The 71,045-nt window shown below is 37.7% G+C and overlaps 2 protein-coding genes and 1 long non-coding RNA gene across 4 annotated transcripts; 1 reads left to right on the forward strand and 2 right to left on the reverse strand.

Annotated features, from left to right (window-relative positions):
- Positions 1 to 2,843: 2,843 nt before the first annotated feature.
- Positions 2,844 to 26,392, reverse strand: CRISP3 (cysteine-rich secretory protein 3). Of its 2 annotated transcripts, NM_001185121.1 has the most exon segments (8): positions 4,432 to 4,764; positions 6,827 to 6,915; positions 7,827 to 7,921; positions 8,425 to 8,573; positions 10,011 to 10,098; positions 11,534 to 11,650; positions 16,304 to 16,374; positions 26,300 to 26,359. In NM_001185121.1, coding segments are annotated over 7 exon segments (735 nt in total). In that variant the 5' UTR covers positions 16,373 to 16,374; positions 26,300 to 26,359; the 3' UTR covers positions 4,432 to 4,636.
- Positions 26,131 to 28,853, forward strand: LOC132658303 (uncharacterized). The gene is made up of 3 exons (XR_009597734.1): positions 26,131 to 26,377; positions 27,621 to 27,839; positions 27,936 to 28,853. It is a non-coding gene; the product is annotated as an uncharacterized LOC132658303 (long non-coding RNA).
- Positions 28,854 to 59,816: 30,963 nt separating this feature from the next.
- PGK2 (phosphoglycerate kinase 2) lies at positions 59,817 to 61,522 on the reverse strand. Its single transcript, XM_004018882.5, has one exon. It carries the CDS (start codon positions 61,451 to 61,453, stop codon positions 60,200 to 60,202), a length of 1,254 nt encoding a protein of 417 aa, XP_004018931.1. The 5' UTR covers positions 61,454 to 61,522; the 3' UTR covers positions 59,817 to 60,199.
- Between the last annotated feature and the right edge of the window lie 9,523 nt (positions 61,523 to 71,045).

Genomic DNA, 71,045 nt, shown 5'->3' on the forward strand with positions numbered 1-71,045 from the left:
TAGAACAAGAGGTTGGGATGTGAGGAGATGATAAAGCAGTGTTGATGATTAATTTGGTATAAGGGCAAATCCAGAACAGAATAGAGCTTTCCAGTGTTAAGTCTCTACTTGTTTGAGTGCAGAATAGAAAGCACATCTCTGTTACTGAGACAGTACAAAGCACTTCTAAATATTCCTGTGAAACCATAAGTTAGCAGCTTTGAAAGGAACAGTGTTAAAAGTGCCTGAGAGTTGGGAGGACTCGGTTCTTGCATGGATTCTGATGAGAAATCTATTCAATTCTTATTCTGTTCCTCTCCATGTAAGATGCTCTCCTTCTCATTATCATGTGACCTTGCTAAACTCCCTTATTAATTCTTTGTAATATATTCTTGTGGATCTTTACAAAAAAGATTAATGTGCAAAGAAAGTCAGTTTCTACCTTTCTAAGCCACATGCCTTTCATTTCTTCCCTTTACCTTATAAGTTTACATTAGCTGTAAACTTAAAACGTGGGCAGAGTGGGGCAAGCTGATATCCTTGCTCTGTTCTTGACAGTAGACCTCAGATCAAAAGGCACTATAACGATGTTTTCACCCATAAAATGATATAATGAGAAAGCATTCATTACTCAGTATAAAGTTAGAGGACTTTGTAAGGTGTTCCTCTTTAAAGTGAGGAAGTTACCTTCTTATTGTTGGTTTTCTGAAAATTGTTTTCATTAAAGTTTGCTGAATTTTGTCAAGTGTATTTGGGGCATCTTTTGTGATGATCATATGATGTATTTATTTTCTTAATATGGTATTGCACATTAATTGACTTTTTAATGTTGAAACAACCTTTTATTCCTGGGATAACCTCATTTTCTCATGGTGAATGATCTTATATGTTACACTTATATTCATGAACAATAATAGACTGCAGTTTTCTTTTCTTGTGATGTCTTTGTCTGGCTTTGGCATAGGGTAATAATAACCTGAGTTGGGAATAGTTCTCTTGGGGTTTCTGTCATGATTTAAATAAACCTATCTTGAAATTGTACAATATACATGGTAGACACACATGTAGGTATAATATACATCTATAATCTAGTGTAATTTAACTTAATCTCATTTAGTCAATAATCTCTTAACTCATTTCTTGCTTCTACTCTGATCCGCTTACAACATGCATTTCATCATCTCACTGTCTTCAGTATACTCTCATAGCCTGCCATCTTGCAATAAAATATCAATTATTTACTTGTCCCAGAAGGCACCCTTTGACTGAGTTTCTATCTCTGACCCCCTTTATTTAATTTTGGCCACCCTGTGCAACATGTGTGATCTTAGTCCCCTGATCAGGGATCGAACCCATGCCCCTTGCAGTGAACTGTAGAGTCTTAATTACTGGCCTGCCAGGGAAGTCCTCTGACCCCCTTTTAAAAATCATCTTTACCTTGCTCATTCTGCTCTAGCTATTCTAGGCTCCTTGTCTTTTCTCAAATATGCCAAGTTTTTTCCTCGGTCAACACCTTTGTACTTCCCATTCTCCTTGCTCGAAAGTTTTCTCAATCGAATTATTTTATTGGTGGTTCTCTCACTTCTATTACTTTTTCAACCCAGTGCTATTATCTCAGAGAGGACTTACCTGACTATCCTATTTAAATAAACACTTTCCCTAGAGCCAATCTTCATGATACTCTATTCTCTTGCCCATTTTAGTTCATTGCACTTATCACTTCCAACATTATATTAAGTATCTAATTGCAAAATAGTTTTCCGTCTCTCTCTCCTATTTGAATGTGAAATCCATGAAGTTTGGAACTTAATCTGTCTAGTTTATCACTTTGTTTCAAAGTACCTTATTAAATACCTGAGCCATAACTGTTTCAACAAGTATTTGTTGAACACAGGATTTAATGACGACACATTCTAGTGATTACTATGAAAAATGCAGGGACTCGTGTGAGAAAATGAGAGGTGTTCTTCAGATTATTTACACCAAGGAATCTCTTGGATGAAATGACATTTCATAGGAAGGAGCTGTTCTGGCAAATAATCAAGTGGTGACTTCTAGACAAAGCTAATAGCATATAAAGTGCCTTAAGGTCAGAAAGAGCTTGAGATGCTTAAGAGAATTTAATGGGACCATTGTACTTGGAGCATAAGAAATAAGGTGGCAAGCAGAATGAATTAACAGTTAGAAAGCGAGTATAAAGAATATTGTTCAGCTTCTTACATATCAGTTTAAGAGTATGAATGTTTTCCTAAGTATTTGAGACATCTATAAAAAGGTTTTGAAAGTTGATTAATCTGGAAGTCTATTACTTTAGAGATAAAGAAATGTGCTGCCAAGCAGCATCAGGGGACTGCCTTAGTGACCTTGAGGTCTCCCTGCTGCCCCTTGGATTTATGGCCATGCCTATCCTTGAAATAATAAGTGAAGCTTGACACTGGATAAACCAGTGAGTCTGATTTGACATTCCAATCATCTGCAGTATCTGAAAGGCCCATGGGAAAAAAGATCGTTTAACAATGGAATAGAGGAACTGAAACCTGATGGTTGGTGGTAGGAGCAAGGGGCGATGGGAGTAGGGTGGCAGGGCGGGGGAAGTCCAAGAAAGAAAAACCAGATTATCTGGAGGAAAAGTATGAAGTGTCATGGAACCAAGGAATAAAGAATTTTGTAATGCACCTTTTATTATGGCTCAGATAGCAAAGAATCTGCCTGCAATATAGGAGACTCATGTTCAGTCTCTGGGTCAGGAAGATCCCCCGGAGAAGGGAATGGCTACCCACTCCAATATTCTTGCCTGGAGAATCCCACGGACAGAGGAGCTTGGCAGGCTACAGTCCATGGGGTCGCAAAGAGTTTGACATGACTGAGTAACTAAAGTTTTTATTTTGGAGTATTTTTAGGTTTACAGAAATTTAGCTAATATAGTACAGAGAATTCCCATACATTCTCTACCCAGTTACAGTTTCCCCTAATATTAACATTTTACGTCTCTCTGGTACATTGATCAAGACTAAGAAATCAACACTGTTGTTAAAAATACCGTGGATATTTTTCAGATTTCATCAATTTTCCGTTAATGTCCTCCTTCTGCTCCAGGATCTGATACAAGGTACCACATTGTATTTAGTTGTTCTGTCTCCTTATTCTCCTCTGGTCTGTAATGTTTTCTCAGAATTTCCTTATTGCTCATGATTTTGACAGCTTTGAGTCCTGATCAGGGTATTTTCTATTTAGGTTTCCCTGATGTTTTATTGCATAGTAAGACAAGGGTTGCAAAGAGTACCACAGAAGTGATATCTCTTTTAATTATGTCATATACGGTGGTATGTGAATCCACATGGCTCATTACTGAGTCAGTAATGATGTGGAATTTTGATCACTTAGTTAAGACGTTATTTGCCAGATTTTCCCACTGTTCATACCTTCCGCTGTGGAAGTGAGTCCCTAAGTTCAGCACAGACTCAATAGCGAGTGGACAAAGTTCTACCTCCTGAAGGAAGGTATATTCAAAAGGGAGGTATATTCAAAAGGAAGGTATATTCAAAATATATTATTTTGAATATTTCTTTAAGGAAGATTTGTCTAAAAGAAAGGAGACTTTAAAAGGAAGGCGTGGTCATAGTCTACTGTGCAATTTATGCAGATGAAGACCCAAAAGTCTTCACTGATTTTGGCCAAATGAAGATGGAGGCTATCTTAGGAAGAATGATTTGAATTTAATTGTAAAAATGGGAGACATCAGTGGGAAGAGCGTGGCTGGGAGAGGAAGAATTAAAGATAGCATATGTATCTTTGAAGATGTTTAGCTATAAAGTGCGACTGGGAACGAGGACTGTAGTTCAGGATTCATGAGACAATGATATTACATTCTGACCTTTTCATACATCTTGTTCTAGAAATATGATTCTCAATTTCTTTCTTTCTTTCACATTCCCAGCATGGGATTACCCTCAAGTCAAGGGCCCCAAGCCCGGATTTGAGAGATGGAGGAGAAGTGGGAAGCCTTGGCGCCGGGGAGAATGCCCCTAGACTGGCAGGCAAGGTGGTCTGGGCATTGCCTGTAGGAGCTGAAAAGTGAGGTCTAAATCAGAGCTTCCTCTGTCCCATCTCCCAGGCCTTGGGGATCCCAAGTTTTCTGATATAACTCTTCACCTCCTCCTCAGGTTGTTTTGAGGTATAATTGATGTACAATATTATATGTTTCAGGGGTACAACATAGTGATTTGCAATTTTAAAGGTTATACTCCATTTATAGTTATTATAGAATATTGGCTACATGCCCTGTGCCATACAGAATATCCTTATAGCTTGTTTATTTTATACATGATTCTCAATTTCAGTTCAAATTTCTAGTGATCATATTTGTAAGAGAATACAGCTTTCAGAATCTTCAACTTGATTAAATTCAGTTAAATTTACATCACCCAGTCTATATCAAAATCCAAAGTTGTTATCATAGATTAGGTTACATTAAATTATTTTTTGTATGAAAAAAATTCTGTAAAATAAAAAGCAGATCTAGGAGAAAAAGACTCATTACTACTTAAAAATCAAATTTGTAGCTAACATGTCTGTGATTTCCTTGTTAGTAAATATCAAATCTGAGAAGATGATGCAGCCTTCCATCATGTAGCCCTGCTTGGTCAGTACTGGGAATTTAATAAATTTTGCCTTGACAGTTGCAGGCAGCCTTGCAATTGGTCTTCACAAAATCAGAGGCACAGGTCCATGTTTCCTTTAAAGATGCACAGTTAGAATAGGTATCTTCGTACTCACAACTATTGGCTGGAATAAAAGCAAAGAAAGTAATCACTTCATTATCATTTTCCTCCACAGCAGCAACACAAACAGTAAATTCAATGTGAGTGAGAAAGAGAAAATTGAGCAAACATGTTGGCATCATTACCCTGTGACAAGCACTTCATAGCTTGAAGGACACATAAGGTCTCTTAGTTAAACTAGTCAATTAGCTCATCATTTATTTTAAAATTTTAATCTTTTGAAATGTTTCTAAAATGAATTGGCCTCTTTTCCTTCCTCAGAAAACAGAGTATGGTGAATTTAAATGAATCTCTCTAGAACTGCACTGTCCGAAATGATCAGCACTAGGCAGGTGATTGCTTACATTTAAACCTAATTGAATTAAAATAAAATAAAATAAAAATTTTGGGTTCTCAGTGATACTACTTACATTCCAAGTGCTCAATAACCAATGTGGCCAAGGGCTACTTTAAGAGATAGTACAATTATTTAACATTTCCATGAATGCAAAAAGTTATACTGGACTCTGTTGCTGTAGATTCTAATTCTACTAGTCTTTCTTTCAGGAATAAGAAATCATTTTAAGAAGATGTGGGTGCAAAATTGCAAAAACAAAAGGAAATTACACCATGATTATTGGGTATTTCCGTTCAGATGTCCCTCAGTGGCCACAGACTCAACACATCTCAAGCCAAGTACATTATCCTACCTACAAACTTGGCAGTTTTATAGTATTGCTTCCCAACTCTCCCCTCCTTTCACCCAGACTCAGAGAAGTGGCATAATTTAATCCGGGCACTAGGAATTAACCTGAACTCATTCCCTTCTATATTTCTAGTTTCTCTCTCTTTCTTTTTAAACTGAAGTATAGTTGATTAATGATGTTTTCCCCCTATTTTTCATCAGCGTGCAACAAGCACAGGTGAGAAACACTGGCTCTTCTACATTCTTCCTATTTCCTATCTCTGTCCGTTTCTCTTCATTCATTTTGCCCTCATGCAGTAAAGATATTTGCTTTTAAACCCGTGTTTTTCAACAGTCTCCAAGCTGGATTCCCATCCAATTGTTTCTGCATGCTATTGTTCTTTGTAAAACACAATTCTGATTTCATTATTCTTCCATTTGAAATCTTTCAATTGGTTGCTCATTACTACTAGGATAAATTCCAAGCTCCTCAACAAATAGTATTCAGCCCAGGTGTAATTATTTTCTTCTGTAGTTAATTTATACAAAGCTTTGATATCATCACTATTCTGAATTATGGCTGAGCAATTCTTCCAGAGAGAGTGCTGTAATTCAGTTAGGTGAATGCATTTAAAAGGTAGAAATCTCAGTTAATGGGTTAATTGCACTGTGAATAATAATTATAATAACATACACCAACTAAACAAAAATACCAATGCTATACCTCGTTAACAGCAACACGGAATAAGACATTATATGACATTAATTTCACTCCTTTTACTAAGATATATGTGAAGTTTATGTGAGCAAATAACACTATAAGCAGATTTGATTGACATTTTAAAAGAATGTAAAAGTTATTAGCAGATAAAAATACAAGTGTTCATTAAACCAAATCTGATGATTAAATTACCCTATGGGAAAAATGAGGAATTTAGTATGATGAATTCATTAACATATAAGGAATTATAATTTTCAATATGCCTTTCCAGGTTAAGTCATATTCTGTGGTATCACATCTTTATATTTGTACATATTTCTCTTTTTAAAATTCCATCTTTGCTATAATGTCATTAAATTTAGTGAAAAGAAAGTTCATATTCAGTTGCAATGATTAATTTCCACAGGAAGTTTTTCAGATATGCCAATATGTCATGGGTTCAACACAGCTACAAATATACATTGGTGGTAGATGTTTCTTTAGGTTATGTACAGTAACCAACTTCATTGCAAGTAAGAATTCTCAACAGTGTCAACTTTTTGCTTAAAGGCACTCTGCTGAATAATTTTAATTTTGCCTTTTGGAGGAAGGCATTGCTTAAGTTGGTTACATTCAGAATATCTTCTAATGCTCAGCCATGTCAGGTCATTTATATTAGCCAGTTAGTGGTTTCAAACTTACTGCATAGTCCGTTGTCACAGTGATTGGGGCAGCTGCCACAAGGTGTTCCCTTTTGGTACGGGACATGCTGTTTGCCAACAATATTACCACTGAAATTTGAAATACAAAATGTCAAGCATTTTTCGTTTTTTAAATTTAATTTATGCTCCAAGGGAAGCATCCACCATCATATGGGACTAAATATCTTTCAGTGTTTTAAATCATGTCAAATGACTGAAAAACTAACATTCCCCAAGTGTACACAGATCCCAATGCAAAGTAAGAATAATTCACATGTGCACTTACTTTCTTGACCCTAGTCTAACAGCCTGAGCCGAAATGGGCTAATAGGCTCTAAAGTTTTACAGAGTGCATTTCAGTGTGGTAACATTGAAGAATTGATGCTTTTGAACTGCGGTGTTGGAGAAGACTCTTGAGAGTCCCTTGGACGGCAAGGAGATCCAACCAGTCCATTCTGAAGGAGATCAGCCCTGGGATTCTTTGGAAGGAATGATGCTAAAGCTGAAACTCCAGTACTTTGGCCACCTCATGAGAAGAGTTGACTCATTGGAAAAGACTCTGATGCTGGGAGGGATTGGGGGCAGAAGAAGGGGACAACAGAGGATGAGATGGCTGGATGGCATCACTGACTCGATGGACGCGAGTCTGAGTGAACTCCGGGAGTTGGTGATGGACAGGGAGGCCTGGCGTGCTGCAATTCATGGGGTCGCAAAGAGTTGGACATGACTGAGCGACTGAGCTGAACTGAACTGAAACTTGATGGACTTGGTAAGGCTGTGCACCCTCACATGCTGGCAAGAGGTAAACATATCCCATCAAGGGACAGGGAGAGATTGGTTGTGCCTCAAATTTAAGAAACTCTTCTAAAGTTTTATCCCTTCTCCCCTCTACTGAAAAATTCTTTTTTAAAAGTCTGGTTTGTCCTTTAGATAACAATGTTAAAATATTAGATTGCTGATGGCATTATGTATTGACAACAAACTTGAAAGTAAATACTTACGCAGGACAGTATTGGCAAACATAGAGGTACTTTAGACTTTGTTTGGGACAGTAGGCAACTCCACATCCAATAAGGAAAGATGAGTACCAAACAACCTATGAGCACATAAGTGAAGATAGGAGAGTACATTACAGAAGAATATATATTGAAAAAACTATAATAAGAAATATAAAACTGAAAAGAATGTTACTGATATATTTTATTTTTATTTTTATTTTATTTTAGCCACTCCATGCAGCTTACAGGATCTTTGTTCCCCATCCAGGGATGGAAGCCAGGCCACGGCAGTGTAAGTGCTGAGTGCTAACTGCTGGACTGCCAGGAAATTCCCTAAAAATCTTTTAAAATACTACATTTCCATGTACATTCACTATTTAATCCATTTAGGCTGTAAGAAAAATACAGGGTCTATTTCCCCATTCAAAGTGTGCAGGCTTTTGACAAATGACAGCTCACGGCTGACATACCCATAACATAGGAAAACTACTCTTTACCCATTTGAGATCTTCCTTTCAGTTCAACATTGGAATCAGTCAAAATTTGGAGAAGCCTCCTTTTTAAAGTACTGATGTCAGAATGTTTTTATCTGTTCCCTTACCTGGGTAAAATGTCCAACTACTGCTTGGGGACTCTTCGGCCCTACTTCAAAAGCAAAATCATGGACCTCATCATACCAGTTTTGGATTGCATTAGACCATGTGGAAGGGTAACTTGACATAAAGAGATTCTCACCACAGTTCCTTGTACCTGAGAAGAAACAGATCATTCACGGTGAAAGCCATAAGACATTCAAAGTCCCTGTCCTTCACAGCGCTCATAGCTGTTAATCCATGAGGGAGTTTCTCATCAGCTATAAGCTGGAAAGAAGTCAGATGTGCTTAACACCTTGAGAATGGCCTCAACGTGCACGATTTTGAGTACATCAAGTTTTTTTTTCTTTAGTATCTGTTCTCCCTAGATTCATCTGTTTACACTTTAAATTTTCACGAGCATATGCTTTAATGCATACTCTGCTTTGTGGGCTACAGGCAGAGACTAACTCAATTTCTCTCTGATGCTTGCCCACATTCATCAAAGATTGTTTTATACATAGGACCCTAAATAAATGTTTATGATTGCTATTCTGTATGAACTTTGAAAAAAAGCTAGCACTCAGCCTTTAATTAAAAACCCCAATATAAAGCAAATGGCACTAGAAAAGACAATATTTTCAAAGATTATGAATCTCCCCTTAATAAGCAAATAAGAGCATCACAGGCCAAATTCTCAAAGAATAAGGAAAGAAGTGACTTGTAGCACAACAGAAGTATTTCAAGATATTTTCAATATATATCTCAATATATTTTTCAAGTTGAATTATTTCAAATTAGGTGGCTTTAAATGTAATGTCTACGTGCTACTTTAAGGGAGTGCAAACTAAATTACTCTTGGATAAATCCTTTAAGAAGGAAAGAAAGAAGCTAAGATTTTAACAGTAGATTGAGGTCTTCAAGAAAATTTGTTCCAATCTTCTACTGAATATTGTCATCTTCCTGATTTCACTAAATTATAGCAAAAAAATACAAGTAACAATGACAGTTCTACATATAAAACAGATAAGTCATTTGCTTCTTTCAAATTGGGTTTGCCTAAATCTATGCCATTTTTGATAATTTCAGTAAATATTTTATCCAATATTTAATAATAAGATATTTTATCTCATTGTTTCTATGTTTCCTGATGCAGAAGTCATGTCTAACAGGTTATTTTTTAATCTATATAGTAATGATTGTATGGCAATCACCCAGAATATACAAAAGACTTGACATTCTGTCATCAAAATGATTTAATCAAACATATGTTATAAGTACAAATATAAATAGGTTTAAAGATAACAACTGATTTCTCTCTGACAGTTTTCTATTCTATAAAACAGAGGAAGAGATGACTCATGACTGCTTTACTTAGGGGATGGTTAAGAGGCACAAATACGATATTGTGTGAGCCAGTTTTTGTAAAATATAAAACACACAATAAGCACAATGTGGTACTTCTCAGAGTTCTTTCTCCTGCAGAGAGTTTTTAAATTGAAAAAGGCAGCATTATAAGCAACATTTATTCACAAAGCTTTCTTAATGTAAGGTCAAAAATAGCCCTTATGGTCTTGCTTGTTTATGGACTCAACAAAAATATTAAATTACATACCTACTATTCTATCCTTTTTGTTACTGTGTTTGAAAAGGCACTTGTTTGCCCAGTTTTGGGCATTTGCTGCTGCCTTGCTGTTCCATTGCTAAAACAAGAAGAGGAAAAAAAAGATGCATTCAATGACTTAAATTACAAAGGAGGATAAGTTTTATGATTAGAATAGTGGACTAGTCTATATAAGCACAAAATTTCTCTATGTGCATCTTCTGCTTATCATGATATCCATGGATATCTTTTTCATGTGTCTTTTTCTGCTCCACAAAATCGTACATCTGCCCTAAGTAATCAAAAAATCTAAGAGAGTTAATGGTCTGTTTTTGATGGCACAGTAGACACACCTCAGTTTTTAGTAATGATCCTCTCTAAATATTGATCAACACATGGAGATGTTAAGATTATTTTTCCTGTAGTACTGAGCTGGCATACTTTACTCTTAGTTCCTTTTTTTTTTTTTTAAGAAAGTACGTCTGGGAGACATGTGGCCTTCAGTACTGGACTTAGAACAGTGGGCTGTTATTTACCCTAGATCAAAACGTAATAACCCATTAACTCTAGGTTAGAAGAAATACTGAGCAGAAAGACATCTCTCACTGATATCTAAAGATTTGCTTTTACTTCTGCCCCCCACAATTTAGATAGCCCTTAAAACTAGACAAGTTGCTTCACTATAATGAAGCAAAATTTAAGAGACCAATGAGACAATGAGCTAATGAAGGCCCCTCATTTGCATAGGCCCTTTCAGAGTGGCAAGAGGGCACCTCAGAAGATGTTTGGCCATTTTTGTGGGGAGGGAGTGGTAACATTTGCAGTGGTAAGATATTTTTATGTTCTCTTCCTTAAAGTTAACAAAACTTGGATTTCTCCTGCTAATAACGTATCTTCTAGAAAAGGTCTCGGTCATAAATTACAGCCCAGGTGGAGTGGACATTAATCATGAGGATGGTGTGGGTGATGGTATTGTAGTTATGACTGTACAGAGAGGTAATAGAAGGAAGGGAGCACACAGGCCAGAGAAGTTATGAGAAAGCTGTTTTTATAAAAAAACAACAGAAAAAACCTAGTGAAAGTATCTAAAAGTCAGCTTATTAAGGTCAGAAGGCACATACTAACCTCAGCGGCAGGGTTCATGGAGAGGCTTCAGGGGTTCCATGGGCACCCTGAAGCTTCATACTGATTGTATACGTATGTATGTAGATGCATTTTTTTCTTTTTAGGGGAGAAATTCCACTTTCAAATATGGTAAACTCTGAAATATGCATGATAGATTATAGATTCTGACAGATTTAAACTATTGTCGTGAATAGAATACAGAAGGAGGAAGTATGATTTTTAAGCAAAAAATAGTATATAGAATTTAAAAGAAGAAGAATTTCTTCCCTGTCCATAACACAGCTCAAATGAAATAACAAAGCAGAGCCAGAACTTCCAAAGCTTGAAAGTTCTTAAGAGATGTAATTTACTAGGTGCCAGCTCTTACCACAGCCAGCTCAAGCCACTTTCTTTATGTGACTGCTTCTTACCATCTTCAGCATGTTACTGGGAGGTGGAGAGACTCCTCTCCTTAGGTCATTGTGTTTGTTTACAATCTCAGTTTGGACATTTTTCAGGGTGGTTGACAAATCAGCAAAACGTTGATCCTGAAGGAAAGTCAGTTTAGGATTAGTTTTTAAAAGTTTTGAAACTGTATAGAAGAATGCATAAGTTAATTTAAGAGAAAAAAGATTATTTTCAGACATGTTCAGTTCAAGTCAGTATTATTAAGCACTGCCAATGAATCTGAGCCCAAACTATAATTTTTAAGAAAGAAATAATGTTGAATTTTAAGAGTCGGGCTGTAATTCATGCCGTGATGATTCAGAATGCCTCGATGGAAATTCCCTGGTGGTCCAGTGACCCTGTGCTTCTGCTTCAGGAGGCACGGGTTCTATCACTGGTCAGGGAACTAAGATTCCATACGTTGCACGGTGCAGTCAAAAAATAAAGACACCTCCGGGGCTATAAATGCCACTTTCTAGAATGAAGAGACATCTCAGTGTGAGTTTTCTAGACATATGAATGAAAACACAATGACAAAGTTACAAGATTGGAGCCATTAAACATTCTCATTCACACTCAATCAGGCTGTGGAAAGGGAGTGATAGGGTGCAGGTAGGTGGCTCCTTTTAGACCAGTGGTTCCCAACCTTTTTGGCACCAGGAACTGGTTTCTCGGAAGACAATTTTTCCATGGACCTGGGGAGCAGGAGGTGGTTTCAGGATGATTCAAGCATATTAGCTTTATTGTACACTTTATTTCTATGGTTAATTACATCAGCTCCACCTCAGATCATCAGGCATTAGATCCTGGAGGTTGGGCACCCTTGTTTTAGATGTTTGGGGAACCTTGAACTGACACGCTGTGTGTATTTAGAGAAAGTATGTTTAGGCAGAATCCAGGTGTACTCAATACTCCAGTAAATAATTCTACCTATTATGTGACAGACTTCATGGGGTCTCTCAAAAGACAGTTTAACAATATTATAAAAAAATCTCCAAAGCAATTTGGAGGGAGCAATGCCATTCCAATTAGTGAACTATTGCTGACTTTGTTCCTTTTAGTAACAGAAATATAATTAACAGGATATTAAGTCAGGTGCTGATATTTTTAGTGTATCTTTGCATGTATGTTGGGAAGGCTTGAGTCTGGAGGTAGAGTAGGGTGTGTAAATAGTTCTCAGAAAGTCTGAGCAATTTGGTGACTTAAATTTACAGAAGCGTCTCATGGTATATGTACATGAGCAAAATTTTGAAGCATTAAGCCCAGACAGGGCCTTTTGTTGATTTTCCCTGACACCCTGGGATAAGTTATTCTCTCCCTTCCCCAGTGCTAAGTCTCCTCAAAGTTCTACAAATACTGTGAACATGGGTCTCACCACACTTTATTGCCATGATCTTGTTATGTGTCCATTTCTCCTGCCTGTTTGTATGTTCCTAAAGACAGGGACCAATATTGAATGTGTGGTACTCCCAGACTGGGCGCTTTCCCAGCTATCGATTCCTAAATAGCAAGGATGCAACTGAACCGACTTAGCAGCAGCAGCAGCAGCCGATGTGAAATACCAATCTCTGTGTAAAAGTAATTGTGGTTTCGGACCGTGAATTTTAAATCATCATAACTAGGCTCAAACACATCTTTATTAATCAAAATAGGAACCATTGCAATCAACGCATTTTCGCCAACAAGAAATAAGTTTGTTTACTCCTGTAGCAAAAAAATACTTGCTTTGGGATTCAGTGAACCCTTGGAAAGCATTTTCTGCCTGTTTCTGGTTGCAGAAGAATTTTCCCTGCAAAACAGCTGTCTTGATGCTTGAAATTGTAGTTGGTTGACGATAGGTCAGGTGAATATGGCAGATGGGGCAAAACTTCATAGTTCAATTTGTTCAACTTTTGAAGTGTTGATAGTGCAACATGTGGTCACGTGCTGTTGTGGGGAAGAATTGGGTCCTTTCTGTTGCCCAGTGTCAGCCACAGGTGTTGTAGTTTTCAGTACATCTTATGGATTTGCTGAGCATACTTCTCAGATGTAATGGTTTTGCTGGGATTCAGAAAGCTGTAGTGTATCAGATGGGAGAAGGCAATGTCAACCCACTCCAGTACTCTTGCCTGGAAAATCCCATGGACGGAGGAGGCTGGTAGGCTGCAGTCCACTGGTTGCTAAGTTGGACACGACCGAGTGGCTTCACTTTCGCTTTTCACTTTCATGCATTGGAGAAGGAAATGGCAACCCACTCCAGTGTTTTTGCCTGGAGAATTTCAGGGACGGGGGAGCCTGGTGGGCTGCCGTCTATGGGCTCGCACAGAGTCAGACACGAGTGAAGCGACTTAGCAGCAGCAGCAGCAGCAGTATATCAGATGGTCAGCAGACCACCAGGCAGTGACCATGACCTTTTTGGAGTGCAAGTTTGGTTGTGGGAAGTGCTTTGGAGCTTCTTCTCAGTCCAAACACTGAGCTGGTCATTGCCAGTTGTTGTAGAAAATCCACTTTTTTTACATGTTACAATTCTGTTGAGAAATGGTTTGTTGTTGCATAGAATAAGAGAAAACGACACTTCAAAAGGATATTTTTTATTTTCAGTCAGCTCAAGAGGCACCCATTAACTGAGCTTTTTTATCTTTGCAATTTGCTTCAAATGCTGAATGACCATAGAAGGGTCAATGTTGAGTTCTTTGGCAAATTCTCATGTAGTTTTAAGAGGCCAGCTTTGATGATGCTCTCAATTGGTCAATCAACTTCTGATGGCTGGCCACTGTGCTCATCTTCAAGGCTCCTGTCTCCTTTGCAAAACTTCTTTAACCATCACTGCACTGTATATTCTTGGAAGTTCCTGGGCTAAATGCATTGTTGATGATGAGAGTTATTTCCATTGCTTTCCAACCCATTCTGAACTCAAATAAGAAAATTGCTCAAATTTGCTTTTTGCCTAAGATCATTTCCCTAGTCTAAAATAAATACAAAATATACAGCAAGCAATGTCATTAGCAAAAATTGATAAATGCATATTAAAATGATGTATACCTAACCATATTTATTTAAGAGTGTATTCCAATATCAAATAGCAAAGTTCAACAATGCAAAACCACAATTACTTTTTCAGTAACCTAAATACATCAGATTGTAAAATAGCTCCCTGGATATGTCCTTTTGATTCTGAAAAATGTAGTTTCATTTCAAAGCATACCAAAATTTTGTTTCTGAAAAGTCATTATTTTCTGCTTCTTACCCTATCTTGCTTTGCAGATAAATTCTATTGAAGAAGACATGTTTTTCATTGGTTTGTTTTAAAAATGAGCAGACAGGTGATATGAAAAGTGTTGAAAGTACAGTGGATAAAAGGTGGTATCTATTTATCCTTAAAGAGTTTATATTGGAGAGGCAATATGACATAAATAGGTAATTATGACCTGATAACTGAAATGATAGGAGGGGTCTACTAGATATAAAGGGAGGAGGGATTAATTCTTCTTGATTGAGCTTAGAAAAGATTTCACAAAATATGGTGTGGACTGGGATATTGAAAGATAAATTGTGTTTTCTAGGCATCTGGAGAAAATGCTCTGGGCAGAGGGTGTGTGGAGTATCTGATCAAGAGACATTTGCTGGTGCAAAGGACCCAAATTATATCTCCCTTTTAAATACTTTTATAAATAAAGACTGGGACCTGGACTGGACACATAACAGGGGACTAGAAAGGGCCATGGAAGGAATCTTCAGGGAAGAAATTGGGAACACAGCAAACAACTTGAATGAAACCCTAGCTGATGAATGTATTGTATTTGGATTGAAATTTTGATTATAATAACACAATAGCTATATTTGTAAATGCCAAATGAGGTTAAATGCAATGTCAGAAACCTGTGATCCTAGCTAATCTTGTGTGCCTGGAGTCAAAGGAGGGTGTAGGAACAGACAGCAGTGCCCAAACCTCCTCACATTCAGAGGTTCTCTGATCAGGAGGTCAACACCTTATATGGGCATCTTCACACCAATCATTGGAGAACATGATTGATCCTGTTTGGGAGATTATTAAAGTGAGGCAGCATATTAGAAATAATTAGAACATCTTACCTAACGTATACTAATTATAAAATTATGGGCAAAATCAAAATACTTAATATCTTTAGTGAATTTTCTTGCCTTTTAATTTAAAATTATTCTCACAGGATAATTATGAAAATTAAATGTGGTGATGTGTGGGAAGAAGTTTTGCTAATTTGAGATCATATAAATATGTTGCTAATTTTCTGTGGGAGTCACTTTGAAATGTATTAAATAAAAGTAAAATCAGAAAAGATCTTGGGACAGGAGAAGTATCATTAGCTTTTAAATCCATAAACCAGTGCTGTCACCAGAAATATAATTAAGGCATCACATATGATTTTAATATAAAAAAAGAAAAAATAAACATTGAATTGCTAAGTATAATATATATCACTTGATTATATTACAGTGTTTATTATGTGATCGATATTAAAATTATTAATGAGATTTTTACCTCCATTTTTTTTCACTACATCATACTGTATTGTATTTATGCAGGTCTCAATTCACACTATCCATATTTCCAGTGTTGCATATCCTCACGTGGCTAAAAGCTACCATATTGGTTGCCACAGCCTTAGACTGAAGAACAGTGAGCAACTTAGAAGTATTTTGCAATGTACCAGACACTCCGGTCTTTTTTACTTTCAAACACTGATCCCTCAAAGTTGCATGGCTTGTTGTGAAAAGATTTTTACCCTTGACCATACCTGTCCCTTTGCAGGAAAGAATGGAAGCCACACAGCCGCCAGGAACAAAACCACCGTGAATAATGCCATCGCTGGGAAAACAAAACAAAGGAACAAAGACCTGCATTGGAATGTTTAGTGCATGAACTTCTGAGGAACACAGGGGAAAAAACAAAACACACAAAGCAGGGATCTCAGTTACACCAGATTCATCAGTGGACATGAAGAAAAGAGGACGCGTCACCAGGAGTCAGTAGAATGATAATGATTGGGCCCCAGGCCTGAGCCTCCAATGGGAACAGTAAAGAACAGATTGAAGCACTGGATTGAAACCCTTGAAGGTCACCGTGAATGTTGATGAGAAGTAATTCTACCCTGTTGTTGCCGCTAAGTTGTATCTGACTCTTGTGACCCCAGGGGCTGTAGCCCGCCAGGCTCCTCTGTCCATAGGATTTCTCCGGCAAGAATATTGGAGTGGGTTGTCATTTCTTTCTCCAGAGCATCTTCCCAACCCAGGGATCCAACCCGTGTCTCCTACATTGGCAGGCGGATTCTTCATCACTGAGCCACAAGGGAAATCCAATTCTGCCCTAGTTCCACAGTTTCTCCATATGATTATTCTCCAGGTGCTAGGAATGGCTTCTTCACACTTCCCGACTGTGATAAAACAACACACACATATATGTGGAATCTAAAAAGATGGTCCGGGGGAACTTATTTGCAGGGCAGGGCAGTGGTGGAGACACAGCTGGAGGAGGGCATGGAAACCCACTCCAGTATTCTTGCCTGGACAGAGGAGCCAGGTGGGCTACAGCCTATGGAGTTGCAAAGGGTCGGACATGACTGGAGCGACTTAGCACAAAGCACGCAGTGGAGACACAGACGTAGAGAACAGACTTATGGACACGGTAGAGGGGGTGGGGAGGAGGAGGGGGAGGGTGGAAGGTATGGAAAGAGTATCATGGAAACATACACTACCATATGTAAATAGATAGCCAGTGGGAATTTGCAATAAGGCTCAGGGAACTCAAACTTCGGCTCTGCAGCAGCCTAGAGGGGTGAGATGGGGAGGGAGCTGGGTGGGAGGTTCAGGAGTTTCAGGAGGGAGAGGACATTAAAAAAAAAAAAAGAACCACTAGCCCTTGCTAGTTTCCTTACACCTTGCTTAACCCTTTATAACCCCAATTAACATCTCAAATTACCGGTGAACATATGCCACTTCTTCCCTGTCAGAGCTCTGGCTCCTATGCGTGCATTTCCTAGAGCCCTAGGTAAATCCACTAAGGAGTAAATGCTTTTCTTTGGTAATTTCAACAGCTCTCTTCAACTCTGCCCAGTGTCCCTATTCATTCCCATTCAAATCTTCCTCTTTATTACAATGTCTTAAATTCCAAAAAGGCAACATTCTCTTTCTGGATCTAAAAACAAAAGGTATAGTTCTTACATTTCAAGGTCTTATTAATACCAACCCAATCCTGTGAACACCTTTAATATATTCACATCATTTGCCTCACTAATTCAACTGCTTGGAATCCCCAGGAAATAATAATATATACTGGTAAAGCTTTAGGCATATTTTTTCATCACATTAATATTTATAAAGGTAAATATTGTAATGAATTAAATATTCAATATCACAGGGGTAAAATGTCTAAATAAATTCAAACACATTCTCTTGCTTAAGCATATTGACATAAAAGTTATTTTATGATGATTTTGTAACAAGGAAAATGTTTTTATTTTGAAGTTAAGTTTTTTTGAAAAAAAAAAAAAAAAATGGAACATCAAATGGTACGTGGGAGGTGCTTAGCCTTCTGTGAAAAACTATGGGCCCTTCCAAAATTTATATATTGAAGCTCTAACCCCCCTAGTGTGGCTATATTTATATTAGGGCCCCTAAATAAATAATTAAGATTAAATGAGGTTATAAGAATGGGTTCTAATTCACAGAATTAGTGTTCAGAAGAGACATTCAAGCCCTCTCTCTGTCTCTCTCTCTTGTCTCCACGAACCCAGAGAAAAGCCCATGTGAGTGTGCCATGAAGGTGGCCCTCTGCAAGTCAGGAAGAGAAGTCTCACCAGAAACTGACCATACTGCCACCTTGGTCTCAGGTGAGAATTGTGAGAAAATAAATTTCTGTTGCTCAAGCCACCCAACCTATAGTATTTTGTAATAGCAGCCTGAGCAGACTAACATACTTTCTCATGTATATTGAGGGTCAGATTACTTTCAAGTGCATTCCAAGGCCCATAACATGTAGTCATTGGAAATCTGAAGCTGCATATCTACGTTAAGCGTTTACTGATTGCCACTCATCATCCACATTGCAATATACCTTGGCTTTTCTCCTGGATAGATGACAAAAGCTCTATGACACAGGTTTCTCTGGGGTCAGTTTTTTTCTTAACATTTATTTATTTGCCTGCTCTGGGTCTTAGTTGCAGCACGCAAACTCCTGGTTGTGGCCTGCGGCACCTAGTTTCCTGACCAGGGATTGAACCTGGGCCCCCTGTGTTGAGAGCACTGAGTCTTAGCCATTGACCAGCAGGGATGTCCTGGGACTAGTTTTAATATAGGGTAACAGGAGAAATTGTATTGCATAGTGATATGGGGGAACTTGATGCTCAGGAGTTTGGGAATGCAGACATTATGATTCACCTGGAGGACAGCAGCAAAAATAGAACCTCAGACCATTCTCTTACAAAATAAATGATCAGACAAAAAGCTAGGCAAACAGGAAATAAAATTAAACAAAAATACAAAAGAATGAATTCATCCTCATGTGATAAGGTGTTATTTTCTTCTGTGCATTTCCTATAATGAGTCTGTGAAGTGAAGAGTGTGAAAGTGTTAGTTGCTCAGTCATGTTTGACTCTTTTTGCGACCCCATGAACTGTAGCCTGCCAAGCTCCTCTGTCCGTGAAACTCTCCAGGCAAGAATACTGGAGTGGGTAGCCACCCCCTTCTCCAGGGGATCTTCTAGGCCCAGGGATCAAACACTGGGTCTCCTGCATTGCAGGAGGATTCTTTACCATCTAAACCAGTCTATATCACTATAATTCTAGTAATTATTGCGAAGGCACTCTTGGAAAAGTGCCTCTGACTTTTGTCAGATTTATTGTCTTGGTTGCTCTTTTTGCCACCTGGTGAAGCTAACTAATGGTTTAGGCTTTTTCTGTAAGTGAAGAAATGAAGCACAGAGATGTTAAGTAACCTTCTGACAGACTCATTGCCAGATTGAGGCTACTTGGGATTTTTTTTTAACCTCAATAACCATTTCCCACTAAACAGTATCATACTTTTGGGGGGCGTGGAGTTCTGGGTAAGAATGTTAAGCATTCTGCCTTGACAGAAATAGTCCTACATTACTATTAATATAAATCTTTTTGCAGCTGATACATAGCCAATAAATGACTGAACACATTTGAGAAAATTAGAAAAAAAAATTAGAGAATGTTAACAATTAAGTCAATCATTTTCTGTTGTCTTTCAAATATAAAACTTCTAAGTCTTGGAGAGTGCAAATATTTTCTTAGGATATCCTTCTTGACTTCAAAACATAGGCCATTATAATACCCCTCATTTATGTAACTGTGTTGGAATAATAGAGCGCTTTGTTGGCATTTTAATGAAGTATTTTTGTCTGTTTAATAACTAGAATGAAAAGGGATGTAATTGGATTGGAAATCATAAAACTGATAGCTTATTCCTATAAGGGTTCTATGAAGGATACAAATTATAGAAGTGTTTATACAGTGTTTTGAAATTGTAAGCTCTTCTTTACCATTAAAATTTCACTCGCAGCAATAGAAAAAGGTTGATTTTATTTAGATTTTAGGTGGGCAAAAGGAAGAGGTAGGTGAAAGGAATGAAAATATGAAGACAGAAAAGGAAAAACAGGGAAAGAAAAATGAACTTATTTCTGTATAAAGCAGATACACAAATTTAATATTAAAAAGAGCCATTTGAATTTTTCAGGGACACCTGGCCCTTTATTGAGCAAATCTAAACTTTGGTACCTGGTATTGTCATGAAGGAAAGCGAGTGCTATAAATGTTGACAAGCCTGGGATTTTGTTGTTATCATTGGTAATACTGTTATACCCAGCTCATCTTTAACTAGTTATATAAAATTGAAAATATTCATTATATCAAGTTAGAATATGGTGACATAGGGTCACCTCATAGGGATTTTGTGATGTTTGAGAAGATAAATAACATCAAAGCAATCTGAAAACATAAAAAATAACAACATGTACCCCCCCTTCTAGCATTATCATTACTATTTTTATTATTATTTAAGATGCTTGCTCTCCCAGCAGAAATCTCTCATCTCTCAGGCTCTTCAGGGATTGGCTTTGCTGAAGGCAGCCTCCTGGCCCAAGGTCATGCTCTCTTCCTAATTCACCCTCATCCTATGGCTGTCAGGTGTGGGATATAAAGGCCTGACCTCTTTGCTCCAAGCAGAGACAACTCTGAAACATTATCCCAACTTCTGAACTCGACTGGCTGAAGCCTCCAATGAGACTACATCACACCTCTGCCTAATTTTGCTTTCCCCTGACTCCCTCCCAAAGAAATTGATCTCAAGTTCATTTCCTGATAAGCTTTCCATCTCTCAGATATTGTTCCTAGAGGATCCAACCTGTGACATCATTCATTAGATAATCTTTTTTTCATTTTCCTTAACTCTAGCCAGGCTTCTTTAGTTATCCTTTGATCATATGCTGTTAACGCCTTAGATTATATTAATCCTCAACCCTGGATTCTAGCCACATCCTTCAGAAAACATTTCTAAGTGCCTCTTCCCAAAGAAACTCACAAGTTAAGTCCAAAAACACTGATCTTGCCACTGGATGGGAGCCTTTAAAACTTATCACGTAAAGTTTTGATTATATATTCATTTTCTCTGACCCATCTGCAAGATCTTATTTCTCTCAATTTTTTTCATGTACTTTTGACATTTTCTTCTATAATTTGACTGTGAGTGTAGAAAGGACAGACTACCATTTTCATTCTTTTAAATGCCTTATGGCTAAAGACAGGTCCCTCTTTATGTGCTTAGTGGTAGAGCTTCAGAAGCTAAGTCTCCAGAGGACTCTTTCTTAGGTTAGTGTCCCTGGACATGTACATTCCTTGGGCAATGGCTCAAGTGGGCCTCGAGGAGAATTGAAAGCCAAAGAGAAAAATGGGTCTTTCTTTTCCTCCCAGCCAGTGACACTCAGTAATTATTTTTTTCTTTAACAGACAGTCATCAAGTTTTGCACACTATCCATGACAGCAGGCTAGAATCTACTGGACATATTCAAGTTAACAAAATATGATTCTCATTCACTCTCTGACCCTCAGCATATCATTAGGGTAGCTCATGATTCAAGCACCTAGAATATGAACTTGTTGAACCTTTCCAAATGTGTGCAAAAGTGGAGGGAAAGGTTTTCTTTTTCTTTTGCTGTTGACCCATTCTGGCAGAGGAAAAAATCCAGCATAGCACAGGGCTCTGGAAATAAGTATGTCAGATGATGTAAATATAATAAAGGTCCATCAGCAACTATAAGACCAGTGCTTTTAGCTCCATTCCACCTCTCTTCTTCAGTGGCCCCCTTAAATAGAAGGTACAGATTAGATATGATTTATTTGCAATCATGTTTGGTACAGTCACACTGAAATCAATGGAAAGAACTAGGAAAAATATCTGCTTTTTTCTGTTCTCTGCTTGCATGCAGAAGATTTCTAAATGTGTGTAGTTATGTGTTTCAGCTGCTATTTACTTAGTAACAAACTTTAGATTCCTTTTCACTCATTTCCCTTAAAGAGTTATTTTGCTGTGTAGAAGTCATTGCAGCTTTCCTTACATGATTTTCCTTCTGCTTTTCATCATTTTCCTTTTCGGGTGATTAGTCATCTCTCCTAAGTGTGACTAGAGAAAAGCCAAATACAGGACTTGAAATATTTCTGATTCCAAGTGTTGATGGTTTACACGTGCACGCTAAGTTGCTTCAGTCGTGTCTGACTTTTTGTGACCCTGTGGACTGTAGCCCGCCAGGTTTGTCTGTTCATGGGGATTCTCCAGGCAAGAATACTGGAGTGGGTTGCTGTGCCTCCTCCAGGGGATCTTCCTGACTCAGGAGTTGAACCTGCATCTCTTGACATCTCCGGCAATAGCAGGTGGATTCTTTACCGCTAGCACTACCTGGGAAGCCCTAATATCTAATGACTAAGAGCAGAACAAGTCTTTTTGAAGTGAAAATGTATATAATACAGTTAAACTGTAACATCTTATTTCTTTCTCACCTTGATGTCAGGCTCTTTGCTAAGTTTGAAACACTCACTTGAAAAAGAAAATATTATTTTCTCTAATGACATGATATCATTGCTTATTAGAAGATAAAAAGGACTTTATAAAAATTATGCAAGCAAACATTGCCTTAAAAGTCCATCTTGTGGAAATAAGAATTTTCAAATTATAAACTAAGGAGAATGTGCTTTGTTCTTAAGAAGAGAGTTCATAAAAGGGTCTGTTTACAAAGCAAACTTCCAGGTTTCTATTCCAGTCACAATGTCAAAATAGGCAGGCTTCTTGTTTCACTCCAACATGGATATGGAAGGAATGACAGAAGCAAAATAGAATTATGAGTTTCAAGAAATATAAAAAAGATAGGAAGAAAACCTGGGGAGAAGTAAGTCTCTCATGACCTCTAGTGTGTATGTGTTGATGTGTGTGTGTATGTGTGTGTGATGGGTGTGAAGTGGAGGAAGAGGTCGCATCCTGAGGCAATAGCTGGCCTGAGTGTGTAGTGAGAGCCAAGCCTTTTAATTTTTGCTCTTGCCTCAAGATAATCATTGCTTCCCCATTATTGCAAAATTCTGTAGCAACAGAACTAGCCACCTGCCCTGGGGCTATGTATCAGCAAGATAGCATCAGGGGAACATAACCTTCATCAGATGTAAAGAAATGTGTGGATTACTCTACATTGCTATTACATTCATACACCTATTCCATCTCACCCCCTAGGGTTATGTATGAATTAGTATAACTACTTCCTCTCAATGCTCTTTCCTAAGGAAATGAAACCTAAGGAGTGGCAGCAAATGAAAAGGATTCTGGGATTAAGTCTGTTCTAGTATATTTTTGCTATATGACCCAGGAAAGCTAGTATAAGTATGAAAATAAACCAAAATTATTGAATAATGTACTACCTTGTGCAATCTAGATGCTATTATGAACAGGCAGGAAGCCCCTTGCCCTAAGTGAGCCATGTATAATGATGCCATTATATGGCGACTTCCCAGGTGGCACAGTGGTAAACAATCTTCCTGTCAATGCAGGAGATGCAAGAGACATGGGTTCAATCCCTGGGTCGGGAAGATTCCCTGGAGAAAGAAATGGCAACCCACTCCAGTTCCAGCATTCTTGCCTGGAAAATCCATGGACAGAGGGGCTGCAGTACATGGGGTTGCCAAAGAGTTGGACACAGCTGAGCATGCATGCACAACTTTCTTGTGAAGTACTGGGTTTTTCTTTATGGGCTCACTTTAAACTCACAATAATCTACTCAATACCCTGGCTTACAGATGGGCAGTCCCAGCATCAGAGATTCAATAATGAAGTGCCATAAACTTGCAAGCAGAACTGGGGGATAAAACTAGATATTTTGGGCTCAAAGCTCTTGCTTCTGAAAAAAGAGAATGGAAATGTTTTAAAGAATTATGGGGACTAGAAGAACATGCCATTAAAAGTATTAACACATGTGTACATAATATGTGAGTGAGTGAGTGAAGTTGCTCAGTAGTGTCCGACTCTTTGCGATCCCATGGACTGTAGCCTACCAGGCTCCTTCATCCATGGAATTTTCCAGGCAAGAGTACTGGAGTGGGTTGCCATTTTCTTCTCCATTATAGTTATAGACACACTTATACACCTAACTACAGCTCAGAAAACTACGTGAAGTGAAAGTATTAGTCACTCAGTCATGTCCGACTCTTTGTGACAGCATAGACTATAGCCCACCAGGCTCCTCTGTCCATGGAATTCTCCAGGCAAGAATACTGGAGCGGGTTGCCATTTTCTTCTACAGGGAATCCTCCCAACCCAGGGGTTGAATCCGGGTCTCCTGCATTGCAGGCAGACTCTTTACCAACCGAGCCACCAGGGAAGACATCAGAAAACTATAGGATGCATTATTTTTCAAATATAGTTTAATATAATATTTAATCTTCATTATAACACATTCTTTCATCTCACCACTTACATGTGAAATGGAAAGCAGCCTATAAGAGTTTGCAAACCTTTTAGACTTCATCATATAAGAAATCTACAAAGATATCTAAATAACAACAGCTACACTGAGTTCCCAGAAAGCAATTATTTGTTCTTCCCAAAGATGAATTCTCTTCTCTTTGCTTGAATTTACTGAAAAACGTTACTAGAATTCTTAGCACTGTGGGGATTTAAACATTACTCAAGAGTTCTGACACTCCTCCTCACAATTTATCTCTTCCTCTTAGAAATCTGACCTCAATTCAGAAGCCCTATCATTGTAGAGTAGCTCCCAGGCTTGAAACTTGAAATCAGTTTAATTTCCTTTGATTCTTCTCCAGAGTGTGAATCATATAGGTAGACATTGTAGGTTTTAGTTTTAAATAGCAGAAGTGGGACTACGAAATCTTCTCTGGCAATAGTATGTCTTCCCTAAGCTTCGTGGATGCTAGTTAGCCACAGAGGAGAAAAGCATTAATTTAAAATGTTTTTAAAGTGAAACCTTTCCTCTGTGAAGTGAATAGCTGCTCACAGGTCATCAGAGGCAGGTATGTGGTTTCTTGATATCTGCTTATCTAGGATCACTTCTTATTTGCCAAGGAATATAAAGTTTTATATAAAAATTGCCTCCTTATATAAAATAAATGCAACTGATATTATACTTAAATCACTTATATAAAAGTAAATGCCTGAAAAGGTTGACTTTTGTTGGGAAAGTTTCTAACTTTTTTTTGTTTTTTTGACTGCATTTCATAGGGGATATTTTATCTTAGGTTGGTAATCTTTAGAATATTTTTGTTTCAAGATTGGTGCTATTACTTTGTTTTGGTGGATTTAAAACTATTAGCAATAGCTTCCCATACTTATTTTAATAATGTCTATATTATAAAATGTCCATATATGTTAATACTAGTAAAATTATTTTATTCATTTATAACAAATTTTTAATTGGAGGATAATTGCTTTACAATATTGTGTTAGTTTCTGACATACATCAACATGATCAGCCATAGGTATACATCTATCCCCTTCCTCTGGAACCTCCCTCCTACCTCTCACTCCACCCCACCCCTCTAGGTTGTCACAGAGCAAGGAGTTTGACTTCCCTGTATCATACAGCAAATTCCCCCTGGCTATCTATTTTACATATGGTAATGTATGTGTTTCAATTTTGCTCTTTCAATTCCTCCCTCCCTCTCCTCCCAAGTCTGTTTGTATCTGCGTCTCCACTGCTGTCCTGCAAATAAGTTTGTCAGTACCATCTTTCTAGATTCCATATGTATGCATTAATATACAACATTTGCTTTTCTTTTTCTGACTTACTTCACTCTATATAATAGGCTTTAGGTTCATCCACCTCATTAGAACTGACTCAAACATGTTCCTTAAGTTATTATCTTGGAAGTATGAACACACATATAACCATAGTTTTTCATTTTTGCATTAAAGGAAGTTCTGGTATAATTGTTTCCAAAAATTACAGGCATAGGAATTAATTATATTGCTTATTTAGAACAAAAGGTAAAAACTAATTTATTATATTAGATAAAAATGCTTTTTGTTAATGTTAGAGCTATATGTTACTTTCTTAGCTTAAAAAGAATAGAATAGCTTAAGATCATTACTCTCAATATAGGTTATCAACAGTCTTGAAAACCACAGAGTCATTTACTAGGTATCATTTTTTCACTGACAAGGCATTAAGTACTTTGCCACAGTAAAATGTTCACTTTAAAAATAAAGATACTGTCACTTACTGTTGATCTTCGGGGCAGGATGAAGTTACCTGCTTTATCTGTGGGAAGAAGACAAGTGGAGAGAACGACGTTAGAGAGGTATATATGCATTATACCTATTTCCTGCTCTGACAAATTCTGGTTGTGCAAGTAAATCTGTCAACAAGGTTGGAAACCGGATTTGTCATAATACCAGCAGTCTCAAATTTCATTGCTGGTTGTCTAACTGAACTTTTCACATTATCTTGTGATTCCCCACGCAACTTTTAAAAATAGCTATTTCCATTTAACTACTGTACACTTATTCTTTGAAGTGCATATCCTGCTAAATTTATCCACATTTTTGTAAATCAGTATTTTGACCGTGCTTAACCAAACTATGCTCATTACAACATTAGAGTTTTCAAGATTACTTTTTTTTTCTGTAAGAATAAATCTCTGTTTATCATTTTTTGTGAACTATAGAGAATACAATGCTTTCTTACAGAGATATAAAATATATTCATTAGTAATTGCTTGACCCTTATTTTGGTGAATAATTTAGTCTTATCTTTGTAAATGCAAGGTCACAATGTCTTTCAAAACAGAATGGAAAGAGACTCCATAACTTATTGGTATTTCTAAGTTTTAAGTTCTCCTGATATTAATATTTATTTTCTGGCTGTATGAAATTCAGCATACCATTGATCTACATTACATATTAAATTATCATCATTTGATTCTATTTGTCTATGAAAGCTTAGTTAGTAATTCTAAGCATGTTTCCACATCTCAGAAAAGAAAAGAGCTGAACAAATAATTTCAGGTTTTCTCTGTCTCCAAAATGTAAGGATTTCATGTATTGAATTTTAATAAATGAGGAAGTATAAATCAATAAATCACAAGTAGCATATATGTAGCACCAGTAGACATTTCTGCCTGCTTACATTAGCCTATAGATTGCACAAAGTTGTACATAATTCAATAATTTTGGTGCATTTTCATGTTTACACTAGATTTCTTGAGTCATATGCAAAAATACACTAGAACAGACCAATGCCTGGTCAACAGTCACATTATTTAATGACAGCTTGTAAATATACTAAGTAATTAGGAAAAATAATATTTTATTTAATAGTGCTAAGATGAGAAAACGTGTGTAAATTGCATGCCATGTAGTAAAAATTTGTTAAGTGTTAGTTCCCTCCTATTTTATATGCTTCTTTCCCTACATGTCTGGACAAAATTGCCCCTAACACTTTAACCTATGGGACTGCACTTTATTTTTGTGACAGATGGTTTGACTAACTAAGATATAGGTATTTCTGTGAGAGATTACCATAAGAAGTGGATTTTTGTTTAGTTGCTAGGTCGTGTCCAACTCTTTTGCAACTCCGCTGACTGCAGCCTGCCAGGCTCCTACGTCCATGGGATTTCCTAGTCAAGAATACTGAAGTGGGGTTGACATTTCCTTCTTCAAGGGATCTTCCTGACCCAGGGAGATCAAACCCATGTCTCCTGCAGTGGCAGACAGATACCGCAAGTAGCATATATGTAGAACCGACAGATACTGAGCCACCAGGTGAGCCCAAGAAGTGGGTAGAAAATGGTAAAAGAAACGGAGCTATGTTTTCACTCATTAACGCTTAATATAATTTTTCTTATTTTGTGTTTGTAGACATAGCTTGAGAGCTTGATTTGGAGGTTCTAGCAGGGGAGCGCAGCTACTCATATACCCTTGACCGAAGACCGGTCCTCCTCTATCGGGGATGGTCGTCCTCTTCGACGGAGGGCGCAGCTTCGGGAGGGACGCTCATGGAGTGGTGAGGGAGGAAGGGGACACCCGCCTAGCCAGCGAGATGAGCCGAATCAACCCTGGCGATCAATGGGGTGACAGATGTCGCAATCAGATAGCCCTCACATCCTGGAGGCATGGCTTGACAACAACAAAAAAATGTCCCTCACCATCTAGTTCTGCAAGGATGAAGTCACCAGCCACGGCAGTCACCGACCTTCAACGCATCCTGAAAGGAGTTTAGGGCGGAGATCAGGAATAACGCCCTTTGTGTTCTAGTGAGGCTGGCAGAACAGGCCTTCAGATAGATATTTTCAGGGGAAAACTTTATAAGCCCATTTTCTTGCATCTTCTCATATCTAGAAAAACACTGAAATAATTAATGGAGACTTCTGCTCCTTCTGACTAGCAGCAACTTTCTACTGAGATGTGTGCTTGATTGCGTGTATACCTTCTTCACCAAATGTAATATATACTGAACCCCACCCTTCCCCTCACCCCTTATCTCTTTGGAACAGTTCCTTAGAGCTGTCTGAGAGGCTGTATCTTGGGCTACAGTCCTCAAAATTCCTCCAATAAAACTGAACTCACAGATCTCTTGTTGTGTGTCTTTTTTCAGTCAACAAACTAAATGATCACTAGGTACACAGTTAGTTGGAAGTTACCTTACTTGTTAAATATTAGCACCCCTATTGAAAAAGTATCTGGATTCTTTGAATCATGAAATACCATGCACATATCTCGGAATGACAGAATAACCTTGACCTTCCAAAATGGTTGTTCGCAACCATCTTTGCTCCCTCACCTCTCATAATTTTTCTTTTTCTGTATTTATATCCAGCATGGTCATTGTTGGTCTTTTGTCCCTATCAATTTTATCAATAAATATATGTCAGCTTATTCTTACGTGTGTATCTAAGTGTGTATATACTGTGTGCTCAGCCGCTCAATCTTGTCTACTCTTGGGGACCCTGTGGACTGTAGACCCCAAGCTCCTCTCATGGGATTTTCCACGCAAGAATGCTGGAGTCACTGGAGTCAGTTGCCATTTCCTCCTCCATTCCCCCTACTCAGGGATCAGACCTGTGTCTCCTGACTCCTGCATTGGCAGGCAGGTTCTTTACCAGTGAGCCACCTAGCTAGATTTATGTCAATAGGGCAAATCACTTGTTTCTGTGTATGTAGGTTAATCAGTTCCAACTATCCTAAAGGAACTTGTAACTAAGTATTTCAGTGATCACCGCTTTTACAAAGTATATCTTGTTTAGGGAATGTTGTTTTTCTTCTTGAAATTAATCTTCTCTTCTTGGGTTTGGACTAGTACACCCTAAGTAGGTTGGCTATAAGACCAATATACTCTAATCAAATTGGCTATAATATGAATAAAGAAAGCAAAGCTTCCTCCTTCCCTAACCAGTCCTCCTCTCAGACACAGTAGGAACTGGATGATGCCTTTTTGGGGCATTTTTGTGCTGATCACTCAAAACTAACTAGTTACTATAAAGATAAATAGCATCCTTGTGAAGGTGAAGTCGCTCAGTCGTGTCTGACTCTTTGTGACCCCATGGACTGTAGCCTACCAGGCTCCTCCATCCATTGGATTCTCCAGGCAAGAATACTGGAGTGGGTTGCCATTTCCTTCTCCAGGGGATCTTCCTGACCCAGGGATCGAACCCAGGTCTCCCGCATTGGAGGCAGACGCTGTAACCTCTGAGCCACCTATAGCTGATCTCTTATGGCCCAGCTCTCTATGACTTATAATTCCTAATTGCCAAATACCTATAGTTTACTGTTAAGAGCATAGTCTTTGGGAAATGTCAGGTCTGCGAAATGCCTCTGAGCTTCAGATTTCTCTTCTGTAAAATATAGATTTTAATATCATAGGCTTGCTTTGGTGATTGAAAAGTATAATGTACACAAAACTTACAATACCTGGCATATAATACTCAGTACCTGGAGTTAACATCTTTATTATTCTGCAAGGCCTAGTATTTGCTGAGCATATACAGTGTTTCTATAAATGAATTTTGCTGGATTGAATTGCTAATTCTAGAGTGTTTATAGTATTTTTTCCCCTCTTTTATGTCATAGGAAAGAATCAGTATAATTTAATCAAAAGTGTAAGTTTTCAAGGACCTGTTCTATTGAAAACTGTCAGGGTGACCTTTAATAAAATGATCATCTCTGTATCCTCACGAAGAAATTGAGGGGCATAGACCTAGATGCAGTTTGAAAGAAGGTGAAAGTGAAGTCGTTCAGTTGTGTCTGACTCTTTGCAACCCCCTGGACTGTAGCCTACCAGGCTTCTCCGTTCATGGGATTCTCCAGGCAAGAATACTAGAGTGGGTTGCCATTTCCTTCTCCAGGGGATCTTCCCGACCCAGGGATTGAACCCGGGTCTCCTGCATTGCAGGCTTTAACCTTAACCAAGATCTCATAAATACGTTGTATGTTTATGAATGAGTTGTTTTGTTGAATTATTCTTCAATATAATAATTTAATTTAGAAACATTAATTTCCAGGAAAAGAGGATTTGAGTGCCAATTTATTGGCATTGTTTTCTCATTTCCTTAGTCCCTACAGTTAATTCGCCAATTTCTTCTTTTTTAATTAAGACATATTTGATATGTGATTATGTAAATTTAAGGTGTACAGCATGTTAATCTGATTTGTATATTGTAATATTGAATATGATTGCTATTGTACAGTAATTATGTTACATAATTATATTTTCTTTTTAGTGGCTGGAATCATTAAGCTCTAGTCTTTTAGCAAGTTTGATGATTATAATATAATATTGTCTGTATTCAGTATACTCTGTACAGAACTCCAGGGTGTATTTACTACTCATTATAAGTTTGTACCCTTAAAAACAACATCTATCTTATTTTTTCACCTTATATCCCTTGGTAACCTCTATTTCACTGTTTTCGTAGGTTTGACTTTTTTAGATTCCACATGTGATATCATAGAAGCTTGTTTTTCTTTGTCTGACTTAGCATGATGTGATCAAGATCTATCCATGGGGTCACATACAAAAGGAAATCTGTTCTCTTGGCTGGATAATATTCCATGTATTATCCATTATATATATATATACACATATATATATGCCACATCTTCTCCAGTTTCTTCTTATATTCATATATTTAACTATGTGAGCAAAATATGTGAATTTTAAGTTAATTATGTACTCTTTCCTTCAGTGTGTGAGCCGTTTACATGTAAATAGTATATACACCTATACCTATATGTAGGTATATATATACACGTGTCTTGGGTCAGGTTCCTTAAAAACAGAAGCTGAGGTACAGATTATTGCATGTGGATCATTAAGGAAGTGCCCTTCAGGGAAAAGCTGTGAAGGACGGATTTCTAGGAAGGGCAAAGAGCTAAGAAAAACTGTGGTCTCCTGTAAAGTCCAGCCTTTCCCGATCAACAGGGGTGGGGTTCCAGACAACCCTTTTCTTACCATGAATCAGGCAGTCATTAGCACTGACGAGATGATGAAACTTCCCAGCAAGGTGAATCCCATAGATTACAGGCAATCCTCTTGAAAAGAGTGGCTGTGGATACAGTAGTCAACACCTACGGCAGCTGGAGAGCAGAGAACGCCTCTGGGACAGAAGTTGTGTGAGATCTCTCAACAGCATCTACCACTGTATGGGACAATATTTGCATTATTACAACTAGTGCCTATATGCACGTGGGTGATGTGAAGAACGGTAAAAGCATTTATCCTCTCTGTAATTCAGCTATCTCATCTGAAAAATAAGAGGACACACTAAATAATCTAAAAGCCCTTCCCACTCCTAAAATTCTGGGAGTCTGTTTTAGGAAAAGAGAAAACAAGTTTGTATCCCATTCTTTCATTATCTAAATGTATATTTCCATAGGGTCACAAAGAGTTGGACATGAATTAATGATTACCATGATAAACGTTGCAGCAGCAACAGCATTTATTTGCTAGGTAACTGAATTTTACTAGTTTCTGTTTAATCCAGTTCTCAATTTCCTTATCTGTAAAACAAAGATAAAATAATATTTACTGTTGTGAGAATTAAATATATTTAATGCATGGAAAGCACTTTATAACAATATTTAGCATGTAGTAAGTGTCGCATTAATACTAGCAATTAGAAATGTGTAAAGCAGTGAGGTTGTAGTAAATGGTGTTAAGAGACCTATTCAGCACTAGATTTTTGATTTTGTAAAATGTACTTTAAGTATGATGAAATTTTTATTTATCATGATAAGGTTCATAAAACTAATAAATAGCTTAAGGATTATACACTTACGCGTCTTAATACCTGTATTACCTGTGTCTTTACCTGTATTTCCTGGTATTTTGCTGAATAGGCAACTTTGCAGAAGGGAAGTTAGTAAAAAGGTATTCAAACTTGGGAAGAGGAATTACTATATTTTGTTAAAAAGCCTTATATTAGGTATTCTAAAATTCAGTGACAAAAAATGAAAATATATATATACCAGACAAGATTTTCACAAGACAACTAGGCATTTTTCATAGCAGCGACTGAGTCTGGTAAGTCAATTCTTCAAATTGTAGTTACATAATAGGGGTTTAATAAATATTAGTGTTTTGTTGAACATTTTCTAAGAAAAAAGTAAGATCAGTAGAACAGATGGAAACAAATTCCCCCCAGTTGAGTACTCCTTGCTCAAACTCCTATGATAAAGCCAGAAACTAACTTCATGGTTATAATTATGATCACATAGTAAACATTCTGAAAATACATTTGAAAGAACATTACATAAAAAAGTCATTTAAGATCTTACCACTCATAAATAAAAATAGTAAATATTTGGGATAATTTCTTACAGTCTCTTTTTATTTTATTTATTTTATAAAACAGAGTCAGCCTTTCCCCTTGTACTCTCCCTCCTTACCGCAAAGTTAACATAGTTAATACATGACCTATTTGGAAGATGATAAAAAACACTGGCATTTTGATAATCATCTACCACTGAATGATATTTAAAATGAGTTTGCTCTCTTAAAAAATAATAGCTTTCAGGCAGTTCAGAACAAATTTTAAAGACTCAGAAACTCATGACTCAAAATGTATCTAGTATTAATGACTGTTACATGCTCCTTGAAAATCTGCCTTTCAGGTGTAGGAGGAAAAAAAACCGAGAAACTTAATATTATTAACCTTCCTTCGGTGTCCAAAATAGGAAACTGGTTTTGATATTTTTAGAGATTACTGTTCACATACAGTAGTAGGTACCCCATAAACACTGGGTCTTAAGAATCTGGTTTAAGAGAGTTCCTGGCAAGGAGGAGAAGCAGAATAGCTAACATAAGAATATGCACAATTCAGATGTCACAATTGAATTAATAAACTGAGGATTCACAATGTGAAAGAGAACCTCATCTATATGAACATATTATGATTTCTGCTTACTTAATTTCTTAATTGTATTTTTCTTTTGGATGGCTTAAGTACAGTACCAAAGAGGTTTTTAAGGAATGAAATGAGGGCCTACAATCCCTTGTACCTGAATCTGTTTTTCTGTGGCTTCTGAACATTAAAAATACTGTAACTTGAAATAATATTCTTAGGGCACACCGCTGTTCCCCTAAAGATTGTGTACATATTGGAATTTATTGTTGTGGTTAAAAAAAATAGTTAGCCTAAAATTTTGTCTTGAAAAAATACTGATGCTTGGGATCTACCCACAGAGGTCATGATTTAATTGATCTGGGTATATCCTGAATAGGGTCACTTTTAAAATCTCCCCAGATTGTTAGATTTGAAGATAAAGTTGAGAACCACTGTTCTAAAGAATTGAGCCGCTAGAAAACCGAATCAGTTACTCAATGATTATTCATTCAGTATGAACTACATATCCAATATATAGAACTAAGTGCTATGAGGAATGTGAAAAGTTGTCCCTGGGTTGTGGAAGAGAAAAGACTGGCATTTGAAAAAATATAGAACAATATGTTAGTGCAGACGATTGGTGACAATATGTGTGGTGCTCACTGCAATGGTTGTAAGAATTCAAGAGAAGAAGCCCATGTTGTGGGTAAATAACACATACATACATGAAGAAAGTAGAAGGTGAGTTGTCACTAAAGAATGCACAAGTTTTTGAGCGCTAACATAGCTACCAAATCTAGTTGGATTTTTTAAAACTAGCTTTATTGGGGGTATGATTGATACAAAGAATGGCACATATTTAATATACAAGATCTGATGAGTTGGACAAATGCAAACATCTGTGGTACCATCACCACAATCAAGGTACCAGACAGATCAAAGTAAAACAACTTGGATTTTATATTTTAATTTCACCGGGAAAAATGTGTCAATTTCTATAGAAAACTTGCTATCCCTGCTTGGCTTCCTTATGACAAAACATGACATTACCTATGTGTTTAATTGCTCAGTCATGTCCTACTCTTTGTGACCCTATGGACTGCGGCACACCAGGATCTTCTGTCCATGGGATTTTTTCCAGACAAGAATACTAGAGTGGGTTGCCATTTCCTCCTCCAGGGAATCATCCTGTCCCAGGGATCGAAACTGTATACATCATCAGTTAATTTCAATATATTTTAAACTAGTAGAAATACCATATTTCTAGGCTTATTTGTGATGTTTAATAATTCAGTTTATATGTTTATTGGGTTTAATCAAACAATCTATGACAATTTTGTTTTTATATATAAGATATTCATATTCATTTTAGTTGAACTTGATGTTACTTATTTTGTATAGATCTATGCATGACCCCGTTATTTTTAAAATTAGAGCTATGTTTATGCTCAGTGCTCTAGACCAAAGTTTTAAAATTTGAGCACTCAATCATTGCTAGAAATAGTGGAGTCTTAGAAATTAAGGAATCTGAAGGGCAATATTCAACTGAAGTCTTAATTCCTTTTTTTTCTAAAACATATATATATTTTTTGACGTGGACCATTTTTAAAGTTTTTATTGAATTTATTACAATATTGCTTCTGTTTTTGTTTTGGTTCTTGGGCATGAGGCAAGTGGGATCTTAGCTCCTCCACCAGGGATAAAATCTGCATCCCCTACATTGGAAGGCAAAATCCTAACCACTGGACCACCAGGGAAGTCTCTGTAGTCCTAATTTCTGACAAGTGAAAACTAATTTGATCCACTCTTTGTAAGTTTTGAGCTGTAGGTTGGAACTGTAGTGCTCAGTCGCTCATTCGTGTCCAACTTTTTGCGACCCCATGGATTATAACCCTCCAGGCTCCTCTGTCCGTGAAATTATCCAGGAAAGAATACTGGAGTGGGTTGCCATTTCCTTCTCCAGGGGATCTCCCCAACCCAGGGATCAAACCCAGGTCTCCCACATTGCAGGCAGATTCTTTACCACTATCGCCACCTGGGAATTAGAATTGCAGTAAATGATTAGATATATACAAATTACTGTCATACACAGTGGTATCTTCAAATACCAAGGTCATTATAAATATATATGTATCTATGGAATTTATGGGTAGAGATTAAAGCCTTCATTGTTATTTAAAAAGTATGAGGAAGGGAAATGTATCTTTTGTTACCTGAGGAGGAAGTTGATACATTGAGGATTTTGCAAGTAGTTAAAAGATGAGTGGCATGATTTACGGGGATGACATATTTTACCTTTGGAAAATACACAGCACGGTGACTGCAAATATAGAAAACAAGAAAACAAATTAGAATTAAAGGCAAATAATTTTCAAATGAACTTTTTGGTGATGCTTTTCTGAGAATCTTAACAATATTTTTCAATCAAGATGACTGCCTGTACAACCAACTTGTACAGGTGTTTGTATTGGTATTCTCCCTAGGACCATGTGAAAATTTATAAATTTACATTTATAAATTAATGTAAATTTATTATTGCATTAATAATTTTTTACCTAACAAGGCAGGCTGGATATCCTCATCAATGAAAGGCTTTGAATTTTACAAGTGATAAGAATGCTTTAATAATTGTTACTTTCTGTTCTCATTCATCTTTCCCTCCTCAGTCAACATTCCAAGATACATTTATCATTGAAAAGTTCATTTTACTCTGAACTTTTGTATTTGTAGCACAAGTTTAACTCCTAGCAGTTGATTTCTATAACCTGAAATTTTTATAGTTATCACTAGTATCTTCTGTGTACTTCCATATGCTTGATCACTTAATTATGCTCAACTAATTTGTTCTATTCATTCAAATAGTGATAAGTTTTTATTTTAGTGATTGATGTATATACATGAAAAAAGATAGTGTGGTGAATTATGTTGTCTTCTATAGCCACTAAAAATCACAGTATCTTTTGATACCATATCTTTTAAAAAGAAGTACAAGCAAAATTTAAATTGATTTTATTATTAATTTAATTCATTTGGTAATTTTCTGTCAGCAGTATTAAAATTCTTTTGTAATATATAAACTTTTAAATAAATTTTTTTCCTGGTAGGAGGGAAAACTCTTGGCATGTTTATTGAGATCACATTTGAAGTATAAATTAACTATGGAAACATTGATATATTTATGCTCTTGAGATTTCCTATACAAGACCATGTTGTGTCTTTCCACTGACTTATTTCTAGTGAAGTATTTGACTGTTGATTGCTAAGATTATGCCCATGTTTTATCTTTTTGGTTGTCATCGTAAATGGTGTCCTTTCTTTTCCATCTGCCATTCTAAATACCCATGGTAGCACTTCTAGCTTGTTTTGTAACCTAAGAAACAGATCTTGTTGCAAGTCTAAAACATAATAAAGAAATATCTCCACTCAAATTGCAGAATATATATGAATTTTTCCTCTAAAATGCATGTATTATTTGTCTTGTTTGTCTGGTTTTAACTCTCAACTATCAAGTAATGATAACAGTTGCATTAGTTTTCAGTAGTAAATTACTACAGACTTTGTGGCTTAAAACAGCAGAAATTTATGACCTCATAGTTTCTAAGACAAGAAGTCCAAAATGTATATTACTGCACTGACATCAAATTGTCAGTAGATTGTGCTTTTTCTGGAGGCTCTAGGAAAGAATCAATTCCTTGACTCTTCGAGCTTTTTAGGGTTGCTAACATGGGCTTACTATGGCTCAGATCATGAACTCCCTATTGCCCAGATCATGAACTCCCTATTGCCAAATTCAGACTTAAATTGAAGAAAGTAGGGAAAACCGCTAGACCATTCAGGTATGACCTAAATCAAATCCCTTATGATTATACAGTGGAAGTGAGAAATAGATTTAAGGGCCTAGATCTGATAGATAGAGTGCCTGATGAACTATGGAATGAGGTTGGTGACATTGTACAGGAGACAGGGATCAAGAACATCCCCATGGAAAAGAAATGCAAAAAAGCAAAATGGCTGTCTGGGGAGGCCTTACAAAGAGCTGTGAAAAGAAGAGAGGGGAAAAGCAAAGGAGAAAAGCAAAGATATAAGTATCTGAATGCAGAGTTCCAAAGAATAGCAAGGAGAGATAAGAAAGCCTTCTTCAGCGATCAATGCAAAGAAATAGAGGAAAACAACAGAATGGGAAAGACTAGAGATCTCTTCAAGAAAATTAGAGATACCAAGGGAACATTTCATGCAAAGATGGGCTCAGTAAAGGACAGAAATGGTCTGGACCTAACAGAAGAAGAAGATATTAAGAAGAGGTGGCAGGAATACACAGAAGAACTATACAAAAAAGATCTTCACGACCCAGATAATCATGATGATATAATCACTAATCTAGAGCCAGACATCTTGGAATCTGAAGTCAAGTGAGCCTTAGAAAGCATCACTACGAACAAAGCTAGCGGAGGTGATGGAATTCCAGTTGAGCTGTTTCAAATCCTGAAAGATGATGCTGTGAAAGTGCTGCACTCAATATGCCAGCAAATTTGGAAAACTCAGCAGTGGCCACAGGACTGGAAAAGGTCACTTTTCATTCCAATCCCAAAGAAAGACAATGCCAAAGAATGCTCAAACTACCGCACAATTGTACTCATCTCACATGCTAGTAAAGTAATGCTCAGAATTGTCCAAGCCAGGCTTCAGCAATACGTGAACCATGAACTCCCTGATGTTCAGCTGGTTTTAGAAAAGGCAGAGGAACCAGAGATCAAATTGCTAACATCCGTTGGATCATCGAAAAAACAAGAGAGTTCCAGAAAAAAGATCTATTTCTGCTTTATTGACTATGCCAAAGCCTTTGACTGTGTGGATCACAATAAACTGTGGAAAATTCTGAAAGAGATGGGAATACCAGACCACCTAACCTGCCTCTTGAGAAATCTGTATGCAGGTGAGGAAGCAACAGTTAGAAGTGGACATGGAACAACAGACTGGTTCCAAATAGGAAAAGGAGTACGTCAAGGCTGTATATTGTCACCCTGTTTATTTAACTTCTATGCAGAGTACATCATGAGAAACGCTGGACTGGAAGAAACACAAGCTGGAATCAAGACTGCCGGGAGAAAACTGAATAACCTCAGATATGCAGATGACATCATCCTTATGGCAGAAAGTGAAGAGGAGCTAAAGAGCCTCTTGCTGAAAGTGAAAGAGGAGAGTGAAAAAGTTGGCTTAAAGCTCAACATTCAGAAAACGAAGATCATAGCATCTGGTCCCATCACTTCACAGCAAATAGACGGGGAAACTCTAGAAACAGTGTCAGACTTTATTTTTTGGGGCTCCCAAATCACTGCAGATGGTGATTGCAGCCATGAAATTAAAAGACACTTACTCCTTGGAAGGAAAGTTATGACCAACCTAGATAGTATATTCAAAAGCAGAGACATTACTTTGCCAACAAAGGTCCGTCTAGTCAAGGCTATGGTTTTTCCAGTGGTCATGTATGGATGTGAGAGTTGGACTATGAAGAAGGCTGAGCACCAAAGAATTGATGCGTTTGAACTGTGGTGTTGGAGAAGACTCTTGAGAGTCCCTTGGACTGCAAGGAGATCCAACCAGTCCATTCTGAAGGAAATCAGCCCTGGGATTTCTTTGGAAGGAATGATGCTAAAGCTGAAGCTCCAGTACTTTGGCCACCTCATGCGAAGAGTTGACTCATTGGAAAAGACTCTGATGCTGGGAGGGATTGGGGGCAGGAGGAGAAGGGGACGACCCAGGATGAGATGGCTGGATGGCATCATGGACTCTATGGATGTGAGTCTGAGTGAACTCCGGGAGATGGTGATGGACAGGGAGGCCTGGTGTGCTGCCATTCATGGGGCCACAAAGAGTCGGACGCGACTGAGCGACTGAACTGAACTGAACTGAACTGAACATGGGCTTCCCAGGTACCTCAGCTGGTAAGGAATCTGCCTGCAATGTAGGAGACTCCAGTTCAACTCCTGGGTTGGGAAGATCCCCTGGAGAAGGGATAGGCTACCCACTCCAGTGTTCCTGGGTTTCCCAGATGGCTTAGCTGGTAAAGAATCCACCTGAAATGTGGGAGAACTGGGTTTGATCCCTGGGTTGCGAAGATCCCCTGGAGGAGGGCCTGGCAATCCACTCCAGTATTCTTGCCTGGAGAACCCCCATGGACAGGGAAGCCTTTTGGGCTACTGCCCATGAGGTCACAAAGAGTTGGTCACAACTGAGAGACTAACCAAATGGAATACTCTTTGAAACAACTCATGCATTGTATAAGAAGAGTAAGTTGGCAAGAGCATTCTTTGGCAAAATATTCAAAGTATTTCATAGGAAAAACATTTTTCTGTCAGGTAAATATGGGACACTGAAAATCATTAGGAATTCAGGAATTATGATTAGGTAGTTTATCTTCTATTAGCCTTGAAAGTTGTATTAAAGTCACTTAGAAAAAAAACAAATATATTGATATCACTGTATACTTGGTATTGAGACATCAAAAATAGCACAGAAAATGTATTGGTAAATGAAGATCTATGTCACACAGCTGATACTGTAGAAATAGTTATTATTAATATATTTCAGGAATCACTAGTAATTAAAAAGTCGGGCACAATCCAAGTTAAATTTGAACGATCTTACGTGTTTTGTAGTCAAACAATGTACATATATTGCAAAACATCTATAGAAGGAGAGTAGAAAGATTCAATAAATCTTCATGAACTCCATAGATGTAGTCAGAGTAATTAAAAATTTAAGGCTGGTATACAAAAAAAAAAAATACATTCTAAGGAATCGCAATGAAAGGAAATGAATGAAATTTAATAGCAATGATCATCTTATATACATAAAAGACAGGACAATAAAATCAAATCATTGTTAAGATTTTCATGATTCAGTTCAGTTCAGTCACTCAGTCGTGTTCGACTCTTTGCGACCCATGGACTGCAGCATGCCAGGCTTCCCTGTCCATCACCAACTCCAGGATTTTGCTCAAACTCATGCCATCAAGTTGGGGATGTCATCCAACCATCTCATCCTCTGTCATCCCCTTCTCCTCCCGCCTTCAATCTTTCCCCAGCATCAGGGTCTTTTCAAATGAGTGAGCTCTTTGTGTCCAGTGGACTAAGTATTAGAGTTTCAGCTGCAGCATCAGTCCTTCCAATTCCGGACTGATTTCCTTTAGGATTGACTAGTTTGAACTCTTGCAGTCCATGGGACTCTCAAGAGTCTTCTCCAGCACCACAGTGCAAAAGCATCAATCCTTTGCTTTCTTTATGGTTCAACTCTTACATCCACTCATGATTGCTGGAAAAACCATAGCCTTGACCATGTGGACCTTTGTTGGTGAAGTAATGTCTCTGCTTTTTAATATGCTGTCTAGGTTTGTTATAGCTTTTTTTCCAAGGAGCAAGCGTCTTTTAATTTCATGGCTGCAGTCACCATCTGTAGTGATTTTGGAGCCCAAGAAAATAAAGTCTGTCACTATTTCCATTGTTTCCCCATCTATTTGCCATAGAGTGATGAGACTGGATGTCTTGATCTTAGTTTTTAGATTGTTGAGTTTTAAGCCAGCTTTTTCACTCTCCTCTTTGACTTTCATCACGAGGCTCTTTAGTTCTTCTCTTTCTGCCATAAGGGTGGTATCATCTGCATATCTGAGGTTACTGATATTTCTCCTGACAATCTTGATTTCGGCTTGTGCTTCATCCAGCCCAGCATGTTGCGTGATGTATTCTGCATATAAGTTAAATAAGCAGGGTGACAATATACAGCCTTGATATACTCCTTTCCCAATTTGGAACCAGTCTGTTGTTCCATGTCTGGTTCTAACTGTTGATTCTTGACATGAGTACAGATTTCTCAGGAGGCAGGTAAGGTGGTCTGGTATTCCCATCTCTTGAAGAATTTGCCAGTTTGTTGTGATCAACACTCAAAGGCTTTGGTGTAGCCAATAAAGCAGAATTAGATGTTTTTCTGGAACTCTTGATTTTTCCATGATCCAACAAAATGTTGGCAGTTTGGTCTCTGATTTGTCTGCCTTTTCTAAATCCAGCTTGAGCATCTGGAAATTCTTGGTTCATGTATCACTGAAGGCTAGCTTGTATTTTGAATACTTTGCTAGAATGTGAGATGAGAGCAATTGTGCAGTAGTTTGAACATTCTTTGGCATTGCCTTTCTTTAAGATTGGGATGAAAACTGACTTTTTCCAGTACTTATCATTAGTATATAAAGCAAAAAAAAAATCATTTCTGAGCAAGAAAGAAGATTGTATTCAAAAACTAAAATCTCATTGCCATGTTGGAATCCCAATAGCTTGCTTAATTCATTTTGTATGTTATATTAGAAACGGAATCATTATAATCTTCAAACAAAAAAAGATCAGACCAGTTTTAATCCCACAGACAAACTCCAGTGGAAAACAAATCATACCATTTATGAAAATCCTGCTGGGAGTTCCCTGGTGGCCAAGTGGATAGGATTTGGTGCTTTCACTGCCGTGGTCTGGATTCAATCCCCAGTCAGGGAACTGAGATCCTGCAAGATGTAGCATGGGCAAAATAGAAAACAAACAAAAACCAAACTTTGCTACAATTATAAAATTTAAGGACAAATAAAGTGTCCTAAACCTGTAGAGCAAAGATATTTCGATCAGGAGTCAGAATAAGCTTAGAACAGGAGCAGAGCTGCCCTGAGCTGAGCCTTTCACTCATAAAGTGATCAAGTTACATGGAGACTTTTGGTTTTCTGGTATCTTTGGGTGATTTGGGTGGATAGATGGAGAAAAATAAATCTTTTATGCTAACGAAAACTAGTGTGCCTTTTTGACAAAAGTGATATGCTTCTTGTTCTTCAAGTATCAAGAAATGTGAAAGTTTCTTTAGCTATTGGTAAATCCATGAAAAAAGCGTCCCACATGTCCTAAAGAGTGGAGGATTTGCGTAAAGTACTGCCCGATCTATCAGGTTTAACTGAAACAGTTTCCAAAAACCTATGCTCACAGGAAAAACGTGGGAATATAGGTTCAAGTACAAAGATTAGATTCTTAGTCTAAAGAAGCTGGGTGTGAAATTTCTAATTCAATCTCTCCACACACACACACACAAAAATCAGTAATTAAATATACTTAAAACAGGGGGAAGAATTTCTATGCCATGTATGACTTGTTTTCTCTTCCTTTTCAGAGTATATGCTGTTTGACTTTGGTAGACTCTATCCTGAGGTTGATTTTCAGTGAGAGGGTATTAGCATGTGAAGTGGAATTGAGTGGTTGAGAGCTGGTTTGCTTGCAGGAGCACTGAAAATTCTGCCATGTGACTAATACGCAACATCAGCCACAGAAATATTAGTAGGAACCGGATAGCATGACTGCTAGAGTGAGTTCTTTTAAAAATTGTTTTGTTGTTTAGTCACTCAGTTGTGTTGGACTTTTTGCAACCCCATGTATGGCAGCATGCCAGGCTTCCCTGTTCTTTACCATCTCCCTGAACCTGCTCAAACTCATGTCCATTGATTGGTGGTGCCATTCAACCATCTCACCCTCTTTCGTCCCCTTCTCCTCCTGCCTTCAATCTTTCCCAGCATCAGGGACTTTTTCAGTGAGTCAGTTCCTCCCATCACGTGGCCAAAGTATTGGAATTTCAGCTTCAGCATCAGTCCTTCCAATGAATATTCAGGATTGATTTTCTTTAAGATTGACTGATTTGATTTCCTTGCAGTCCAAGGGACTCTCAAGAGTCTTCTCCAACACCACATCTCAAAAGCATTAATTTTCCAGTGCTCAGCCTTCTTTATGGTCCAACTCTCTCATCCATACATGGCTACCAGAAAAACCATAGTTTTGACAAGATGGACCTTTATCAACAAAGTAATATCTCTGCTTTTTTAATATGCTGTCTAGTTTGGTCATAGCTTTTCTTCCAAGGAGCAAGTGTCTTTTAATTTTATGGCTGCAGTCACCATCTGCAGTGATTCTGGAGCCCAAGAAAATAAAGTATGTCACTATTTCCATTGTTTCCCCATCTATATGCCATGAAGTGATGGGACTAGATGCCATGATCTTAGTTTTTTGAACGTTAGTTTTAAGCCAGCTTTTTCATGCTCCTCTTTTACACTCATCAAGAGGTTCTTTAGTTTCTCTTCTCTTTCTGCCATAAGGGTGGTGTCATCTACATATCTGAGGTAATTAATATTTCTCCCTGCAAGCTTGACTCCAACTTGTGCTTCATCCAGCCCACCGTTTCATATGATGTACTCTGCATTTAAGACTGCAATAGTCTTTAATGGGTCTTCCTAGGTGGCACTAGTGTTAAAGAACTATCCTGCCAATTCAAGAGATGCAAGAGACTCAAGTTCAATCCCTGGGTCAAGAAGATCCCCTCAAGGAGGGCATGGTAATCCGCTCTAGGATTTTTGCCTGGGCAATCCCATGGACAGAGGAGTCTGGTGCGTTAGAGTCAAATGGGTCACAAAGAGTCGGACACAACTAAAATGCCTTAGCAGGCACGCAGTCTTTAATGAATAAAGAATGCTTATTTGAAAAAGTTCATTGAAAAAGTTGGTTAAGATTAGCTAGCAAGGGGTTCATGAATGTTGATAATTTTTGAGCTGAACTTTGCAGGTGCCATAAACGTGGTTTAATGGAGGTGAGGAAGTTCCCATTCCCATTGAGACCAATAACAAAAGAGAAATGGGTACTTAGGTGAGTGGAGAAGGGAAATTTCTGGTAAGTAAGTGCATGACAGAGAAGGAAGAGAATTATTCCAACACATTTTGTGCATTTGAGGAGTTCAGAGCTCTACTACTGGAACGGGTAAATCCAAAGCTTTATCTTCTCACAGTAGCCTTGGATTTATAATAATTGGCAGTTTGTTCTTCCTTGAGGCCTGCTTCCAACTCCATACAATGTCTCTGTGTCCCAGAAAGATGCAAATCCATGTGAAGCATTAATTAATCTTCCTTTGCGTATAATTTTCCTGAGCTCACCGTGTCCTCCTTTCAAAGGTCAGCTGATGGCTGTTTGGGCCTTGCTGGCTCATTGTTCTTTAAGCACGTGGTTCTTTGTCAAATCTTAATCCCCCTTAACTTAAAGCCCAAGGAATAAAGATATCAATTTAGTGATTTATCCCTCTAGCACTGGTTCCTTACTCTTTGGCATATGACTTTTTCATGTTAGTTTTAATAATTCACTGATGTTCAAAGGTCATCTCTGACTCAAAAGAAGCCAGTCCTGTGGCTCTGAGACTGTATTTATTTCTCAATCAGAAAAACACCTCATCTGCCTTCAAAATGGAGTGTATAGATTAACTACGGTTGTCTATTATTATTCTTACCTTTTTAAGCTTAACAATTATTCCTAAAATACTCAAAAAATCAAAGCAATCTAGCCTTCATTATGTTAAATAGTTCTACTCTGGGATTTTATTGTTTCTTTTAAGTTACACAAAATTGAAAGTAACCTATGTTCATTTCATTTTAATCAGGAGCAAAAGAAAGAGTTCTTGCAACACTGGGATCCTTGCCTGGGAAGAGAAAACAGACTATAATTATAGATTCGTGCATATAGATAACTAGGGCTAATCCCTCTGTGTGATATGAGATCATGTTATTTACTCAAGAGATATTCTCCTTGGCAAATTTCTTTCTTATATTTGGTAAAGAAACATCTCTTCTGCCTGATGGATTATATTTATATTTTTAGGTATAATCACCACTGCTGTCCTGTCTTGAGTTGGCTCTCCAGCTATTCTTGGCTATTTATCTGTGTATTTCTTGAAGGATACCCTTAGCCTAGGGAAACATTTGAAAGTAAGATACTACTTTTATAGGCATGGATCTCAATGTTAGTACTGAGCCATCTTTCAACTCACCCATTGCTCCTCTTTAAATAAATTGCCTAATCTTTTTGGTTTTTTTGTAAACTTTCGCTCTACCAGCTCCTAACTCTGAAGAGTTCTCTTCAACTAATAGTACCTGTGCTTCCTTTAAAAACCACATCACTCCTACTTGGTGAGGCTCCAATCACATGGGACTTCCTAATGCTTCCTAATGAAAGCTCTAATAATAGAAAACTATGACTATATTCATTTCACAGTGGAGGCTTAGAAAAGTTAAACAACTCAAGATCATATAGCTAATAGATAGGAAAAGTTGAAAGTTATACTCTATTCTTACTTCCAAAATTAATTATTATTGTCATCATTGCTATTAAAATTATTTTTCATGTTTGCTAAATATCTTCTCTCCTCTCAAATAAAACACTTTGTTGTTCAGTCACTAAATCATGTCTGACCCTTTGGGACCCTGTTGGCTGCAGCATGCCAGGCTTTCCTGTCCTTAAACATAAAATATGAGGCTGTCTTATTTGTAACTAATTTTTTAGGATTTCCATCATTAATTGCAGGGAAGAATAGTTTTTTTGTTTGTTTGTTTGTTTTGTCTTTAGACCTTTAGTTGAATGTAGCTTGATCCTTGGACCTTTTCTTCTGAGGTTCCAACCAGTCCTAAATAGGAATTACTAGAATCAGTTCAGTTCAGTTCAGTCGCTCAGTTGTGTCCAACTCTTTGAGACCCCATGAACCACAGCATGCCAGGCCTCCCTGTCCATCACCAACTCCTGGAGTCCACCCAAACCTATGTCCATCAAGTCAATGATGCCATCCAACCATCTCATCCTCTGTCGTCCCTTTCTCCTCTTGCCCTCAATCTTTCCCAGCATCAGGGTCTTTTCCAATGAGTCAGATCTTCGCATACTGAATCTCAAAGTATTGGAGTTTCAGCCTCAACATCAGTCCTTCCAATGAACACCCAGGACTGATCTCCTTTAAGATGGACTGGTTGGATTTCCTTGCAGTCCAAGGGACTCTCAAGAGCCTTCTCCAACACCACAGTTCAAAAGCATCAATTCTTTGGTGCTCAGCTTTCTTTATAGTCCAACTCTCACATCCATACATGACCACTGGAAAAACCATAGCCTTGACTAGATAGACGTTTGTTGTGAAGTAATGTCTCTGCTTTTTAATATGTTGTCTAGATTATTACTAGAATGGAAGTATCTAATTGTTCCTGGATTTGATATGCAACTATATGTTACAAAATAATAAAATTTCATTGTGAAATACATCAGAATTTAATTAGAACCATAATGTATCAGTGATTGAAAGCACACTAAATTTAAGTTTCATCTGATTTCTAACTCAAAGCCTAGCATAGGAGAACACACTGTCCTTTGTGTCTCTTTACAGTAAACACAGAGATACTAGAAATTTCCTGCTCTTGAAATTATTTGATACAGTATGGGCTTTGTAATTCTTCATAACTTGCTTTAGTGGGGATATATTTGCTTTTCTTATTGGCTTAAAACTCAAAACTTGGCTTAAGGCTCAACATTCAGAAAGCTAAGATCATCGCATTTGGACCTATCACTTCATGGCAAATAGGTGGGGAAATAGTGGAAACGGTGACAGACTTTATTTTCTTGGGCTCCAAAATCACTGCAGATGGTGACTGAAGCCATGAAATTAAAAGACGCTTACTCCTTGGATGAAAAATTATGACCAACTTACACAGCATATTAAAAAGCAGAGACATTACTTTGCCAACAAAAGTCTAGTCAAAGCTACGGTTTTTCCAGTAATCATGTGTAGATATGAGAGAGTTGGATTATAATGAAAGCTGAGCACTGAAGATTTGATGCTTTTGAACTGTGGTGTTGGAGAAGACTCTTGAGAGTCCCTTGGACTGCAAGGAGATCCAACCAGTCCATCCTAAAGGAAATCAGTCCTGAATATTTATTGGAAGGACTGATGCTGAAGCTGAAGCTCCACTACTTCGGCCACCTGATGGGAAGAACTGACTCATTTGAAAAGACCCCGATGCTGGGAAAGATTGAAGGCAGGAGGAGAAGGGGACGACAGAGGATGAGATAGTTGGATGGCATCACCGACTCAATGGGCATGAATGTGAGTAAACTCTGGGAGTTGGTGACGGACAGGGAGGCCTTCAGTGCTACAGTTCATGAGGTCACAAACAGTCAGACCTGACTGAGCGACTGAACTGAACTGAACTGCTTTGCTTTTCTCTCTTGACATTGCTCCAAAGTAGATTTTGCTTATGAATTTTACTAATGTGTAAATTATGTTTTGAATGTAGAGGTCCCAATCAGGAGATTAGATATGCTGGCAGATGTCAATGATGTAAAAGAGAATTCTTTGTTTCCATGACTTGGCTCCATTTGCAAGGGAACTGCTAGTATTTCTGGCAAGAAAGGAAGAACAGTCAGCGATTAAGTTCTTCTTAGAGACTGTGTCCTCAGAAACTTCTTTAGTCTGTGACCTCTCCAGAAATCTTTAATAAGATTGCAGAAATAAGAAGCAATGTCTCCCTGCAAATATTTCAGCGATATTTATTTAGTCTCATATAATCATTTTCAACCCTATCAAATATAAGGCTGCCTTTTTTTTTTTTTTTTTTTTTTGGTACATTGCCAAATTCCCATGACTTCTTTATTTTATAACTGGAAGTTTATACCTTTTGTACTAATGTTTTCTTTTTATCACAAGTATTTTTTAACACCTTTACTATCTTGAAAATAAATTCAGAGTATAATATATCTAGGGCTTCTCCTGGGGTAAAGCCCTTAGAAAATATATTTTATAGGACTCTTTCCTATGTAAACCATTCCCCTCAACTATAATCAACTATAATATCTTTTGTTTCTGTTTAAAAAAATGCCACACTGACCTGTGGGAGCGATCTATTTACCAGGCAGCCTATCTGGAACTAAATAAAGTCTTGCTATGGAGTCCAAGATAGCTTAAAATTTCAATCATGATGCTTTAGGAGCATCTGGATCCCACCTATGGTTAGAGAGTTGGAGAGTAGCCCAAAGGGAAGTAACTGGGACTGGAACCCACACATTTAGGGTCAGGATACACTTTTGAGGGACTTTAGATATTTTTAAGAACCTTACTCCAAAACACAGGAGCCCCTGAAACCTGGGTATGGGGCAAGGACCCTGTTTGCTCCTGTCAAACAATAGTATTGAATATAACATATCTACACATAATTTTATTTTTAAAAATTGATATTAATAAAGCCCATGCATAATGTCATAGAGAGCTAAAATTGTATATATTTCAATACAGAAATTTTGGTGCACATCTATGTCAGAAGACTTAGTGAAACTGTCAGATGATTGCAGCCTCTTTTAATGAATATATTTGTATTGAAAAGAATAAGAATGTCACAAACTATTCTGTACAAAAAGTACAGGAAGATGAAAAGGACAGAGATGTGGATGGACACCAGAAAAAATAAGATTAAGATAGTTCATTAAAGACCAGACATATTTAAATGTCATAAGAGAAAAGAGAATAACCTTAAGTGAATTTGGGATTAACTACATGGCAAGGCAAATCAGAGACTGACAAATCGAACAAATGAGAAAGTAAGAATTTCTTGTAAATGAGCTCAGCATTATTATACATCAATTGCTAAAATAATTCCTTGCGCTATGATGTGGATCTCAGGGGGCCACTATGCTTTGCATGAAAATTTCTAAAGCCCCTTCCTGTGTCTGGGTAGATGAGGGTCCACAGGGCCAACCAGGAAGGGTGCTCAAGCCAGCCCAGTATCTGCGTGGGCCCCAGTGCTCATTTCTTTTCTTTGTGTCACTCTCCAACCTGCTACATATGGAGGGATACAAACCAGCAATAGAGCAGAAAAAAGTAATTAAGACTTTTTTGATCTTAAGGGTATGGTTATCTTTATGACATTAATTATTCTACTGATTGGATAAGTATAATTGGTAGTTATTGAAAGTTCTGTAAAGAAATAAATGAAATAGGGTAGTTTGTAAACGTCACTTTACAGAGTTGGTTTGAGCCTAATTCTTGTCTCACTTGTTGACATTGCCCTTCAGCATAGAAGGCTTGTAATTCTTTGGACTACAATCATTAATTATTAACTGTGCAGAAGAGTTTGTCATCTTTTTGAAAACAATACAATTTTGTAAGACCTTCTGACTTTTTCCATGTGTAAGTGAACCCAGAGAGATTTTATAGGTATTTGGGGACTATCCAAGTTTGACATGGCCTCTCAAAATAACTATTGGTGTGACTTTTTTAGACTATTTTGTTTCTTTGGGGTTAGAAATAAGGAGACTACAAGCACCTATAACTGTAAGTACCTTGCACTTCAAAATATGAAATAGACATTACACCATCTAGTCTTGGGTATATAAAGTAAATCACACAAAAGAAGGAAAGGAGATATAAATGGCATTTCCTTGTTTAGCATAACTGTATCTTCAGATGTGGGTAATATTGTGGTTCTGCAAAATCATTGTGCAAGCTCTTAGTGTGGTTGAATCAGGAAGGAAAATAGAGTTCTGTTAAGTTAATTCCACTTGAATTCTATAATACTAATGAAATGTAGATTATGTCCATACCTAAGAAATGGGATGAAATCATACCGACAATATCGACTTTACAAAGGAGGAAAAGGAAGATATAAGCATCTGAATGCAGAGTTCCAAAGAATAGCAAGGAGAGATAAGAAAGCCTTCCTCAGCGATCAATGAAAAGAAATAACAACAGAATGGGAAAGACAAGAGAGCTCTTCAAGAAAATTAGAGATACCAAGGGAACATTTCATGCAAAGATGGGCTCGATAAAGGACAGAAATGGTAGGGATCTAACAGAAGCAGAAGATATTAAGAAGAGGTGGCAAGAATACACAGAAGAACTGTACAAAAAAGATCTTCACAACCCAGATAATCACGATGGTGTGATCACTCACCTAGAGCCAGACATCCTGGAATGTGAAGTCAAGCTGGCCTTAGAAAGCATCACTACAAACAAAGCTAGTGGAAGTGATGGAATTCCAGTTGAGCTATTTCCAATCCTGAATGTAAAGCTGTGAAAGTGCTGCACTCAATATGCCAGCAAATTTGGAAAACTCAGCAGTGGCCACAGGACTGGAAAAGGTCAGTGTTCATTCCAATTCCAAGGAAAGGCAATGCAAAAAAAATGCTCAAACTACCGCACAATTGCACTCATCTCACATGCTAGTAAAGTAATGCTCAAAATTCTCCAAGCCAGGCTTCAGCAATATGTGAACCATGAACTTCCAGATGTTCAAACTGGTTTTACAAAAGGCAGAGGAACCAGAAATCAAATTGTCAACACCTGCTGGATCATGGAAGAAGCAACAGAGTTCCAGGAAAAGATCTATTTCTTCTTTATTGACTATGCCAAAGCCTATGACTGTGTGGATCACAATAAACTGTGGAAGATTCTTCAAGAGACGGGAATACCAGACCACCTGACCTACCTCTTGAGAAACCTATATGCAGGTCAGGAAGCAACAGTTAGAAGTGGACATGGAACAACAGACTGGTTCCAAATAGGAAAAGGAGTACGTCAAGGCTGTATATTGTCACTCTGCTTATTTAACTTCTATGTAGAGTACATCATGAGAAATACTGGACTGGAAGAAGCACAAGCTGGAATCAAGATTGCCGGGAGAAATATCAATCACTTCAGATATGCAGATGACACCACCCTTATGGCAGAAAGTGAAGAGGAACTAAAAAGCCTCTTGATGAAAGTGAAAGAGGAGAGTGAAAAAGTTGGCTTAAAGCTCACCATTCAGAAAACGAAGATCATGGCATCTGGTCCCATCACTTCATGGCAAATAGTTGGGAAACAGTGGAAACAGTGTCAGACTTTATTTTTTGGGCTCCCAAATCACTGCAGATGGTGATTGCAGCCATGAAATCAAAGGACGCTTACTCCTTGGAAGGAAAGTTATGACCAACCTAGATAGCATATTCAAAAGCAGAGACATTACTTTGTCAACAAAGGACCATCTAGTCAAGGCTCTGGTTTTTCCTGTGGTCATGTATGAATGCGAGAGTTGGACTGTGAAGAAAGGTGAGCACCGAAGAATTGATGCTTTTGAACTGTGGTGTTGGAGAAGACTCTTGAGAGTTCCTTGGACTGCAAAGAGATCTAACCAGTCTATCCTAAAGGAGACCAGTCCTGGGTGTTCATTGGAAGGACTGATGCTGAAGCTGAAACTCCAATACTTTGGCCACCTCATGCAAAGAGTTGACTCATTGGAAAAGACCCTGATGCTGGGAGGGATTGGGGGCAGGAGGAGAAGGGGACAACAGAGGATGAGATGGCTGGATGGCATCACTGACTCGATGGACATGAATTTGGGTAAACTCCAGGAGTTGGTGATGGACAGGGAGGGCTGGCGTGCTGCTATTCAGGGTGTTGCAAAGAGTCGGACATGACTGAGAGATTGAACTGAACTGAACTGAGTACTGTCATTATAGTGTAAAAGATATGCATGTAAAAAGCGTTTGGAATTCAAATAAGGATGCAATTCCTTATATTATAAATTACAAAAGTAGGTTCCAAAACACCACTGCGTGCCTCCAAGGAATTCCCAACTGAGAAACTGAAAGGTTAGGAGTAAATTCTCTGGCTTCAGTTTTAGGCATATCATCCAAGTTTGCCAGATATTTTTAGGTTATTTTCACTGACATCTTTGGTCTGTCGGCAATATCCCAGTATGTCTAATGCAGTTTGATTCACTTTCTCAGTTTGACCATTCTGAGGAGGGTGAGTATGGATTTTTGTTTGGAATATCTTATGCAAAACACAAATTCTATATCACACTGTATTCAAGCTATTTCTGTTTTGTTGGCAAGGTTTTCTGCCAAGTCTCACCTTCAGATTTGAAATTCTCAGTCCTCTTAAACCTTTAAACAAACCTGTGTTAGCAGTAGTGGTCTTTCCAGCCCTGGAAACCTCAATCATAACATTTTCAGGACCACAGGAAAATATAATTGAGGGATTTCTTTTTTGCATTGGCCACTTTTACACTATTCAAAAGAATTTAAGTAGCAATAGTTTTGTCAGTTTTGGGGAAATAATTCTGATTTTTCAGGCCACCTTCACCTTCCCTTCTGAGAAGACATGCTTTTCCTCTAATTATCTTTTATAGGCCAGTTCTACTAAAAGTGCTTTCTCTAATTCTTTGCTTGTTATAAGCATAATTTGAGGAAGGATCAAAATATTTTTATTAAGGCTTATATCTTTGTTAAATATATATTATTTCATGCAAATGTTTCGTCTTTCCAAGGGAACTCTGATATTGTGAAAATATTCTTAATCCAAAGATGAACCATTCTACTACTAATGATATAAGAAGCTTACATACTTAGAACTTTCTGCCAAACACTGTAATGATTGCATTAGAAATACTGTCTCCTATCATCTTCACATAAACACACATAACTAACACCTTAATATCATTTCCACTTTGTAGACAAGAAATTAAGGATACATATATCTTTTCTCTGGTAAAATATGCAGAGTGTTTATTATAGATATCAAATTCTTGTGATTTTCAGTAATAAGTTTTCATTGGTGCTAAGTCGCTTCAGTCTTGTCTGATTCTGCGACCCCATGGACTGTAGGCTGCCAGCCTCCTCTGTCCATGGAATTTTCCAGGCAAGAATACTGGAGTGGGTTGCCATTTCCTTCTCCAAGTGCCCATCAGTTATATACAAGTTAAAAATCTTTCTGTTTTTCTCTAGTAATTGATCGTTCTGTATCCTAGCCAGCTTGCTTTCTTTCTGTAGCATACTAAGTAGAATATTCAGTTTCTTTTGAAAGTTAAAAAAAACTTCCTGATCGTGAAAGTGAATTTCCTTTTATGCGGCACTAGAAACATTGTTACATTTCTGCTCTCACTGAGCAATTTGTGTTTTACCACTTGTCTTCAAATATCATGTGAGCTACACTTTCAGTTTATAAAATACAACATGATCAACAGAAACCTTCAATGTGCTAAATACTGTGCTAGGGTACCCTGGAGTAGAGCCTTTTCGTAAGATGTAAACTCTGACTGTCCAGAGCTGGGAGAGATGGGTATGTAAACAATAAAAGTCCCAATAATCTTAGCATGAAACAAGTGGTTTGCATAAAGAAACAAATGTCCCAAGGGTTGATTCCTTCCTGTGGATGTGTGGATTGGGCAGTGGAAATTAAAGTAAGGCTTCTTTCAGTGGTAATATCTAGGCGTGTCCAGTTAAATCCATATTCTTCTCAGTTGCAGATGATGTTTCCTAGTTGAAAAAATGATGCATGCACCAATTTAAACTCTAGAAGAGCGCATTCCATGAACACCAAGCCTCTTTCTACTCTATATTTCTATCTTCACAAGCAACCAAATCAGAGCTTTAAACATCCACCAAAGCCACACAAGAAAAAAAAAAATAAAAGGAAATCCTAAAATGTACAAGTATCCAAGTATCCTCTGTGAATAATCAATTTTCTCCTGCAGACATGAACTTTGGACTCATCTTCTCTTTATCTAAATGACTCTAATAAGGCAAAAAGCAATTCAGTATATTTCACTGTATTTCATTCTATTTGTACTTCATTAAGCTCTCAAGACACTGTAGTTCAGAGGAAATCACTTTCATATACACAAAGTACAGTCAAATTGCAAGGAAATTTATCTTTGAGAGCCAAATTTCTGATGTTCTTCCCCTTTTCGGTTTAGTGTCTATTAGCTCTTGGTCCTTTTCCCCTCTTTTTCAAGAGTCTTGTAGTTTCAAATATACCAAAAAGGAATTCAGAGCCATGTAATTTGGGAACTAGAAGGAACCTCACATAACATACGAATAATATAACATTTTTTTCCAGATACGTGCACTCAGAAAAGTGAAATTATTTGCCTCGACTAACATGGAAATAGTGTGATGACCACTGGTTCCTGTTTCCCCTTTAAAGTGATCTTTATTCCATACCAGTGGTTCTCAGAATAGCTGAGATAGGAACACTAGGGAGCTTGTTAAAACACAGATTGCTGGATTCTACCCAAAGCTTGTGAGTCAGTAGGTCTGGTGGGTGGCCCAGTAGTCTGCATTTCTAGCAAGTTTCTGGGTGTTCTTGCCGCTAGCCTGGGGAGAACACATTTAGATCCTATTCTACAGCTTGCATTTTGATTCCTTTAGTTTGTTTGGTCTAAGTATTCTCAATCACAAGCCTCTGAGAATTTGCTACTAGGTATTTCTCTCTGGGCAAGTCGAGGTTGCCTTATCCCTTTGGTAAAATATCATCTCTCTGCAGTACACTTAAAGGCTTTATTTGCTAATGGTTTATTTTAAGACCTGAAGTTTTTCTGAGCAATTACTTATTTATCTAATTTAAAGCCAGTTGCTGTATGCATGCTTCTTAAAATACTGAATACTAAAATGCATTTTATCATATCCCTTACTTCTACTACAGTGGTCAAAATTATTCTCTATCACTATGCATTCTTGATAATCCATCTCTAAGTGGCCAACAACGCTTGCAGATTATTCTGTCACAGTTCTAATATCCGCCTGACCTCTTCCCACTGCTTCCATATTCCCTTCCCTCCCTCCTTTAGTACCTGAGCTCAGGTGGCCTCGCATGTAATAATTGTACCTTTTCTTTTCTCTTATTCCACACACATAAGCTTATAAAAGTCATGTTTCTTCTAAAGACATCATAGTGTCCAAAATAACTCTAAGGTTTTTTGAATATATAAGAAAATAAATATTAAATGTTTTAAGCAAATGTAACCGCCTCAGTTAAAAACACATCTTTAAAAATATTTTAGGTCATTTTTGCTATACTGAATGCAATTTTTAATCAACCACTATAAATAGCACATTTCACTTATGCCTATTGCTTTCTGTGAAAAGAACTGTGTATGTTTTCAGAGAAAAAATAATATCTAAAATATCTATAGAATTTAACTAGAATTCTTGACAGAAATATTCTCAATCAACTCCTTGCTCTGCTCTTCTCTCGACAGACATGAGGATCCTCAGGGAAAATGAAGAATGTCTTGAGAAGAAAGAGTGTCCTGTCTTGGGAACACTGAAGGGCATCATGTTCTCTTTAATCTCTCTTTTCTTCCTTTTTTGGTAAAGGTAGCAAAGACCAGCTGGAACACATTTTAATGCAAGAAAGGAGTCATTACAGAAGCTAACACTGATTTTGTGTGTGTGTTCATTTAAACATCCATCCATTCAGAGGCCATATTTGGGTAGAGATTAGTTTCCAGATGAGGTTTATTTTCAGATGATGAGAGGTTATATCTTCTGAAGCATTTTTATGAGCTTTAATTCTTTTTTTAAAAAAGTTTATTGGACTATAGTTGATTTACAATGTTGTGTTAGCTTCAGGATTTAGTCATACATTTACATATATTCAGGGCTTCCCGGGTAGCTCAGCTGGTAAAGAATCTGCCTGCAATGCAGGAGACCCCAGTTTAAATCCTGAATCAGGAAGATCCCCTGAAGAAGGGATAGGCTACCCACTCTAGTATTCTTGGGCTTCCTTGGTGGCTCAGCCTGTTAATGTTTGATCCCTGGGTTGGGAAGATCCTCTGGTGGAGGGCATAGCAACCCACTCCACTATTCTTGCCTGGAGAATCCCCGTGGACAAAGGAGCCTGGTGGGCTGCAATCTATGGGGTCATGAAGAATTTGACATGACTGAGTGACTAAACACAGAACAGCACACATACATATTACTTCTTTTTGGGGGTTCTTTCCCCATATGGGTGATTATAGAATATTGAGCAGGGTTACTTGTGCTTTTGAGCTTTAATTCTTCAGACAGTCTTCAGGAGGGCTTCTGTATGGTTCCTGCTCCCAGAAATGGAGGCCAGGTGCAGCTGATGGCAGTGATGCTGCTAGCCTGCGTACTGGGATGAACTCAAGAAGTGTCTACTTACCCATAACCACCCTGGAATGTCACAAGAAGAAGAAAGAAATTTCCATGTTGACATTTTGATGTGGATAGTTGTTGTGAAGGTTGTCCTATGTCTTGTAGGATGTTTTGTAGCATCCTTAGCTGCAATCGCAAGATGCCTACAGCACCATCACCTCTCCTATTTGTGGTAAACAAAAATGTCTCCATTATTTGCAAATGTGGGGAAAATTGTCCCCAGTTGAAAATCGCTCATTGTTAGACTGGCTAGTTTAGACACTGCTGCCTGTACAAGGGACAATGCCTTAATATAACTCATGAATGAGAGCATTCATCTAGGGGTCAGGTAAAGGAAAGTGAGTAAAACAACATGGAGGGCTGGAAGGTGGTGACCATTTTTCTCCTGTGGCAATTGGTAAAACCACTGCTCGTGGTATGGAGCAGACTGAACACGTTCTTACGAAGTCTAAAAGCGTAGGGAAAGGGTTTAGTAAGCAGCAGAATGTCCGCATGTTTTGGCTGTTACATGCAGTTTTAAGCAAACAATGAGCACAGTCAGGAAATATTGGACAATCTGCTTGCTGTCTGCAACCTAAATTGGCCAATAGACCAGGAAAGGTGAGGAAGGCCAAGAATATGAGAGCAGAGTTGAAAAAGCAAACTGTCTTAATATCACAAATAGCAAGAGAAAGAATGTCACTAGTAATTTTTCTCAAAATCTCCCATGTGGACTTTCCAGACAAAAATATGGGAAGGTCACAGGCAAATACGTGATTATAGGTATTCCCCTCCCCCCCCTCCCCATCAGGGGGCCACGAGTTAACCGCGCTTAAAATGAGGAAGAAGGAAATGGATCCAGCAAAGAAGCCAGTGAATTAAAAGCAGAAGTCAAAGGATTAAGAACTATAGCTAGAAGAGATTTTGGGGTGAGGTTCTTTTGACATGAGAGATAGATGGGCTTCTGGGCTGGACAGCTGGAGTTCATCAAATGAAATAAAACTGAAGCTTTGTTCTCACCCAGACACTCTGAGGACAAAGCTAGTGGCAGAAGCTGAGCTCTACTGCAATAAAGAGATAAGATGCCACACCTGGGGTTAAGGAAAACTTCCTTGTTTGCACAAACGCAGGAAGGCTCACTAGGGGTCAAAAAGGGAAGGAGGTGCCATTCCATGATAAATATGGATATACAGCCATAGACCTCTGCAGTGAGATCTGTCTTAGCAAAAAGTTCCTCATGCATTTTTGGGAGAGTCTTAGGACCAGTCAGCTGTGAAAAAAGAAACAATTGGTCAAAGGTAAACAAAAAAACAGGACTGTCCTATGCAAGTGATTTAAATCTCCTTACTGCCCTCCTCATTCAGGATGCCCACATTCCTCTCCAGGTGTGTATTTCTACCCTGCTTCTTCTTTTTTTTTTTTTTTTTTAGTTTTTTATTTTTTTAATTTTAAAATCTTTAATTCTTACATGTGTTTCTGACTTCAACTGTTACTCTGTGTGCTCTCCCAGTCCTGCTGTGTTTCCATTCATAAACTTTGTATCTGTTTTGCAGTTTTTGCCTCCTTGAAACATTTTTGCTTTCAAAGAGGGGTAAGAATCAGGGAATTTTGCTTCTAGCCTCTAGGCTGGTGGTCTACCTGGTGGACTGGAGGCCAGGTTCAGTTCCTGGCAAGTGAAATAAGATCCTGCTTTAAGACTATTCGTCCTTCCGAGAACACTTTCACAGGGAATTAAATAGATCAGAAACCTTGATTCTTGAGAAAGTTGAAAAATCACTTCGGTCTGGTCTTCAAAAGCTTTTAATTGTGTGATTATATAAAGAATTTCTTGGTTTCTTAAACTTCACCAGCAAGGATGATACTAGGAAAGCTGTACAGTGGCCTAAAGTGGCCCAGTTTCCAATATCTGTTTCAAAAGATGTCATGGAAGATTAGGAAACAAAAGAAAATTTCCAGGATAATGAAACCTGGGGCCAAAAATAATGAAGTAACTTCCTTCCAAAGAAGAAAATCAGAGTGTGATCAAGGAAATTCTCCTACTGTCAGGCCAAGGAGTTCTTGAAATTTCTATCCAGCAAGGTTTATTTCATAAACGTAATAAACCAATGAATTTTTTAAATGAAGATTTTTATTGCACTTATTCAATTTCTTTTACACTTTTGAATTATCAGGTGGGTATGTATGGAGAGGGGCTTTGGACAGGTAAGAAAAAGAAATGACTATACTTTTTTAACTCACCAGACTATTGGACTTCCCAATGGATCACATAGAAAAGGTTGTGTATCACCCAGGGATACCCAGTTTTGAGTGGAATGCAGTAACTGAATAAGACATTTGATTGTGCTTCTTGAAGAAGATATGTTTTCTACACGTAGGAAGGGGGATACATGGATACTCATACATAGATACTTGTGTGGCCGGAGTACCAGTTCATCAGAAACCATTACTTTTACCCCAGTATTTATTCCTATCCCTACTTTCTTTTAATAGCAGAATCTACTTCCTTTCAGTAACAGATTTTTAGTAGAATACAAGTTGCCCGACTGGAGAAAATACATTCTCAAGTTTCCCTTGCAGAAAAGGACTTATCACACAACTAACAGCCAAGAGAATAAGTGAAAAAAATATCTTGCAAGTTTTTGGTATTTAAAAGAAATACACTGTCTTGTACTAACTTTCCCTTTGGGCTGCCTATCAGGTAATAAAACTCAGACGGACACTTTAGGCAAGCGGAACTCCCTTACTTGGAGGAGCAAGTTTTTTCACAAGATGACCTCATGAAGAAGAGAACACCTATTTAACGCAGACTTCTAGGCAAGAGAATAACATGCTATAATCTTGCTTCAAATACTGCAATGGTCAGTTTCTTCTATACGTGAGTCTATATCTTAACTCCTTCATATTCCCTAGAGGTACTGTGGCACTGCTAATATTGTCCTTAGAAATAAGGTAAAATTTCAGGTATATTAAGATTTAACTTTAAACTGAATTATTCAGAAAGTTGAATATATAGAATTGATCAGAGGCTATGGGACAAAGGCTATGACAGCTGGGATAAATTACTGTTCATTTTCACTCTTAATTTGTTAGCAGCATTGCCCTGGACTAGCTCTTGGTTCACAGAATTAAGCAAAATATTTTCCAATAAGTATTTTCATTTCTTGTACATTTCTTAGTATTTTATTATTCTATTTTCTAACATGGAAGTGCTTTCACATCTCTACACTTGCCCATAACTAACCTATACATGTGCACGACTTTTCCCCATAACTGAACTATATATATGCACATATTTTTATTTATCGCAAAAACCCAATTTTAAGAGTTAACAGTTATCTATTTATTAAATAATACCCACTTTAAAAATAAAGCAATTACTTCTTTATTTGAAATTGGATTTAATTTTTAGCTCCCATGTATGTGCACTCTTGTATATCTGCACACACAGCTATATTTCCTTCCTTGGGTTTCATTTTTTCCCTTTTAATTTCTCAGGCTTAATATGTATCTTTTATTTCTCTTTCTTAGTTAGTAAAAAATTTCCCCTTAGCAGAGCTTTAATGGTACCCACAAGTTCTTAAATATAATTACTTTTCTCAGTTTATTTGGGCTCTTTCATTGTTTAATATGTTTAAGAATTTGTCAGCTTCTATTCCACCCTTCCTCAGCAACCGTTTTTGTCTTGTTTCCATGGGTCAAGTAGTGAAACAATAATAAAGTTGGGCTAAAATTAAGAGAGACAGCTTCAGCTTATTCAACTCATTTTAATAAGTAACTCACTTTGTATGAATCACAACGGTTAAGTCCAAATGAGAACCTGAAGAGAGTAAGCAAGTGCATAGGATAACTAAAATGAGTGCATTGCTGGGCTGATGTTAAGAGTTTCCGATGGTCGGTCCATACTTTGGTCATATTGCCTGAGTTTTTATTTAAAGGTTCATTTTAACAAAAGTCGAGTTGAGATGTGGAAGTACTAAGTTGACTTAAAGGCTGTGGACAGAAAAGAGTAAGTAGGAAGGGACACTGTCAACTACAGGTTGCTGAGGGCATTCACTCCAGGAAGGACTTTACCTTCCAGAAGCTCTAGACTGGCACCTCCCCCAGTGCTCACGTGACTGACTTTATCTTCAGTGTTCCATTTGGCACAGCAAGTAGCAGTGTCTCCACCTCCTATAATGGTGATACAGCCCTTGGAAGTGGCTTTCACAACTTCATCCATGAGGGCTTTTGTTCCTTTAGCAAAAGCATCCCATTCAAATACCCCTACAGGTCCGTTCCACACAATTAACTTGGCTCGCCCCACCACAGCTGCGTACTTCTTAATGGTCTCAGGACCACAGTCCAAACCCATCCAGCCGGCAGGTATCCCTGATGCTACAGTGGCTTGGCCAACCTTAGCATTCTCCTCAAACTTGTCAGCAGTGACAAAGTCAACAGGAAAGGTAATGTTCACACTATTCTTTCCAGCTTTGGCCATAATTTCTTTGACAATCTTGGCTCCCTCTTCATCGAACAAGGAAGCACCAATCTCCATGTTGTTCAAGACCTTAAGGAAGGTGTAAGCCATTCCCCCACCAATGATCATCTCATTGACTTTGTCCAGCATGTTTTTGATGAGTTGGATCTTGTCAGCCACTTTGGCTCCACCAAGTATAGCCAAAAATGGTCTCTCTGGGTTTTCCAAGGCTTTGGCAAAGTAATCTAGCTCCTTCTTCATCAGGAATCCAGATGCCTTCTGGGGAAGATTCACTCCCACCATGGAACTGTGGGCCCGGTGAGCTGTCCCAAAAGCATCGTTGACATACACATCCCCTAGCTTGGAGAGGGATGCTCGGAAGGCTTCTATTTTATCTGGCTCAGCTTTAAGCTTATTTCCAGAAGGATCTTGGCCCTTGCCTTCTTCCTCCACATGAAAGCGCAGGTTCTCCAGCAAGATGACTGTACCGGTGGCTGGGTTGGCACACGCCTTCTCCACTTCTGGACCCACACAGTCCTTTAGGAACAGAACGTCCTTGCCCAACAAGGATTTGAGTTCAGCAGCAACAGGCTCTAAGGAGTATTTATCAGGCATTGGAACACCATCAGGTCTACCTAAATGACTCATAAGAACTACTGACTTGGCTCCATTGTCCAGACAGTACTTGATGCTTGGGAGAGAGGCCTTGATTCTTTGGTTGTTTGTAATCTGGTTCTTCTTCATGGGGACATTGAAGTCAACTCTCATGACGACTCGCTTCCCTTTCACATCCACTTTGTCCAAAGTTAACTTCTTAGAAAGAGACATCTTGACGATACAAAGACAGGTTAATACATAGATTCTGGTGTTGAAGAGAACCACTTTACTGCTGGCGAGATGTTGGGTGGGTGGTGTTTTCTAACGCCTTTCCCCTTGGCCTGCCCCTTTCTTCCCAGCACTAGCTCTCCCACGAGGCCAGCCATGATTGGACCATGGAAAGGAAACCGGCTTCGCGATTTGTTAATGGTCCTGTCAGTCTGAATTCAGAGTGTGCTGCGTCGTGCAGATTCTAACTGCCAACGCTGAAGGTGAACCCGGAACTGGCGGCTTGGGGGGTGACTGTTGAAGAGGTGAAGAAATTGGAATTATACGCCTCCTGCTGGTTCTTTCCCACATCTCTTTTAACAATTTTAAAAATTCTTTTAAAAGAAAAAATAAAAAGCCCTCATTCGGTCAAATCCTGATTATATTGAGGGTAAAAACTTGTGCAGCACCCCATTAAAGGATTTGAAATAATGGGTCTCTGACACCTTGTTTATTCAAGGCAATATAATATGCTTCTGTTTTATTCCTTATCTTGACAAATAACTCTGCTAAGAGCATGGTTTTGTGTTAGACTTTGGCTTCAGATAAATTCTCGGGTGTGGGGTGGGAATAGCATGTTCTTCCAGTCTCAGACTACTTGCTTCTTCCATTCTCAGACTACTTGCTTCTTCCATTCTCAGACTATTGTGAGGGAACGATGGTGACTTGTTCAAGAGAAGCTCCTGAGGTCATAGCAGAGAGAGTGCCAGTAGAGCACTTAAGGTAGTGATGACATTTCTTTCAGGCTACAAAATTATGATGAAGCTCTTTACCTTTTTCTCTCCTCTCTCTCTGTTTCACTATCAGCATAACTTTAAAATTCATCTGAAAAGAGCATGGTTTCATGAGGATGAAAACATCTATTTGAATTGAAAATGAGTGAGAGTTTTTATTTTGGGGGAAAGTATATGTGGCTTATTGGTTTAGGTATAAAAATTGTGTAACTTTCTGCTCAGTTCAGAGTGAGTTTGAAAATAACTCATTGAGAAGTTCCCTGGTAGTCTAGTGGTTAGTATTCTGGAATTTCACTGCCACGGCCTGGGTTCAGTCCCTGAGATCCCATAAACTATAACTCATGCAGTAACATTATCTATAGATTAGCCAATGAATACAATTGTTAAATGTATACATTGTAATAATTGGTTGATTTTGAGAACTCAGCATAAGAAAATGTTGTGGAAGGGTACATATCAACATATGGCCAGACATCTATAACTTCTGTACAAGATGGAGACGTTTGCCATAGATGCTGATTATCTGTCTCTTATCTAGTCCTGGAGATGCCAGTGTGATTAAGTAGATTTCCTTTAGCAGCTACCAACCTATAGGAGGCCTATGGGAACCTAAGATTATTGAGCTCTTGCGTTTCTTAAGGCAAGGAGTATGGAAAGGGGGGCCTGAAAGGGAGAAAGAAAGGGAGAAGTCCAAAGCCCAAGAAGAGCTATTGGACTACTGTTGAGGATTTTTGTTGCACTGTTTCTCTCCCTTGTGTCCTGTTGCAGCGGGTGTGACCAGGAGAGAATGAATAGAAACAGCAGCAAGAGTGTACATCTCCTGAGCTTTGATGAGTAAGTTCTGGGTTCCCAACTCAGCAAAAAAACAAACAAACAAACAAAAAAAACACACAAAAAACGTCAAGTGAGAAAGAAACAGAAAAAAAGGGAGAAAGAAACCCCACACAAGAAGCATTAAACCAGCGCCTTGGAATTGGTTCTAATTCTCTCTTACTGTAGAAGAATGTGAGGATGGTGCTGGGGTTAGACTAAAGTGAGGAGTCAAGAACAGTTATACTTCAGTTTGGCAGGCTCTCCTTTCAACTGATGATATGAGGATAGAAATTATTAAAGTGGATGAATTGTAATATTCCCTAGAGAACAGATAATACCCATAGTGGAAATAGGAATGAGGAAAAGGGAATCACAGCAATGTAAGAGCTGTTTTGTTTAATATTTTCTTCCAGTTTCAACACACACATACACACACAAATGAAATTAGCACCTGAGTTTGGTTCACCCTGCTGATGTTAGTAATCAAGGGAATAAAAGTATTTATAGGGGAAAAATTCAATATATCTGAGTGCGCCCACACTAAAAGAGAAAGACAATAAACAGCACAATATACTCAGAAGTCAAATTCATGAGAATTAGACACAAGATTAAAATAAATGGGAAAATAATCTTAAAGCAAAAAAGATAATGTAAGTAGGAAGGCTGATGAAGCAGCTACAAAGCATAAACACAGGAACACATTGGACATAAAAGATGCTGAAACAACTCAAAAGTGATAAGTTGCATGGTAAAATAGATAAAAAAGTAAAGAATGAATTAGTGATCAGATAATTTGTGGAGGAATTGTTACATAATACATTTTAAAAGGACCAAGAGGAAGAGAGTAAGGACAAAGTCAAGGTGTGTGGGAACTAACAATTGTTTATACATCACAGAGATGTCATAAAGGGATAGAGAGAGCATGAAGGTGATAGAACAGTTGTAAAAAGTGATATCCTATAATTGAATAAACATGTTAGGTCTCAGTTTAAAAGAGACCATAACATAGTACAAACAGACTTGAAATAAACACACACTCTGGAAACAACATTTAGGAATATCTATATCAAGAAACAATTTTTTATAGTTCTATTATTTATTTGTATTTATATATAATTGACATCTAACATATTTGTTTCAGGTGTACCACATAATGATTCAATATATGGTTATATTGCAAAGTGATTGCCACAATGTCTAGTTAATACTCATCACCACACACTGTTACAAATGCTGTTTTCTTGTGATGAAAACTTTTGTGATTTATTCTCTTAACATCTTTCAAATAGAGAATGGGTAAAGGAGATGTGGTATATATATACAATGGAATATTATTCAGACAAAGAAAAGAAGGAAATTCTGTCATTTGCCACAACATGGATGATACCTGGGGGTATTCATGCTAAGGGAATTAAGTCAGACAGGGAAAGAAAAAAATTTTTTTTGAAGTTTATAGAATGAAAAAGCAGATCACATGCAAGGAAAAAGCTTCAGATTGAGAGTCCACTTATCACAATAAGCAAAAGACAACTTTTTACCAAAACCTTTATATCTAGGCAACATATCATTTAAATGAAGTTAAATAAAGGTATTTTAAGTTCTAAAAAATCAGAATGTTAATCTCACTGAGGCTGTCTTTTGTAAAAAAGTAAAGCAACTCAGGACAGCTTCTACCAGAATATTTAAATAAATTTGGGGAACTAAATAGTATTTCAATCTTAGTAAAACTTGTCTGAATAAGTAATGATCACAATTTCTAGAGTTTTTAATGTTATTAAAAATGGTAACTTGATTTTTATATTATTCCATAGTTACTGCCAATATTGCAAAACATTGTTTATGTTGATAGGTTGATTTTATATTGGACTTCTTTACTGAAGTTTCTTAGTTTAAAGAGAAAACTCAAAAGAAGCAACAAACAAATGACTTAAGTGATCATTTAATCTCTAAATAATTAAACCAGTTTCTCTTTCCTTCTTGTTTTTAATCATGTCTTAATCAAATTGTTTTGATAGAAACTTTCAGTAATATTTTGAACACTTGTTATAGTATCAGGCATATTTCAGATACTCTGCTTTTTTCACAATTTATCTTCTTTGAAATTAGGATGATCCTGGTATTGAAGACATTTCATGGTAATTTTTTTTTCTTTTTCCTCTTTACTGGCTTATACAATAATTATGTATTATACAATTGATAACATCACCTACTAGATGAAAATACTAAAACACCAACATTTACCCCTAGTTGCCATGCTTTATTAGTCAATATACTGAAAAAAGTTGAATTCCTATTTTAATATTAGCAGAAGAAGTTGACAGTGCATGGCAACAAGTATATACTTTTTAGGGGCTAGCATGATGTTTAATGGGCTTCCCAGGTGGCTCAGTGGGTAAAGAATCTGCCTGCAACACAAGAGATGCAAACAGCCAAGAGTTCAATCCCTGCGTCAGGAAGATCCCCTGGAGGAAGGGGCAGCCCCCTTCAGTATTCTTGCCAGGAGAATCCTGTAGACAGAAGAGCCTGGTGGGCTACAGTCTGTGGAGTCGCAAAGAGTTGGACATGACTGAAGTGACTGAGCATGCACGCATGATGTTTAGTAGCTGTTGATACAAGAGAAAAGTGTAAACAGAGGAGGCCTCCTTGTCACTTTCACTGCTTTTATTCCTGTCATCTCATGTCTAGGTCAACCTGAAATGTGTGTATTATTGTAGCAAATATTTACCTGTGTTTACATAGGTGTGTAGACAATGCTATATCCTGCTGTTGCTCTGGCCCAGAAGTTTTCGGATTTTGTTTGTTGAGATATCCGATAACTGCTTCTCCATCATATCTATTTTCCCCCCACAGTTTCTTCTCTCTCTCTCTCTTTTTTTAAATACAACACTTTATTGGGATATGATTGACATATGGAAAGCTGTATGTATTTGATGTATACAACTCAATGAGTTGGAGATACACTCATGTAACCATCACCACAACTTAACACCATAAGCATGCCCATTATCTTCAAAGGTTTCTTCTACCCTTTTCATTTATTATTTTTTATGTAATTAGAACACTTAATAAGGTATATCCTCTTAGAAAATTTTTGAGTACACAACACAGTATATTGTTAACCATAGGAACAATGGTGTATAGTTGGTCTCTAGGACTTATTTGGCATAACTGAAACTTTGTACTCATTGGTTAGTACCTCCCTGTTACCCTCCTCCCCTGGCCGCAGGCATCCTCCTCATAAATCCAGCTGGTCTTTCAGTGGCTCCTCAGCTGTTTTTGTTTGTCAGTGGCTGTTCTTATATTTTGTAGATGTTGAAAACAAGACTTTGAAGTAAGTAATCAGATATGGATATAACCTACTATTCTGTTAATAAGTCCTTTAACATATTTTGCTCATTGTAGTTTCATTTAACTTTTCTGTTGACAATATATGTGAAGTATACATTTCACTATGAAACGCACAGAGTTCTGGGTACTGAGGTAAAAATCTGCATGAGTATAAGCTAACTGAATCACTTGTTTTATGACCAATATAGACTAATCTCTCAGTAAATATTAGGCTTACTTTTTATGAAGCAATCAATCTCTCTTTCAGAAATTCTAGTGAATTGCAAAGTTTAAAAGCCTTTTTTTTTTTTTTTTTTTGTTTTTTTGCATCCGAAACATTTTTAGTAAGCCCTGGGGACTGTTCTTAAAGACAAAGGGGAAGTTATGTGCTTATAACACGTTAGTCACTGTAGAACTAGTTTCAAAAAGCTAAAAAGTTGTGCAATACATTGCAGTTATATGAGCAATACATACCTTTTAAAGTTTGTATTTTATCTGCTGATTATTTTATTGACTTCCTTATTTATTTGTCCTTTTCTACAACAGATAAACATGTGGCCAAAGTTAAATGGCTGAATTGCCCACGTCACAAACAGATACTCTTGTAGGACTTTTGCATGCAAATTACCAACCTCTGTTATCAGTTATTGATTAAGGGAAGCCCTGCATAAACCTAACCTATGACATAAGTCTTAGATAGGGACTTTAATTTTACTAAAATGAAGTAAACAAGAATCATTAAAGGGGCTTTCCTGGTGGTTCAGTGGTGAAGAATCTGCCTGCCAGTGCAGGAGACACAAGTTCGATCCCTGAGCTGAGAAGATCCCACATGCTGCAGAGCAACTAAACCCATGTGCCATGACTATCGAACCTGTGCTCTAAAGCCTGGGAGCCGCAACTACTGAACCCGTGTGCCACAGCGACTGAAACCTGCATGTCCTAGAGCTCACGCTCCACAAGAGAAGCCACCGTAATAAGCCCACACACTGCCACTAGAGAGTAGCCCCCACTCGTTGCAACTAAAGAAAAACCCATGTAGCAATGAAGACCCAGCACAGCCAAAAATAGATTACTTTTTAAGTTAAAAGAATCATTATAAATAAACAAGATAAACCATTTCTATGTCAAGCAAATCCTAGGAGAGGATTGATGTCTTGCTAAGGTTAGGTTGTGTTTTATTTTTTCCAAAGGAACCAAATTGTAGGCAGTCACCTTCTAAAGCAAACAAACAAAAAAAATGTGTTATAAAAATTGTTTGTTTCAAAATAATATTTCTGAAGTGATTCTTGCAGTTAAAATTGTAACCAAATACTGTGTAGAAGCCAGAGGGTCAAGCTGGTGAACAGATTTATTTTTCAAAAGATGCATTTACAACATTTAAGAAATTTTACTCTAAGAGTATTTTCATTGTAAGACTAAGGAATTTGTTAACTAAAAGTTGAAAACAACTCCACAAACCTGTATAAGTGTCTTACAATTACACGCCATGGGCCAAGGATCCCAGACTCTCAGAGCTATTATGCTATAACATCAATGGCAAGGCAGACAGCTGTGTGGGACTTCAGATTTTTCTTCCATTTGTCAGGAAGTGACAGTTGTTTACAGGGAAGATGCCTTAGGTTATACATGGCATCAACAGGAAGAAGAGAGTGTAGACTGTGCTGGTGGCTAAGAGGACAATACAAGTGGCTTCCACTTGAGTTAGTCAACACACTTCCTGGCTTTATCAGGGAAACACCCTGCTTCCTGCCCACAGTGCAGGCACGTGCAACTGACTGGCTTCATAATAGCATCCTAAATCCCTGGTCAATAGGTGAGTCCATTGGGCAAGTGCCAGATGAAAACTGGGCAGTGAGTTTGTCTCCTGGGCACCTGTAAGGTGAGCATACATGAGCAACTGATGCTGGCATCTGACGGTGTGTGGCTTTTTATTTTTTGCAGAGTTCACAACTTTAAGTAGGTAATCCCAGAATGTGACTAGGACAACCAACTACTGAGCATTCCTAAAATAAACTTTTTCATCATCCCAGGGCTGATGTTTAATCACAGTTGTGATATAGTCTCATAATAAAAATCATATATAATTTTTAGAATGATATAACATTTTATAATTAATATTTTATAGTTAAATAAGTATATTCAATGTCTTAAGAAATTTTGCACTATAACATCACATGTGATTTCATATATCATAGCAAAGCAAACACAGAGTTCAGCCTCATTAATTGCAAGGTCAGCCAGTCCAGTTGCTCAGTCGTGTCTGATTGTTTGCAACCCCATGGACTGCAGCACGCCGGGCTTCCCTGTCCATCACCAACTCCTGGAGCTTGCTCAAACTCATGTTCATCGAGTTGGTGATGCCATCCAACCATCTCATCCCCTGTTGTCCACTTCTGCCTTCAATCTTTCCCAGTATCAGGGTCTTTTCCAGTGGGTCAGTCCTTCACATCAGGTGCCTAAAGTATTGGAGCTTCAGTTTCAGCATCAATCATTCCAATGAATATTCAGGACTGCTTTCCTTTAGGATGGACTTGTTTGATCTCCTTACAATTGAAAGGTAAATATTACTGAGTTGGAAGTGATTCCATATATTCATTATAATTTCTATACACACATGAAAACCAGAAATAAAAACATTGTATGCAGTTAATTTACAAATATTTGCCCAGTGCTGACTGTAAACAAAATGTAATTTTAAATGTATATGGTGTATTGTATAAATGCAGTGTGTACAAAGTTATATTAATTGAATGTAGTACTGGCACCAAAACACACACACAGATCAGTTGGACAGAGAGTTGAAAATAATTATGTTTAATTAATCTACAACAAAGGGGGAAAGAATATATAATGGAGAGAAGATGGTCTCTATAGTAAGTGGTTCTGGGATAACTGGACAGCTACATGTCAAAGAATGAAATGAGAACATTTTCTCACACTATATACAAAGTAAATTCAAATTGATTAAAGAATTGAATGGAAGACTGGAAACTATAAAACTCATAGAAGAAAACAGATGGAACACTCCATGACATAAATCATAGCAATATATTTTTGGATCTACCACCTAAGACAAAGGATATCAAGTAAAACATAAGCAAATAGGACCTAATTAGCCTTAAAAGCTTTTGCACAGCAAAGGAAACCACCAACAAAACTAAAAGATAATCTATAGATATTTGCAAATGACCAATTAGTGGTTAATAGCTAATATACAAATAGCATAAATACACAAAATATACATAGCTCATACAACTCAATATAAAATATAGCTCAATATACGAATATATAACAATATACAAATAGCTCATACAACTCAATATCAAAAACACAAACAACCATATTAAAAATGGAAAGAAGACCCAGAAAGACATTTTGACAAAGAAGATGTACACACGGCCAACAGGCACAGGAAAAAAATGCTCAACATTGCCAATCATCAGAGAAGTCAAAACCACAAGGAGATATCACCTCACACCTGTCAGAATGGTTATCATCAAAAGAGAACATCATAACATTTGAGGATCTGGACAAAAGGGAACCCTTGTATCCTGTTAGTAGGAATTGCCAACTGAAAAAAGAATGCACTCACTGAGCTGTGAGTTCAGTTTTATTTGGGGCTTATTGAGAGCTATAGCCTGGAAGACAGCCTCTCAGTTAGCTCTGACAAACTGCTCCAAAGAGATGGTGTAGGGACATGAGTATATATATGTAATTTTGGCACATGTTTCAGTAGAAGATTGTTGCGAGTCTCAAGGAACATATATAAGTCTTTGATAATGATTTTAAAGCTTTTCTAAATATGAGAAAATGCAAGAATTTGGGTCCATAAAATTTTCTCCTGACAATATCTCACTATCTAGAGGCCTGTTCTGCCAGTTTCCCCAGATCAGAGAGCGCCTCATTCCTGATCTCCACCCTGAACTCCTTTCAGTGTTGAAGGTCAGCAACTACAGTGGCTAATGACTCAATTCTTGCCAAACCAGATGACAAGTGACATTTTTTAGTTGTCAGAATATAAATTGGTGTAGCCATTGTGGAAAATAGTATGGAATTTCCTCTAAAAATATAAGTATAATATGATCCAGTAATCCTGGGTATATATCTGAAGAAAACACAAAAACAATAATTGGAAAGGATACCTGTATCCAAATATTCAAACCAGAATTATTTACAGTAGCCAAGATATGGAAGCAACCTCAGAGTTCATTAACAGTTGAATGGATAAAAAGATGTAGTATATATGTACAATGGAATACTCAACCATAAAAAGAGTAAAAGTTTGCCATTTGCAGAACCATGGATGGACTTGGAGAGTATTATGCTAAGTGAAATAAGGCAGAGAAATACAACTACTGTATGATATCACTTACATATAGAGTCTAAAAAATACAACAAACTAATGAAGAAAACAAAAAAGAAACAGACTCACAGATATTGAGAATAAACTAATGTTTCCCAGTCAGGAGAGGAATGCGGGGAGGGACAAGATAGAGTAGGGTGCAAGAGGTACAAACTACTATGTGTAAAATAAGCTACAAGGATATATTATACAGCACAGGTAATATTACTGATATTTTGTAATAACTATAAATGAAATATAAACTTTTAAAATTGTGATTCACTACGTTGTACACTTGAAACTATTATGATATTGCAAATCAACTGCATTTCAATAAAAA

This window comes from Ovis aries, chromosome 20 (assembly GCF_016772045.2).
Source record: "Ovis aries strain OAR_USU_Benz2616 breed Rambouillet chromosome 20, ARS-UI_Ramb_v3.0, whole genome shotgun sequence".
NCBI classification, from domain to species: Eukaryota; Metazoa; Chordata; class Mammalia; order Artiodactyla; family Bovidae; genus Ovis; species Ovis aries.

Coding starts and splice junctions, on each gene's coding strand:
- CRISP3 (XM_042236727.2), bottom strand. CDS start 26,389: ATGCATATATACCTCTCTAACGTCGTTCTCTCCACTTGTCTTCTTCCC. Junction 8,574..10,010: donor CAAAAAGGATAGAATAGTAG/GTATGTAATTTA, acceptor GTTTCTTCTCAG/GTACAAGGAACTGTGGTGAG. Junction 4,765..6,826: donor CTGTGACAACGGACTATGCA/GTAAGTTTGAAA, acceptor CTTTTATTCCAG/CCAATAGTTGTGAGTACGAA.
- PGK2 (XM_004018882.5), bottom strand. CDS start 61,453: ATGTCTCTTTCTAAGAAGTTAACTTTGGACAAAGTGGATGTGAAAGGG.